Here is a 72089-nt window from a genome sequence, read left to right as displayed (position 1 = left end):
CTCTAATCAAACTTGTTGTCATTGATATTTTAGCCTTGAAAACACTTGTTTTAATTTTTACCGTACAGTTAAACGTACGAAGGTTAAGTAAAAAGCAATCTCGCCTCTTATAGGCAGTGTAATCTCCTTTAAACTTCCTTTTGTCCTTAGCTTAAATTTAGCACCTATGGCTTCTCTCTCCTCCCCTCCGCTCTCCTGCCCGGTGTGTCAGATGTTTAGTTACTCCTCGTCCTCCTTTAGGGACAATGGTAGTTGCATAAAGTGTAGCGTACTGTTAGATATGGAGGCGAGGATCAACAATCTGGAGAAGCGGTTCCGCACCCCTGATACCAAAACCGAAGCTAGCAAGCAGGACCTAGCCGGTGCGGACCGTGCTAGCTCTAGCTTAGCCTCCCCCCCGGCCAGCAATGAGTGGGTTACTGTCCGTGGTAAGCATAGTCGAAGGTCAAAAAGCCGCTCGGGACACCACCATGTTCACGTCTCAAACAGGTTCTCCCCCCTCCGTGAGGACAACACACTCACCGGGGAACAAACTCTGATAATTGGCGACTCCATAGTGAGAAACGTGAAGCTAGCGAAGTCAGCGGGCATTGTGAGGTGCATCCCAGGGGCCAGAGCGGGCGACATAGAATCAAATCTAAAGTTGCTGGCAAAGAGTAATCGTAAGTTTGATAGGATAGTCCTCCATGTCGGCACTAATGACTCCCGACGTCGCCAGTCGGAAGCAACCAAAGTGAACATTGAATCAGTTTGTGCTTATGCTAAAACAATGTCGGACTCCGTAATTTTCTCTGGTCCCTTACCAAATCTGACCAGTGATGACATGTATAGCCGCATGTCATCATTTAACCGCTGGCTATCGAGGTGGTGTCCAGAAAACGAGGTGGGCTTCATTGATAATTGGAGATCCTTCTGGGGAAAACCGAACCTGATAGGAAGAGATGGAATCCATCCTACTTTGGAGGGAGCATCTCTACTATCAGAAAACATGGCACATTTATGACATCTCATGAATGAGACCATGTTACAGAGGGGGAGTCCTCCACGCCCCTCTGCGCTTGCCTTAGGACAGTTTCCCTCCCATTGCTATCAGGATAGCTGTGTTCATCGCCATGACAACTGTTGTGATGGTGATGAATATTATTTTATGGAGACGGTGTCAGTCCCCCGACCCATATTTCACAATGATTTTAACATAAAATCAAATAAAAGAGCTATCAATTATAAAAATCTGAAAAAAATTAAAATCTCAAATCTAGAAACACCAAAACTTAAAAGCATTAGATGTGCTCTATTAAATATTAGATCACTGAGATCCAAATCTCTACTAGTAAATGACCTTATCTCAGAAAATAACTTTGATTTATTCTGTTTAACTGAAACATGGCTGTATCAAGATGAATATGTTAGTTTAAATGAAGCCACTCCTCCCAGTCATTTAAATACTCATATGCCACGAGACATAGGCCGTGGAGGTGGTGTAGCAGCTATTTATCATTCCTCTCTCCTAATCTATCCTAAACCAAAGGCCAGTTACACTTCCTTTGAAAGCCTGGTTCTAAATTTATCTCATATCGAATCAAAAACCTGCCAGCCAGTCTTATTTGTGATAATTTACCGTCCTCCAGGCCCTTATTCTGAATTTCTATCAGAATTCTCTGAGTTTATATCAAACTTAGTCCTCAGTTCTGATAAAATACTGATAGTAGGAGATTTTAATATCCATGTGGACAAAGATAGTGATAGCCTGAGCTCAGCCTTTATGTCCCTAATAGACTCAGTTGGCTTTTTTCAAACTATTAATGAAGCTACTCATCGTTTAAATCATACTCTTGATCTTGTTCTAACATATGGCCTTGATATTAATGAACTAAAAGTCTACCCTGAAAATCCTCTGCTATCAGATCACTTTTTAATATCTTTTAACATTATCCTAGAGGATCTCGCACTGTGCAATAAAATAGTTACAAGTAGAAATCTATCCAACAGTGCTGTGGCTAAATTTAAAGAGGCCATTCCTGCTGCCTTAAACTCAGTGCACCATCCAATAAATAACTATGATATTAATTATAACCCCTCTCAACTGGATCTGCTTGTCGATAGCTCTGCTAGTCTACTAAAATCCACCTTGGACTCAATTGCCCCATTGAGGGAAAAAACTATTAAACGTCAGAGGAAAGCTCCGTGGTTTAGCTCTGAAACTCACACACTCAAACAAACAACCCGTAAATTAGAGAGAATGTGGCGCTCCAATAAAACAGAGGAGTCACGAATACTTTGGCAAGAAAGCCATAGTAAATACATGACAGCCTTACGACATAGTCGATCTACATACTATTCCTCACTAATTGAAGAAAATAAAAATAATCCGAGGTACCTTTTCAGCACTGTAGCCAGGCTAACACAAAGTCAGAGCTCTATTGAGCCCATGATTCCTCTAGCCCTCAGCTGTGAGGACTTTATGACATTTTTTAACGATAAAATTCACAAGATTAGAGATAAAATTAGCCACTCCCTGCCTTCACCTGGGCCTGCTGTACCATTAAATGTAAATAGGCCTAACCTAAACTGTTTCACACATATAGGACTTCAGGAACTTAACTCTATTATTTCATCCTCCAAACCATCGACCTGCCTTTCAGATCCGATCCCAACTAAGCTGTTTAAAGAAGTTGTTCCCCTAGTCTGCCCATCTTTGTTGGAGACAATAAATATATCCCTATCAATAGGCTACGTGCCACAGTCCTTTAAAGTAGCTGTAATCAAACCCCTTCTCAAAAAACCTACTCTTGATTCCAGCACTTTAGCAAACTACAGGCCTATATCTAATCTTCCTTTTATTTCAAAGATTCTTGAGAAAGTTGTGGCAGCTCAGCTCTGTGAATTTCTTCAAAACAACAGCCTGTTCGAGGACTTCCAGTCAGGTTTTAGAGCTCAACACAGCACAGAGACTGCTTTAGTTAAAGTAACTAATGATCTACTCTGGGCTTCAGATGAAGGACGACTCTCAGTGCTGGTTTTATTAGATCTTAGTGCAGCTTTTGACACTATAGATCACTATATTCTACTAGAGAGATTAGAGAAATTACTTGGAATCACAGGGACTGCCCTAAACTGGTTTAAGTCCTACCTATCTGATAGGTACCAGTTTGTACACGTGAATAATAAGTCTTCTGTGTACACTAAAGTAAGCTACGGGGTTCCTCAGGGCTCTGTGCTAGGTCCAATCCTCTTCTGTATCTATATGATCCCCCTTGGTAATGTTATGAGAAAATACTCTGTTAACTTCCACTGCTATGCTGATGATACCCAACTGTATGTATCAATGAAGTCAGGTGAGACAAATCAGCTATCTAAACTTGAGGCCTGTCTAAAGGACATTAGGGCCTGGATGGACCAAAATTTTCTTCTTCTCAACTCAGACAAGACTGAGGTCATTGTACTGGGCCCGCGACACCTTAGAGAAACCTATGCTAGCCTAACTGCCCTAGATGGCATTACTCTGGCACAAAGCACAACTGTTAGAAACCTTGGGGTTCTATTTGATCAGGACTTATCCTTCAACTCTCACATAAAACAAACTTCAAGAACTGCCTTCTTTCATCTCCGTAACATTGCTAAAATCAGATCTATCCTGTCTCAGGGCGACGCCGAAAAACTAGTCCATGCTTTTGTTACCTCTAGACTGGATTATTGTAATTCTCTTTTAGCAGGCTGCCCGAGCAAGTCGCTTAAGACACTTCAGCTGGTTCAAAATGCTGCAGCACGTGTACTGACTAAAACTAGGAGAAGAGATCACATTACTCCTGTATTAGCCTCTCTGCATTGGCTTCCCATAAAATATAGAATAGAATTCAAGATTCTTCTTCTCACTTATAAAGCCCTAAATGGACAGGCACCAGTCTATCTCAAGGAGCTTGTAGTGCCATACAATCCCCCCAGAACACTACGCTCTCAAAATGCTGGACTACTCGTTGTTCCATTCATCTCTAAAAGTAGTATAGGAGGAAGAGCTTTCAGTTATCAGGCCCCACTTCTCTGGAACCATCTACCAACCACGGTTCGGGGGGCAGACACCCTCTCTACCTTTAAGGTTAGGCTCAAAACATTCCTCTTTGATAAAGCTTTTAGTTAGGAACCAGCTCATAGCTCATAATTAAGATGCAATAGGCATAGACTGCCGGGGGGGGGGGGGTCTGGCATGCTCGGTTGGAGAGAGGTTGGAGAGGGCGTTAAGAGAGAGGTCATTTAGGTTAGAGAGGGACCGGAGAGGGTCCCATTCCTCTCTCAAACACTCCCTCTATGTCTGCTTCTTCCCTTGTGTGTTTGCTCCTGTACTCCTTCTGGCTTTTGTCTTGCAGGTCCGTGGGATCCTCAGTGTGGAGTTACAGAGACTCAGCGGCTCTGTCTCCACCCTTTCCTCTGCACACACCCAACACAGCATAACGTGGATGGCTGTTCATCATAGGAATGGGATCCACACAAGGTTCCTGCTGCTTAACAGAAGGTTTTCCTTGCCGCCATGATGAATTCATGTTGGGTGTGGGATACATATGTATGTGTATATACGTATATATGCATATGTGTGTATCCATAAAATGAAGAGTCCGTCCTTAAGACTGCTCTACTGTAAAGTGCCTTGAGATACCATTGGTTATGATTTGGCGCTATACAAATAAAGATTGATTGATTGATTGATTGATTTAAAGAGTTAATTAACTCAAACCACTCATTTTCAGGGTATGAAGTAAAGTTGTTTGATTTTTTTTTTCCCTTAACGCTTCATATTTTTGTCAACGTTATGAAAATGTGGCTTTTTTGTTGTGAAATGTAAGCGTGACTGCCCTCTATGGGTGGAAAACTAGCTATTGCTATCAAATTTTGCTATTGGCTGAGAATGGTGATGTGAGTTCTTACATCACTAATATGCACTGTTGGCTCCGCCCCTCTTATAAATTGAGAAAGAAGCTAATACAGAGGTGTAGTGAATAGCATCTTCTTGTACTGTAACTAAAATGCAAGTTAATTTAGCATCAACACTATTGGATAATAACCTTTAATCCTTGACGCAACTTTATTTCTTTACCATCCAATTATATTTCCTGTGTCGCAAGTTTACCTCGTTTTTTGGAAAGTCGGTGCACAAAAATCTATTACATAATACTGCACCCAAAACCTGGACATGTCTTACATTTAACTATAAACACTAGGAACAGAGAATGTAGGCTTTATTCAAATAATTACAATTAAATAAAATTCAAACAAAGCAAAAATCACAGTGATGTGCAGCATGGTTACAGACAGAGGAAATACAAGAGCTGCCATAATTGGCTGATTCAAGGCAACAATAGAGTGAGAAAAAATATTAAATGTGAAACTCTAGATGTTGGCAAACTTTTTTTTTTTTAAACCACAAGTATGTCAATACACAAACTGCCTGCATTTTATTATGTAGATATAATGAGATACTATCACAAATTGGCAATCCGTTACTAAGAATGTTTAATTGTGTAAATTTCTCAAATGGTAAAAGGCAGACAAAAATAAAATACATACCGGTAATTGCAAAGTTTAGGATTCTGGTCTTTATTTTTTCAATAGCTGGTAAAATGTATCTTTTTAAACGTGGTCTGAAATAAGCTTTTTAAAAATTCTGCATATACTTGGAATTTAGTGTCTTTTTTGAATGTGCAAAACTCGATTTAACACATTACTTGCTGCCTGTTTATATCTGTTTATCTCAGCTTTAAAACTTAAATGCTTTTAAATATACCAGGCAAACAGTGGAAAAGTGCAAGAACAGTTGATGAAATATCCAATCAAATAAGATACAGTCCATCAATAAACATGCATTCCTTCTTTGAACAGTTATTAAAATTGTTGCTGAAAACCAAAAACACTGAGTAAAATCCAAAAACATTCCACATACTCTGCTGTATCATCGCACAAAATAAAGACAAAAACTGATAGAAAAAGAAAAAAAATCCACTTTTTTTGGTTTTAAGGCCGGGCTACATTAGGCAAAGAGCGGCAGATAGGCCTTGGAACCAGAGACTTGCTGTTAATCCAATTCTTTGCTCCGTCAGACACTATTGTCATGCTGTCCAGACCCACTCCTCTGTTCGTGCTATTTCAAGCGTTCAACGAGTTCCTGTGTGAGCCCCAGATTCAATAGACGATAGCTGGGGAGGGAGGTGAGGTGAGGAAAGGCCTTGAGGAGCTTCTCCCAGCTCAGCTCCAACAAACTGGGCACAGCTAGCCAGATCTTAAACAGAGAACCTGTCCTCTTGTTCTCACGGATGTTTACGACACCGCCATGAATGTACATACAGCCAGCCTGGTAAATACAGTCAGAGAAACTCAGTTATTATAATAAATACTGAGCAGGGAAAGAAGTTGATTTAAAAAATGAAGTTGTACTAACTGGTGTAACAGCAGCACAGTGGAAATAAGCTGGTTCTGGCATCACTGCTGGTAGCTTACTCCATTGAAACGTAATAAGGTTCATCTTCCACAGATCGCATAATATTAGCTCACCATTGTAGCCTCCACAAATAAAAACATCTGCAACAGGAAGAGGAAATACATATTGACACATAAGCTGTGGTCCAAATTGCATACTAACGTACTACTTATACTAAGTCTGATGTCTAAATGAGTAAGTAGATTAGGGGTGTAAATCACCCATTTCATTTTAATACAATAGATACATTTTGAGAATTTCATTGTCATTGATCAAACGATCTAGATCAATTAATATTTACACCCCTACATTAGATAGTATGGAAAGATTGAGTGTGCGAGAATGACTCGGATGTACACTATATCGGGAAATTTTTGACGTATACCCGGTGGGCACGCTAGTCGTACTCACCCGCCCCAGGATGCATTGCAAGCGGAATGTAAAAATCGTGTGAGCCACAGTCACCTATGGATAGAAGTGCTGGAGCGGAAAATTTTATCGGAGCGCTTCTATCGGTGATTTTAGGTGCAGTCCGATAAAATCCGAAATTCGTTTTCTGGCTAATATCGGATCGGGACACCTCTACCAAGAACGTGTTGAAACATGATCCTGTTGGCTTCATTCTGTACTGTTAAGTGGTGGTGATGGGGAGAAGAGGAGGAGGGAGACAGAGCTTCAGTCGATACAACATTGTGGTGAATGAATAACCTGGCCTTGAACGGCTGGCTGTGGAGGAGCCAAATGTAGATAGGAATATGTTTTCCGGCCGCCAGCACAATTTTTTTTCCGTGCAGTCTACTGTTCAACTCAGCAGTAAATCCAACATGGTGGCCTTGACCTGAGTGCTGGCCAATCAACTTCTCAAAGTTATATTCCAACCCGTGTAGACATTCCCAAGTAGCATCCTGCTTACTTCTGAGTTTGTTTATTGCATGAGTGTTGAGAGCCCTGCCCAATCCATCAGAAGTGACTGGCAGTCTTCTTAAAACAGCTGCCGGACTTTGTGATTGGTCAGATAGCTGCCAGGTCCAATCACCAGCATACCTGCCATCAGAATTCCAATCATGTGGATTGTCTTCCACGTTCTTCACGGAAACTATGAACAGACACACGACTCTCCACTTATCCCAGGACTACAACACGTATCCCGCCGCAAACATTCTGTCAGGACAGGCGGGCTCACCTCTGCCCGTTCTCTTATTGTCTTCCATTAGTTTTTAACCCTTTTGTGTATATGGCTCTTGTTTTGAAGTTAACCAGAAGTTTCGTCAGTAGCACAATGGCGGGTCTCCAAAAATCTCCGAAATGTCAGCATGAAATGTGTTGACATGAGTTTTATAGATCAAATAACCACATGTTGATATACTACTTGGTGACTTTCTCACTTTAAATGCTTTCAGAACCTTCAAAGGTGGCAAATTAACGTAGATATTTAGCCTCAGTGTGCTTCAGGTTTTTGTTGTAGGTTTGAAATGCATCTTGGGAAACTTGGAAGTATACTTCAGTGGGAACGGTAATCATCCTAATCAAGTAGACACTACATACTCAGTGTGTAGTGTATAGTACGTTGGTATGCAGTTTTGATGAAATCCATTGACTAAACCCAGTTCTTATTTGTTGAAAATTCAAATTCAAAAGAAATACCAGGAGAAATACCAGTAAAGGGTTTTTCTTACAACCAACTTCTGTTCAGCAGTGGCAGAAACTCACCATTGCATATTTGCACACAGCTATGGCATCTTCTTGGAGCGGGGAATCCTGTCCAAAATATGTTTTTACACTTAGTTTTAATCTCAGAAAAAACAATAATTAATACATCAGGAAACAGGATACAGACCTATTTTATCATGAGGTTTTGTAGTAATTTCCTCCCAGGAGTTGGTCTCTAAATTGTAAGCGTGTATCTGTTCAAGAAACAAAACAATTACTGAACAAGGTAAGGCACATTTAAAATCTGCAGTTATTGGCTGTGTTCGAAATGGCCTACTCCAATGAGTATATACTATAAGTATGATTAGGATGATGAACACTCCCTCTGAAGTATACTTCCAAGTTTCCCAAGATGCATACAGTAAGCACACTGAGGCTAAATATCTCCATTAATTCACCACCGTTGAAACTTCTGAAAGCATTTGAAGTGAGAAAGTGACCAAGTAGAATATCAACATGTGGTTATTTCATCCATAAAACTTGCGCATACACATTTTGGAGACCTGCCATTGTGCTACTGATCCATAATAACTTCAAAACAAGAGCCTTATTTACAAAAGCGCTAAAAACTAATGGAAGACAAGAGGAGATAAATAGCTTTAATGATCCTGCAGTGGGGAAATGTACTGTCATGACAGCTCACAAATGCTTTTACAGTATTTTAAAAAGGGGACATTTGATTTTTAGCTTGAAGCCCGTCCCAGGACGATTTTACGTTCCCTGAATGTCCACTTGCAATGCATCATGGGTTGGTTGAGTACGACTAATGTGTCCACCGTGCATACAGTACTTCAAAAATATGCCGAGATAGTATACATCCGGGTATTTCTCGCACACTCAATCTTTCCATACTATCTAATGTGAATGCACTACATACTCATTTTGACATCAGACTTAGTATGAGTAGTACGTTAGTATGCGATTTCTAACACAGCCAGTGTTGTCTATTTTTTTACCAAAGAAGTTTAAGTACCTTATCTAAAGGATAGGAAGTGAAAGAAGTTCCTCCTCCCAGGATATAGATTCTCTGTCCATCATGTGCCATTTCATGCCGATACCTACACAAACACAGGAAGATGTGTCAATTAAGTTTAAAACTGCTGTAGCTCATGTATGATTTACTAACCGTTCCTCGGGCAGGTCGTCAGGAGGGTTGCTCGGCTTGAGGTGGATCCACTCTCTAGTGGTCAGATCCAGCCTGTGCAGGTCTGTGCTGTAGATGTAGCCTGTTGTTCCTCCAAACACGTACAGGGAACCATTTATAATCACCATGGCCTGCAGGGAGAAAGCGGTTTCAGCTTTTAGAAGAAACTTTCCAACGGCATCTTTGCTAACATGCACTTAATAAGTCTGGATAAAGCTATTGCTGTGTCTTACCTGTCCATATATTCTTTTGGGCTTCCTCCCATTACAGCCGAGCAGTGACCAACGTTTGTACTTCACATTGCAAACATGAACATCGTTGCCGTTGCTTAGACCAAAGGGGATTCCAGTGCCACCAAACACCAGGAGATTATTGCCATGCAAAACAGCTATTTGAAAAAAAAAAAAAAAAACATAAACCTGACTGTGAAAATCACTTTAAGACTCCAGCATTAAAAAAAAGAAGTACAGAGCTTTACCTGACATAGATGCTAACTCTGTTGGCATGTAGCCTTCTGTTTGTATCTGCTGCCAGCAACCCGTAGCAAAGTGATACCTCCAAAGCTCCCTGAACAGGGGGTAGTCTTCATTTGCAGATCCCCCCGACTCATCATAATCAGGATTGTACCCCCCGAATACGTACAGGTTTGTGTTGTCAGCGACGCAGCGGTGCCCACTGCGAGCAGGGGGCGTGCTAATACCTGGAAATACATCCATAAAACTGTTTTATGATACGATCATAGCATATGCCTAAAATCAATGAATAAAACATTATTTAAATACCACAATGCAACGAGCGAAAACATCAAACAGTGTTTACGGTAAGAGTGTGACGATATCTCAATACGGCGATATATCGCAATATTTTTTTTCGCACGATCGATTATCGATATGTCCGCGCTAAGTATCGATTTTTAATTTTATTTTTTCAAAACCTGTTCTGCTTTTTTACTAAAATGTGCAGGTAGGTTTTCACAGAAATGTTGTCACTGTTTGTTGAAGGAAATAATTTTTGTTTACTGTGTAGGGAACCAAATCACATCAAGCCTAAAGACCCTCTTCCGAGCAGGAATTAACCAAGGAGCCTGTTTCTTTATCACAAACTGTTTACACAACAACTGCCCCCGCAACTTTGAGGTGCATAGCTAACCCCACTATGCGGCCTTTGAAAGCCGAAAAGACTGACCCAACACTTTGAAATTTTCAGTACGAACTCTTTTTACGACTCCACACGGGGGAAGAACATCCGTCTTCTCCCTCCTTTACAAACAGATACTTTTGGGATGCTGTAAGATCACAGAACTGTCCCACTGACCCTGTGGTGAAATGTCACAGAAGGACACTTTCCAGGCCCCTTCTCTGAGATGTGTCCCAGTGAAGAAGGGAGAACAAAGAAATTGTATTATGTTTGAAAAGTTACAAACTAAAACATTATTGTAATGGTTTCTGCAGAAATTGAAATTGCAAATATTCTCTGTCCTATTCCACTCTTTTCAGATAATTTTATACCCACAGAATGCTATTTTAAATGTTTCCTCATTTAAAAAGTGCTAAAAATACCAGAAAACATCACAAAAGTTAGTTTGAGGTATTTACTGCAACCATATAGTAAAGAAGAGGCATAACATGATTTTTGACATTTATGTTTATGAGTAATTACAAGTAAAATTCATTAACCGGTTCCTAAAGTGATCCTAGGCTATTTTCCAGTCGTGTTTGGTATCAAACTCTTTCGTAATACATGATATTTCAAGATATGATGTTGAAAAGATTATTTGAATATGCTGAACTCATTATTATGGTTTGTGTGTAAATCTAGGAATCATCCCTCCTGTTTGTCTTTGTCTCACATAAACACACACCCCAGACACACCCAAAGGCAGCCAGCGGAGATGCTGGCAACTTTAAACCAATCAACGAAGCTTCCGTCTTGGGAGGCGAGTCTCAAAGATAACCTTTTAAAAGGAAGAAAACCGCCCAAAATTTTAGTTTTGGGACGCTGGCGTTTCATGCTCAACGCGTTTCCCTTCCCCACCTTTTCATTTTATTTTTAGTTGAAACAGTTAGATTTTTGGAATCAACAGCTGCTTGGTTCGGACGAATCCAGCATCTAGTGACGTGCGTAACAGCCGAAAGAAGCCCGGCCCACGACCCATTGGGGTAAGCCACGAGCCATTCTCTAATCCAGCTGCGAAGGCCAGAACCGCCTGGAACGGCTGAAGGGGCTACACTCTGTTGAAACGCAACAGAACTCAACGGTGGCACGTCCCGATGCATTTCTTCAAACAGCACCTCCAGGTCCAACCCTGACATCATCTTCAAGGTACCTGAATGAACTTTCATCAGCAAACTTCATCCACAATAGATCACATACATACTTCCATAACTACAAACTTACACACTCACAACATGTTCCACACACAGTTCATCTCATTCATGTTTGTTCGTCTCCCCTGTCTGTCTTCCCCTTTGTTTTATGATTTTATTCTTTGGTTTTATGATCATCTTATTTGAATATGTATCCTGCATTTTTAATCAATATTTAGTAGACTAGCATTCATTTTATTACATGTAATCTTCACTTTTATTAGCCTAGAAATGCATTTTATCATAATTTAATTATCCCATTTCAATTGATATTTTGACTGTGTTATTTGTTGAATTTTGAATAAAAGGTTAAACGTAATCTTTGATTCCTCTGATTCATTAAAGCTGTGATTATGGTGTAGATGTTGCTGTTCGAATTCACTTTTCCCTGGTTTCACATTGATGAGTTTAGTCTAAAAACTTAGACATATTTCTCCTGTTAAAAGGAGTGGCACCCCACAAAATTTGAAGTAATTTAATCATAATTAATATTCTTAGTTATATAACCCATTAATAATAACTCATCCTCCTACAACTGGAATATTGCACTATACTGGTGTCACTGGTAAGAAAGACCCTATTGTTTGTTTACAGAACACACTATTGGAGATACTTATTCGTTTACATTGGTATGTTGACACTTATTTACAGAAATGTTGCACTAAAATAGTGTCACTGTTCATAGGACACTTTCAATTTGTCTTTCAGAGATATGAAATAAAAATTGTATTTTCTCACTTAAGCTTTTTTTTCTTGTTATGTCAGATTATCGCAGATTGATTTCTGACGAATATATCGATGATCGCAGTATCGTCATATCATGAGATAAACGTTATCTTAAGCTTTGTATTGCGTATCGCGAGGTACCCAGAGGTTCCCACCCCTAGTTTACGGTAGAGATTAGTACAAACTTTTAAGCAGTAATTTCACACTTTTTCTTTTGAGACATATTCCATTTTGTTTCCCGTTCTTTTTGGAGTAAACAATGTTTAATTAATCTGAGCACTATGATTTCCTCTAGTAATCATTACAAAATACAGAACATCAGGCATTTACTATTATAATATTATATCCACTACAGTCAGTTTATTCATTTTATCTTCACATGATGATAAATCCTTTACCAATAAACTAAGAGGATAAAGGGACTGTCAACAAATCACTTCACGTCGTAGAGGAGTCATCTTTTAATTGAGAGGTTGGGGGTTTGATTCCAAGGCTACAGTCATGACCACAAATGACCACTTCAGAACTCTTCAGCGCTTTGTCTTAAGCCATTTCTGGGTGCTTTTTGAAGTGTGCTTTAGGTCATTGTCCTGCTGGAGGACCCATGACCTCTGACAGAGACCCAGCTTTCTGACACTGGGCCCTACATTGTGCCCCAAAAGTCGTTGGTAGTCTTCAGATGTCATGATGCCATGCAAACAGGCAAGGCATCCAGTGCCAGAAGCAGCAAAGCAACCTTGAAAACATCAGTAAACCTACGCCATGTTTGACCGTAGGGACTGTGTTCTTTTCTTTTAAGGCCTCATCTCGTTTTCTGTAAACAGTACAATGATGTGCTTTACCAAAAAGCTCTACTTTGGTCTCATCTGTCCACAGGACGTTTTCCCAGAAGGACTTTGGCTTCCTCGGGTAAGTTTTGGCTCACTCCAGTTTGGCTTTTTGTTATCGAATAGGATCGATATAGGTATCAGCCAATGCCCACGGCTACAATATCGACATTGTATCGGAAGTCTGAAAAGTTGTATCGGGACATCACTGGTAGATGCATACTTTCCTAAACAGATTCAGTTATTGTAAACACAAGCCATGAGCCACAAAATGCAGATCTATGCCACATAACATGCAGTGGTTTTCTATTCACTGATCTACTTCTGTTATGTAAAAGGCAGCTATCTGGAAAATGAACACAAAACACACTGTTGGTGAGAACATATCTTACCTCTATAAACATTTGAAGTCCAATCGTGAAGAAAATATCATCATTACATAAATTACATTGACGTCCTACATTAAAACACAGCTAAATATAGCTTAATCAGTGTGGTCATTTTCACTTTCACCTTTAAAAGCGTCGCTAGATTTGTTGGCATAGGGCTTGGAGTAGCAGGTCTGAATCTAAATGATCAAATAGGAGTAAAGAACACAGAGTGTGGGGTTCACACTACACCATTAGCTTGTTTAGCTAATGATAATAACTGACCTGCTAACGTCACGGCACGCGGTGGCCTGCCGCTCAGTTTCTCGAATATGTTGAGTCGGTCAGGAGTAGATCCTCCTCCGGTGTCTGACATCGTTACCGTTTTACGTGCAGGTCCTATGGGACACCGCTTCAAATATCAAGAAACATCTGGTCAACAGCTGGCAAACCATCTCACGTATCTGTCATTTTAAAAGCCTTTCTCATTTCTACCGATTTCTACCCCCTGAACGGTGGATGCTCAGCCAATCAGGAGGCTGCGTTGAGAACGTGATGACGTAGAAGGTGGGTGTGGCCAAGTCCAAAAATACGTTAATATGCTTAGAATATGACACAAACTTTAGACAGTTTTCAACTTTTATTCATTAGAATAAGAAACAATAACTCTTTTTTTATTTTGATTTCTGAAAAAAAATCAGGAAATTGTAATAATCATTCAATTTTAACTTAAAAAAAAATTCTAATCAAATTCAAAACCTTCATTTTCCCAATAATTAATTAAAGTTAAAAACTGTGCGTATTCTATACTTTTTATAGAGCAATAAATCTCTGAACGACTGTTATACCTATACATAAACCCATTGAACTTTCTTTTTTTCCTGTTAGTTCTGTTTTGTTAATGTTGTTGTTAATAAAGTTATTTAAAAAGATGTACTTGATTAGTTCAAATATGGACATAGAAACGAAGTCAACAATCCTGGGTAACCAATGCTGGAAGAAAGTGTAAAAGCGCGTACGAATACAAGGAAAATTATGTAAAGATTCAATAAATTTAACCTATAATGTAATATTGGAGCCAGGTTAATATTCCGCTGCCTTTTACGTAAAGCGGAACCATTGTTCCCAGTATGTGTTCCCGGAGGAATCCAGTGCCTACTATGGCGTCTCTCGGCGGCAGTCGTGGGGATCGTCTTGGCGCTCCTGTTCTTCATAAACCTTCTCTGGCTTCTCCGGAGAAAGTTCGTGAACTTCTCAGTGAGGGTGTATCCCCGGCAGACGGATGCTCCAGCAGGTGTGGAGCTTTAAACTGTTGATAGAAGCTAGTTTGCTTTAGCCACATAGCATCCTGGTGGTGTGCTCGTGCAGCATCTGAGCATGAGGACATACGACACTAATCAGGCCATTACACGTACATGCTGTTTTTTATAAAACAATATTATGACCGTTTGTTAGCATGTGTATCGTATCGTGCACATTTGTTGATAGACCTAAACTGAACTAATATTCGTCTTATGCAAGCTTTATTCTACTGTCTTCAATGCTCTTACATAATAATTAGCATATGTGACTTGCATTTTGCCAACAATGTTTTTATTATTATTATTGGAACAGATGAACAATGTGTAAGCTGTGTAATTTAAAGCACAACTCAATGATATTTACTATTCATTCTTTAGGGGAAAAAAAATTAGTCTGCCTATCAGACAAAAACATTCAGATAACATCATTTGAATGCAACCAACAGTGAAATTATTGTGATTTTGCGGTTTTTGTTTCAGTGTTAGCAGCACTCAGTAAAAAACACACATTTTTCTACATGCATTTATAATAAGGTAGGCACACTGACTGAGTATATTTGTACTGGCACGATACATATAGCGCTGGGTGATTTTGAAGAGAAAAAAAAAAATCGAAAATCGAATTTTTCTTTAAAAAAAAATTCGAGATTCGATTTTTATTTTTTCATGCACTTAAAAATGACTGCAGACATCAAATATATTGTCAAAAGTGGAACTTTATTGATGTGATTGTGATCAACAGTTAACAATCCCAAAATTAAAAGTATATGAGGCTCTGTCATTCATCAATGTCAAGCTTTAATCCAGGTTTAAGCAAAAGTGCAACAGCAACTTCACAGTAGCTTCAATTTTCTGATCAAGAAATCAGATAACTACATATTTTATAGCATATAACACTACAATTTAAAAAAAAATAAATAAATTCTTCTCTTAGCATCTCAGCATAGTGCGAATAAAAAAGTGAAAATGCCTGTGGCACACATAGTCTACTCAAAGGGTAAACAAAGAGGGGGCGGGATCACATTGTAACACGAAAAACTCAGAAAAAACTGTGGTGGGAAAAAAAAAAAAATATATATATATATATATATTTTTTTTTTAAACTCGAATTTGCAAAATAAAAATAGTTTTTATCTACAAATTTGATTAACCGATTAAATCGATTTTTTTTGCCCAGCCCTAGATATATTTTTAATAATAATAAATTGCACTAGATATGTGCTTTGAAAGAAACAGGCAGCCTATGATAATTCACGCAAGATGTTTTAGTCTTCTTTTTGAATAATAATATTATGTGCCAAGGTTTTATCTATTCAGACAACTGTTTTACCTGTAAATTTAAAAGTAATTATTTATTGAAGGGTTTAGATCTTTAAAGTCACACCAACAGCTGATGTCAAGTTTAAAACAGTTTTTTGATTGGTTAAAGATTGTTTAAGAAGATAAAAGCTAAATATATAAAACAAGGCAAATACCTTGCTGTGGCAACCCCACTGAGGCTTTTATTTTGAAGGGGAATTACACATGCTGTAGAGTGATGTCTGTTTACACTTAAAAATGTGTTTGTATTGATTTGTTCCTGAATCCCCCCCCCCCAAAAAAAAATACATTGTCCATTTGATAAAATAGTAATTCTTAAAACCTGTATAACACATACCAACAGTTTACCAACCAGTTCTTACCAGTTTGTTTACGAAATGAAAAATTTTCCAATAACCTGTTTTCAAAGTTGATATTTCTGTACATTATGAATGTATATATTTTTTGCCTCCATGTGAATTGCAGTGAACCAGGAAATGGAATTGTTCTGGAAGCCAAAGGCAACATTCAAGGTCCTTCTGAGGCAACTAACAAAGAAGCTTTTTTCTCAAGAGTGGAATCCTATTCAATATCCTTTTTTTCTATTTTCAGACAGTCATAAAAGGGGGATTGTTTTGTTTTTTTCTTCATACAACCATCTTATCCACAGTATTATCCTTCATACACAGTGATGGAAAAGGCTCTCTTTAATTTTAAGTTGGTGTGTGTGTTAGGCATTTCCTGCTTTTTTATGTAAATTGTAGCATATAACTTTGTTTTTTGAAAACTTGTAAAGAAAAAAAAAATTAAGATCATGCTTTATATTTGCATTTTCATTCGTCAAATGGTTCGTTAAAGATATTTGTGTTTTTCCACAGTAAAGATAAAAAAATTTCTACTCAGATTTTTGTGATTTTAAGTCCATTGCGCTTTAATTAACAGTAAATAAATTCATACAGCTGAAGTTGTTCTGGAAAAAAAAACGATCCCAAACAAGGCAAGCGTAACAGTTTATTTTTTATTTTTTGTGATATAATGGGTCGATATATCGACTTTTTTTCAAGATCAGCCATCAGCCATTTTTTATTTTTTTTATTTTATTTAGCATTTATTTAGCCTTTAAAGGAAACAAGAAAGAACATATAAAACATCCATTCAGATGTATGAATAATATTAATAATAGCATGTGCATGGGAGAGGTAAAAGCCAATAAGCTTACTAATAAAAAGCTGATAAAATAGGATAATGTATAATATAATAGTACCTGATCAAACATCCTTATTCTATTATATCCTTATTGTTGTTATGCTTTACTGCTACTTACCCGTCCTGTAATTTTTGTTTTACTTTGTTGTGTACAGGTATATTTAAAGTTCAATAACTGTAAAGAGTTCTATTGGTGCATTTCATTTCTAATATATACATTTATATCATATGAGTGTTTCAATTGTCTTTCATAATCGATGTGCTTAAAAAAATGTATATCGGCTTTAGATATCAGCCATCGGCTGAAATAAAAAAAAATAAAAAATAATAATTGGTATCTGCGTTGGCCTTTGAAAATCCCATAGCGGTCGACCTCTCGTGAGATGTAAAGGAAATATCATCTATTCCCTGGACCCCAGAGGGTTAAATGTAGAGTAATAAGCATTTGTTAGTATTATTGTGTCTCAGATGTTTTCCTTAGCCTGGCACTGTTTGAAATGGGCAGGCAAGCCTCGTGTACTGTCCCCTCTGATGTGTGCCAGATACGGCTGGATCAACGTTGGCTCCGACATGCTCAAGTGCTCCAGCTGCCAGGCTTTCCTCTGTGCATCACTAAAGCCAATGCTAGACTTTGAAAAATGTAAGCACAAACCTTTAACACAATTTGGAAGTGTTTTTGTTTTTTCTGATCGATGTTGCCAACCTGCCAAAAAGCAAAGGTCAAGCTTATTCTGTCCTCTTTGATAGATGAAACCCGCATTGCAGAGATATCGAGGCAGCTTCAGACACAGCATGAGAAGTTTTGTCCTTGGCCTGACTTCCCGTGTCCTGGTAGGAGGACTGTTTTGTATTGCATGTAGAAAGCTAACAAAGTCCTCTTTGGTGCAGCGTTATCTCATGGTCACTTTTAATGTTTCTCCTCCTTTTCAGATCGGATCTGGTTGGTTCCAGCCTGTGAACCATCATCGCTTCTGACTGCGTTTTTGGAGCGCTTCCAGAGTGCCTGCCTCCTCGCACAGGAGCTGCCAGCCATGAAGCCAGAGCCACTGAAATCTATGGTGATGCCTTCTGTCATGATAAAGGCTTTTAGGGTACAGCGTTGGTGTATGAACCTTTTCAGCTGTCTGAAGTTTTTTTTTTTAGAACTATTTATTTAGATTTTTATCAGTGATGTAAAACAAAGAAAAAGGGTACACAACATATTGTTTACATAAATATAGCAGAATGAACCAATAAACTGGCAAAACGGGACCTGTTTCCATTACTCAAAGTTAGGGATGTCCCAATACAACTTTTTCATTTCTGATATGTCACCGACATTGCAGCCTTGCGTATCGGCCGATGCCGACATTGATCCGATGTCGGCCTGAATCATACATACTTTTATTACTCTTTATTACTTTTTTTATCATTATTAAATAAATAATTACTTATTTTGTAGTGTGGGATGTTAGAAAAAGCTTGATCAACTGATGTTACTCAGAGAACAATAGTCAGCAACAGTAGATATGAGAAAAACTCACCCATTTATTATTAACCATACATTTGAACCTTCAACATAATATCTACAATATTCTACAATTGAATGAAATAAATCAAAAAATGAATTGCAAAAAATAATAATAATAATAAAAAAAAAGCCGAAATTTGAATCCGATATTTGTTTCAGGCGATATCGGATTGGGACACCCCTACTCAAAGTACAACCTCAACAGCCCAAATAATTCACATTATCAGGTATTTCCCCCCACCATGCTCCACCTACGAAATGTGGCCTAAAACCTTTGAAATGTCCTTATTAGAAGATCTATGCCTAACAAAAAACATTATTTTGCACTATATTAATTTTATTAACTTTTAAAAATGGAACTACTTTACAGTTTGAGAGCCTGCGCGCCGCCAATGTTGAAATGACGTCATTGACGTGAGTCGCCCCTTTTAGTCCATTGAGTTCTATAGCAGTGAAGCATTCAGGATCATTTAGCAGCTTTTTCAGACAAAATGACAACTTGTGCTGCTTTGGGTTGCTTTAAAAATCAGTAAAAGTTAAAAAAAAAAAAAAAAAAAAAAATGTAAAAGTAAACCTCTTTTGTTTACTGAAATTTGATCCACAAAATCCATGACCCTAAAAAAAATCTGTGACCGCAGAGGGCGACAGTTCCAACTCTGCTGTTTCGTAGATGGCATGAAGAAGAGAAGAAGAGTTGCGTGATTGTAAATACAGGCAACCAGGATCGACTGCTCATTACTGCCGACCCAAGTTGAGTTAAATCTGTCTGCTGCAAAGAACCGGCGTTCTTGTCAGAAATGTTTGAAGGTATGGTTTAATTATCCGGATATTTTGCTCTTCTCTCCTTCACTACTGTCTACGAAACAGCAGAGTTGGTAAATGATCCTGAATGCTTCACTGCTTTAGAACTCAATGGACTATTACACTACACTATTTGGAATTTTGGCCAATTTTCTCTTTTTCTCTATGAGTTATAATGTAGTGCCTAATGTGCAAATACCTGTAAAAATCATTCGAAAGAAGGTCAAATTGTTCCTGCATTTGGGTAAAGGACTTGAAGTCCCATGTTCTGAAATCGAAGGCCCATTATGGGCATAGCTCTAGAAATAGATCCACAACCTTTAAGCATCTTTTTAAACTTCTGCCCAAATCTTTATAGTATGTTTTATTCATTCATTTCCAATCTTCATTTTATTGATTGATATGTTTCAAATCCACAAAGGGCAGCAGGGCAGATAACGGTGCATCCCTTACCTCACCCTGTACTATTTGAATCTGCTTTGCCTCCTCGTCTTTGCTGATCCAAGTTACAACCGCTGTTAGCTGAGCTTAGCTGTCTGAAGGTTTTTAACATGTGCTCTTTCATTTCAGTCTTTGACTGAGGACGTTATCAGTGTTATCCTGCAGCTGATTGATGAAGAGCAAAAAAGAAAAGGCGTGACTCCTTCTGCTGAGCCTTTAGCTGTCCAGGTGGCAGCGTGCATTGTCTCTCTTTGTGGCTGGGAAGCAAGGTGAGGGTCATCTCCAAACGGCACGTGCACACATGTTGATACAGTGGAAACGTAAAAGCTTTTTTTTTTTTTCTCCTTTTATCCTAGCCCATCACTTCACACTATGTCCCTACCCATCCTCACCTGCTCCTATTGCATGCGTAAGGTGGGCTTGTGGAACTTCCATCAGATAAAGGGAATAGAAGGTGAAGGTGAAGGAGATGCTTCACCAAATGCTGTAGGCACTTCTGAGCCCACGAGTGGTCCGACCCCAGCAGCTACTACTCAGGAAGGCCAGGGAGACCATCCCACGTCCCCCTCACCCACTCTTTCTGCTGCTGCTGTTACTGCTGCTGCTGCTACTCCTACTGCTACTACTCCTACTGCTACTACTCCATGTCGCATGAAGCTGAGGAGCCAGGACTCCACTCGCTCAGACCAGGTGGGATTCACCAACATTGACTGGAAATATACAGTCATGGACCAAAGTATTGGCACCCCCTAGAATTCTTCCAGAAATTGTTGCAATTACAGATGTTGTGGTATACTGTGTTTATTTCCTTTATGTGCATTGGGAAAAAAAACACAAAAAAGCAGAAGAAAAAAGCCTTAATTTACATAATTTTAGACAAAATTAAAAAAATATGGACCAGACAAAATAGTTGGCACATTTGTAAAACTGGATTAATCATTTTATTTTACAATACTCCCTGCATATATATGTTCATATAATATATTAATCCTTTATATTCATATTTGCTTTTTATTATTATTATTATTATTATTATACTTTTTATTATCTGTTTGTTTTGGGGTTATTTTTTGCACCATCCACCAAGTAAAATTTCTTGTATTGTCTATAAACTCTAATTAAACTCACCTGTGACATGTAACAGGTGCTGGCAATGTAGAAATCACACCTGAAGCCAGTTACAGTCTATAAAAGTTGACTCATGCACATAAAGGAAATAATATAATAAAATAATTTGTAATTGCAACTATTTCTGGGAAAATTGTCATTTTGAATAGATACATTTTTAACACATCTGTGCACTTCAGGGTGAGGGCACCTCCTCCCCCGCTGCATTACGTGCCAGAAGCAGAGATTCCCCCAGTCCCAGTGAGGAGCTCCAGAGTCCTCTGACCAGAGGAAAGAGACCCGCGACCCGGAGCAGAGGACAGGGAGACGGCCCCGGTTCTGATGGTGCTGCTAACATGCACCCTCCCAAACGCCTGTGCCTCTTTCCATCTGGTGGTCCAGTAAGACATTAAGCATCTTTGTAAAACATTGGATTCAACTTGACACTTTGTAGTGTGGGATGTTAGATACAATCCAGGAGAGTGGAATCGATTTGATCGACTTGTTTGGCGTTTTTTCAGGATGGACCTCTTCACAGAAACGCATTCGACCCCCTCGCCCAGCACAGGGATTGGTGTCCTTGGGTCTCGATAGGAAAAGAGAACATGGATCCACGGTCTGTTGTCTTTTTAGACGGAGAATCAGGTCTTCATCAGCAGGGCTGGAAGGCTGCCCTCAACCTCCTCATGCCCACCAAGAAAAACTCCATTACAAGCAGTCCAGCACAGGTAGCAGTGCCTCAATATACTGTATTTTCTTATTTCAAATAGAAAAAGTAATGCTGTATTAGGGCTACATAAAAATAAAAATACATCTGAGCACTACACGATTAAAGTTGTAATATTTCGAGAATAAAGTCGGAGTTTTATGAGAATAAAGTTGTAGTTTTATGAGAATAAAGTCGTAGTTTTATGAGAATAAAGTCGTAGTTTTATGAGAATAAAGTTGTAATTTTATTAAAATAAAGTTGTAATTTTCTTAGATTAAAGTCAATGTTTTGAGATTAAAGTCGTAATATTTCGAGAATAGTCATTATTTTGCGTGAATAATGTAATTTTTCGAGATTAAAGTCCTAATATTTTGAGAATTGTTATTTTATGAGATTAAAGTCGCAATTTTATTAGATTTAAATCATAATAGTTATGTTTTGAAAATAAATTTGTAGTTTTACAAGAAGAATGTCATACATTAGATTAAAGTCCTAATATTTTGAGAATAGTCATAATTTTATGAGAATAAGTCGTAATTTTATTAGATTAAAGTCCTAATATTTTGGGAGTAGTCGTAATTTTCTGAGAATAAAGTCTTGAAATGTATATTTCAATACTAATGTTGTAGTTTAATGAGAATAAGGTTGTAATTTCATTACATTAAAATCATAATATTTATATTTCAAAAATAAATTGTAGTTTTATGAGAATAGTCATTTTATTACATTAAAATCACAATATTTATATTTTAAGAATAAAGTTGTAGCTTTATGAGTGATAATTTTATTAGGTTGAAGTTGTAATATTTTGAGACTAAAGTCGTAATATTTTGAGAATAGTCGTAATTCCACATTTTCTATAACGAACGAGGGACCGCAACACACACAAGATCCTGTTTATATTTTAATTTTATTTTCTTAAAATTACAACTTTATTCTCAACATACTACAACTTTAATCTTGAAACGTTATGACTTTAATCTCATAAAATTACGATTTTACTAAGATACGACTTTATTTTCATTAAATTACAACTTTATTCTTGAAATATTGCAACTTTAAACTCTTAGTGCCCAGATTTTTTATTTTATTTTAATATGGACCTAATACGTTGTCGTAGTTTACAACAATATCAGCTTTGATTATTTTTTTTCTGAATATCCTTGAACAATAATTGACATTTCCTCTTACTTTGCAGGGCCCCCGTGACAAGTCTAAACGGGTGTTTGCTATATTCCGCCAGTGGCAGACATCATCCTCCTCTCAGTAAAACCAAATTACATTTTTTTTTTCTCCTTATGGCACAATCTTTCAGATTTATTGCCAGATCATATTTTATAGTTTTTAACCTATAACGTGTGTTTACAATTTTTTTCTGTGACAAAATAAAGTGAATCGTGTCTTCAGACGCGTGAATAATGAGCGTATTTTGTGAACAGTGAATGTGAAGAACGATCTTGGTTCATGTGTCAATGTAAGTTGTCATCAAGGGATCAATACAATTCACCCAGTACAATAGATAGACTATAGGAAGGGCCCTTTGACCCTCATAAGAAGTGTGTCCTGATAGACTCGGTGGGTGAATAGATGAACAGTGTTTAAACAAGAGAAGAGGCCAAAAGGCTCAACACTGGAAACTCAACCTTAACCTAACCTGAGGTGGGGGAGCAGTAAACGTTAACCTCAAAGTAGCAACAAACTGTGAGGAAGTTATTTTTGTGTGTGTGTGTGTGTCTCTTAGAAGTATCCAATATTATTTAGTTTTTCATGTAATAGCAGTATAATTATTATTATTGTCAGTGTGTAATGTGTGCCAAGAGTTTCAAAACTACTTTGAATGATACGAGTGATGCATTCATCTCCTTTTGATGATATGATGATTCTAATGTAGTCGCTATCAATTCTGCATGGATTTTACTGACAATTTAATAAAATGTTCTTTTAAATTGTGTTTTTTTTATCTTTCTTCATAAGATGAAAAGGATTATGAAGTCATATATTCAGAAAATCAAGTCACATATGGCCTACTTAGAAACTGTTATATGTTTTTAGTGGTAAACGTGGTTGTAAGCTTTACTGTGTATTATCATAGACCAGTGTTTTTCAACCTTGGCGTCGTGACCCAATGTGGAGTCGCCTGAAATTTCTAGTAATTGATAAAAGAAAATTACTGATTAAAATTGCTAAATTAAGTTATTCTTTTTCAAATAAAACACAGGATCTCAAACAACTTCTCTGGCGTATCTTGTCGCACTATGCTCTAATCCACGCTACTCATAACAATATCAAACACTAATTCTAGAAGAAATAATGCCTCTGGGGTTGCCACATATTTGTGATATCAAAATGGGGTCACAACCTCAAAAAGGTTTAGAACCACTGGCATAGAGTGTAAGAATAGAACTTCAGCTGTATTTTGTCCCAGAGCATGCACTTTGGACTGCTTGTGTATATAAACCAGCTTATTTAGTAGGAACGCCCACAAAATATCTGACACTCAGTACGTATCAAGAGTAAAACTTTTTTTTTTTTTTTTAAATTACACCTTATCTCAGTTTTGTGTTTTTGTACACTATGAATAGGTTAAGTGTAATCTTAAACTGAAAAAAACAGTGTCCATTAATGAATGGAAGCAAAAATGTGACAATGAAAGGGGATTAAACATTTATTTCTGAAGGGAAAAAAAATATATATATATATATGTATCACTCATTCACTGTTGGATATTTCTGGAGAATATTTGTTGATGACAAACATGAGGAAGTGACATTATTTCTAATAGAGGACCAGTAAGTCTAAATATGTTACCAGTAAAATACAAGAACCTAAAATTGAGTTATACTCCATGTAAAAATAACTGGTGGATAAAAAGCAATACATTTTCATTATTGGGTTTAACTTCACATAAAGTATCTCAAATATATGGAAGCCCATTTCCGCCACTAAAAAATGAAACAAGTCGTAATTATGAGAAAACTATTTTTAGTGTAAATTTGCAAAGAAATATACAAAAATGTGAAAGAATGATTTTGCAATAAAGACTTATTTATGTACTTCTATTTTTTACACTATATTTACCATGTGTTGAATTCTATGAACTGAATTAACAGCCAAAATATGTGTTTGGAATGAATTATTATTAACAGTGTCAATAGACTGCTGCAAATGCTCTGTTTGTATCTCATAATTTATTTATTTATTTATTTTTGTGGCGGTGTGATATGGTCTAAATTTACCTCCGTACTGAGATTATAATCCAATAAACAAATAAAACACGTGTCCGTTCACTTTAAAAATAAAAATGAATTTTTTTTTTTTTATTTTTATTTTTTTTTAGCAAAAATTCATTTTCCGGTTGTGCGCATATATGTGCACATATATTCAATCTCGGTACGATGTGCACTCATTACGTGACACTGGAAACGGGCTAATACGAATTTATATGATCTGGAGTAGTACAACATAAACATAAGTAAAGTGTAAAGAGCTCAGAAAACGACAATGATGGTCACGCGTTGCTTGATGTCATGTCGCAATTATATGTAGCTACCGTAATAGCTAGCCTGCGCGATATCTGCCACTTTTGGCTTTTTCTCCTATAACGGACAGCATGTGTGAGTGAGTTCTGTAGTCTGGCTTGTTTAAGGGAAGTAGCAAAAGCCTAAAACGAGTATTTTAATACAAAATAAGCTATAAAATAAAACATGTCAATATAGACGATATTGTACTTTTATATAGAAAGTGTCTATTTGTACGGTTGCTGTACCGACAACCCCCAGTGCTATTGGTACGTTTACAGAAGTACAAGTACGTAGCGTCTTAGGGTTGGGGTTAGGTTTAGGGTTAGCTCACCCTAGGGTTAGGTTATAACTCAATATTGCAATAATTTCAGGGTTAGGTTTAGGGTAAGGTTTAGTCTTAGTCACGTGACCTAAACTGGCCAATGGATAGAATGTCGGTATATTGATACGGCAACCGTACGGATAGCCACTTACAATTTGATAGATCGCCAAAATAGTATAATAGTAATAATAACTTTAATTTGTAAAGCACTTTACATTTAGTAATCGCAAAGTGTTACAGAAACAAGGGCAACAAAATGTAATAAATTCAACACATAAAAGCAATAATAAAACAAACAGCAAATAAAATCAATGAAGCATAATTTAGCAGAAAGCTTTTGTAAAAAGATAGTTTTTAAGGCCTTGTTTAAAAAAAAATAAAAAAAAACACAAAATGTCTCTATTGCTGCTCTGATTGTAGTCCAGGTTAAAACAACGGGTGGATAAAAAGCTATGCATTTTCAAAGTTGGATTATAATTTCAATTTAACATAAAGTACCTTAAATATGAACGTGTAGGCAAATTCACATTATCTAGAGTTGCGCAAAATAAACACAAGTTATCTTAAATTGGGTAAATACACACAACAAAAATGACCCCCAAAAATCATAAAAAGACTGAGAAAACTACAAAGATGGACACGTTTGTTGACGTCATGTCGAAGATATATGACGTAGACGCGGAGGGATAGGTGAAAAGCAGTGAACGGCAGAGGTTCAACGTTAGCTCAGTAGGACAGAGACACACTCAGCCGCGAAGACGATTTACTGGCAACAATTCTTCAAGCCAATGTTAACTTTTGGATAGTACCGTCTGCTAGACCTTCTAGCGTTCCTGGGGCTAGATCTACCAGCGTACCGACTGTTGTTCTGCGGTGGCAATAGCAAAAAATGTCGTCTCCAAGTCCGGGTAAAAGGCGAATGGACACCGATGTGGTGAAACTGTATCCTTTTCTGAACATAAACAACAGTCTGTGTCGCTGTCTGCTCAGCTTTGTCCTGATCAGTGAGGAAACGGTAGACGAAGCTTGTTTGTTCGCGTTAACCCTGAAGCTTGAAGGGTAAAAAAGAGAGAAAGGAAGGAATTCAGGCAGAGCCAGCTTTTACTGTGAATGACTGGTGTTTTGTGTAAACAACATTTTGCTAGCAAAGCCAAGCGTTAGCTATTTCTGGCTCTGCGAACCTTCACAGTCGCTTATCGGAACAGCTGTATCTGTATATGAGCTAATCAGATCGGTCACTAGCAATTCTCAACAAACTCCTGTTGTTGTTGTTCTTTTTTAAAAAAAAAAATGAGGCCAAATCCACTGCGAAACGATAACGTCATTTATCTTGTTTAGACAATAGCGGATGTAACGCCTTGTGTTTATTTGTGTGCTGAGTTTCTCCAGTTTTCTCTGTGACCAAACTAGTGTATTTGTTGGCTTCACAGTAGCTTGTTTACATAACGTACGACTAACATTGTAAGGGGGAAGCACACACACACACTCACACACTCTTTTGTTCGAGTCTTTACTAGTATTTGTGTCACTGCAATGACTCTGTAGCACTCTGGAAATGTGTAGATTTAGCTTTGTGGTCACACTTTGTAGGTTTGCCAACAATGTCACTGCGTTCGCCAGTTGAAATGTTGCTTTGAAGCGTTGCTAGCTCTGGGTCTGTTGGTTAATTTCTACATCAAAATGGCCACCTGATCAGTGTGACTCACTCTGCTTCACCGTCTATCATTTCTACCCTTGTTCCTCAGCTGGTTTCATTGGGAAAGAATTGTAACATAATTGTGTGTGTGTGTGTGTGTCAGCTGTTTAATGTGTTACAGCAGGTGTCATGGGCCTCTTGTTTTGCACTTTAATGTGCTGCTGCTGCTGCTTACTGTGTTTTTTTCCCCCCAACTTCTTATCTGGGTGTTTGCAGTTGTACAGTACTGCTGATTCATGTGTTGACCCACAATTAGTGGCTGACAGAGAGGAGCACAACACCATTTCCAGCTCATAAAACCAATGCAATGAAAGAAGGAAGTGTATGATCAATTAGTTTTGGTGGTTTATTATGTCCCAGCTTAATGGTTGGGCTGTATGTTACTAACAGGAAACCATAGAAGGAAGGGAGGGGCTTAAAACAGCTGATGGGATGGAAGTAAAGCATCGTCAAATATGGGGTTAAATGAGGTTTGTTTGTACACTAGCAGTCACAACGTTTAAATAGACAATAATGGAAAGATGCGAGTTAAAATTGATACGGAAACATATGAATAGATTGTCTGTCTATTCATACGGAGCGACCCCTCATTGGCCAGTTTAGGTGACGTGATAGGGTGCACCACGTGACTTAAAGTTCCGTCAGTTTTATTTTAACACGTATTTAATTTTAGCTAGCCCTTTTATTTTAAACTTAACCCAGGAAATACCCTAAAATGGTTATTTTTTCTTATATGTATTTTTAAAGGTGGAATTTGCCTGTTAAATTTGTTAAAATGAAAAAATATATATGACAAAAGTGGGATTTGAACCCACCTTAGCAGAAGTAAGAATCCTTGAGTGCATCGCCTTAGACCACTCGGCCATCCTGGCATGGCCCGTAATCCCGTAGGCTATTGATACCTTTTTGTATCAATAGACACTTTGTTAAAATTTCCTCCAATTGTAGATCAGAGGTGGGCAAGTTCTATCACTGGCTACAGGTCCACAAAAATGTAATTATCCTGCTTTTTGTCTCTGTTTTTAATTCATTTTTGTCTACTTTTCTTGTCATTTTGTATATTTTTTTCTCATTTTGTGTATTTTCATTGGAATCTTTTTAAAATATATTTTACTCGTTCCGTTTTTGTTTTGTTTTCTGGAGTCATTTTTGTTTTTTGTGTTTTAATTAGGGGTGTCTCAATTATTGGTCTGATATCAGCCAGAAAATGAACATCGGATTTTATTGGACCACATCTAAAATCTCCAATTTATATTGTATTTATTCAATTGTAGAATACTGTAGATATTATGTTAAAGGTTAAAATGTATGTAACTAATTCGATATTAATAAATGGGTCAGTTTTTTTCATACCTACTGTTGCTGACTATTGTTCTTTGTTTGAGTAACATCACTTGATCAAGCTTTTTCTAACATTCCACACTAGAAAATAAGTAATTAATGTATGTATGATTCGTGCTGATATTGTATCGGCCAATATTCAAGGCTGGAATATCAGTGTCGTATCGGAAATTAAATAGTTGTATCGGGACATCACCAGTTTTTGTTGTCATTTGGTACATTTTTCTGCCATTTTTGTTGTTGTTTGTAAACTTTGTATATGTTTCATATATTTATTTCTAATTGTCTTGCGTGTTTATAGAGTAATTTTTTATTTTGTGTATTTTTGTTACTCTTTTGTGTATTTTTCTGTAATTTTGTATGGGTTTTTATATTTTTCTGTAATTTTGAGCATTTTTGTTGTTTGGCATATTTTTTGTTTGTATGTTTTTCGGATATGCATTTGTAGTCATCTTGTGTGTTTATAGAATAATTTTGTGTATATTTGTTGTCATTTTGTGTTTTTGTTCCCCTTTTGTGTGTATTTTTCTGTGATTTTTGTACAGGTCTTTATATTTTTCTCTCATTTTGTGTGCTTATGATGTTTTCTGCAAATTTTTCCGTCTTTGTCGTTTAATTTTGTGTGTATTTGTTTCCCTTTTGTTGATTACTGATGTCCTTTTGTGTGGATTTTTCGATAATTCTTTTCTGCAATGGTGTCTATTTTTGCATTATTATTTTTTGTAATTATCTATTATTTCTGTGTTTTTTAGTCATTTTGTGCATTTACTTTGGGGGCCCCACAAAGTTACACTGAGGACGGCATGTGGCCACCAGTTGCCAACATCTGCTCTAGATCTATCCATGACTCGTGCAATCCTGGACCTTCCTTTAGACATCCAGCTCCACACCACCATGCCAGATAAATATAGCTTGTTTTTAGGGATGGGAATTATTTTAATTTGGCTTTAAGTTTTTCCTTACATCAGTAATCGTTTTCATTTATAGTTGAACGTTTTGCAGTGGACGAGTAGAGTATGCCTTCCCTTCTCAACTGTGCTTTAGCAAAGGTTGTGACAGCCATGAACAGAGAGCTGAACAAAAGTTTGTAAGGAGTGCAGACACACTCCTCGAACTAGTGAAACTCCCCCACTCTGCCTTGAGATACTTGACTGACAGGCAAGAGCAGGTTTGTTGTGTGCCACCTGCTCTTTTTTCTACAATGGTGTGTGTGTGTGTGTGTGTGTGTGTGTGTGTGTGTGTGTGTGTGTGTGTGTGTGTGTGTGTGTGTGTGTGTGTGTGTGTGTGTGTGTGTGTGTGTGTGTGTGTGTGTGTGTGTGTGTGTGTGTGTGTGTGTGTGTGTGTGTGTGTGTGTGTGTGTGTGTGTGTGTGTGTGTGTGTGTGTGTGTGTGTGTGTGATTTTACCATATCAAGAAAGACAAGTGGTCAACAAGTGTGGGTGTCGACCACCCTGTGTGTTGTGTTGAAAGGAGAGCTAGGAGTGTTTGGATTTATTCTTGACATTGCAGTTTTTCTGCTTGACATTAGAATTAATAAGCATTTTTTCCAGACTTCAAGCTGACTTTTATTCATTTCTTTGTGCTCAAGAGCAAAAGCAGTCCCAAAGTTCTATCCCTATATATGCGCCCTACCCCGGGCGTAACCAAAACCTGAAACTCACACCTCCTCGTAGACAGGAGCAGCTTCTGAAAGGCCTCTTGCATTCATTTGCTTCTGCTGCCACTAGAGAGCTGGAAATGTAGAGCAGTGGGCAGAGGGGAATCTGCTCAAATGAATGTCACAATGACCTCAACATGTAGAAACAAGGGGCTTAAGCTAACAGAAGAACCACACACTGCTTTCAGCACTGCTCCGTGTACAGTCTGTGTTTACAGGCCAGTAGCTACAACTCTGATTTAGTCCTGGTCTGGATGATTTATTTTGTATTATAACTATGTTTTTACTCCCAGCTTGAGAGTTAAAGCTGTAAGTGGCAGGAGAATTAATTCAATGCTTACTTCATGGCAGAGTGAATGAGACTTAAACCCTTGTGTAACTATATTGTTAATGGCCCATGTAACTTGGATCCATTTGGTATCCTGTCTGACTGTGGGACATGTTGTTTTCATTTTAGAACAGGATGTTCTTGCTTGAGCGTGCCGTCTTTAACGGGCTTTACATTCAGCCTGTTTGGGGCTGACTGCACACACTGTATAGGAAGTCATGCTATGCTATTATTTGCATGTGGTCGTCATTGCTCTGCTCACTTTAAAATGTTTTTACTCTTTTTTTTTTTTTTTTTTTTTTTTTTTTTTTTTTTTTTTTAAGCAGAAAACTGCAAAAATTTGAGGACAGGTAAATTAAAGTGCTATGTTTATTGTGAAGGCTAAAGCTAGATGTTTGGTCAGGTTTTATGGTTTCAAGGCAGAAAGTGGAATACAAACAGATCTGAATAGCCCATAAAAAAAGTTGTATAATATGTTAAATATTACCTAAAGTACATTAAAAAAAAAAAAAAAAAAAAGTCAAAATTCACATTTTATACATTTGCTGTCATTTTAATTTGGGCTCTTGAATCACAGTCGAGCGCTTTTATGAAGGTAGATATGTTGCAAAATGTGAGAGCTTGTAGAATACAATGTGAAGTTGTAAAATGTGATGTGAGCGCTTGTAGAATGTGATTTGAGCTTGTGTATAAAAAATCCACACACGTGAAATAATTTTTATGTCACAAATAATGAGGAAAAAATGTATAGACAGATATTTACACATAAAATTACAACTGCAAATTTGTAATCCAACATTTTTAAAAAAAAAATGTTGTTTTTTTAATTACTTGCGTAAATGATGGTTTACAACTACAACTCTCCGGTTACAACTTCTCCATTCTACCGCTACAGATGCACAAACTACTTTTCTCGTGTGATTCTGCGCTGCCTGAGTTTTACTACACATTTTGCGAGTAGCAAAACTGATTCATGTTCGTAGAAATGGCCCCTCCCCTCCCCGCTCCCCCGTGTGTGGGATTGACCAATCAGAAGCGAGGATTTGGAGACAGTGGGCTGTGTCTTTTTAGCACAGCAGCCGGTCATAAATGACTCTAAGAACCTTTTCCTAACAATCTGTGGAGGCAAATTTCAGCATTCCTGCCTTTACAGTGAAGAAAAATGACTTTGTTTCGGTCATATCACCTGCTGCTGCACTAAAAAGACAGCCCACTGTCTCCAAATCCTCGCTTCTGATTGGTCAATCCCACACACGGGGGAGCGGTGAGGGGAGCATGAATCAGTTTTGTTACAGACATCTCGCAAAATGTGTAGCAAAACTCAAGCAGCGCAGATTCACACGAGAAAAGTAGTTTGTGCATCTGTAGCGGTAGATTGGAGAAGTTGTAACCGGAGAGTTGTAGTTGTAAACCATCATTTACTCAAGTAATTAAAAAACATGTGAATAAATGTTGGATTACAAGTTTTCAGCTGTAATTTTATGTGTAAATATCAGTCTCTACATTTTTTTCCAACATTTGTGACATTAAGTTTATTTCACGTGTGGATTTTTTTTACACAAGCTGAAATCACATACTACAAGCGCTCACATCACATTTTACAAGCTCTCACATTTTGCAACATATCTAACTTCATAGCTTTTCTAAAACTGTACAAATAGAAAGCATGACATGTTTTTTGTTGACCTTCAGGGAGTATTTGAAGAGTTCAATTGCAAAAGCATGTGCTTTTATGATTTTGGAAATTTTATGGATATTGAAAAGCTTTCTCCTGATGTGTCTAATTATCATTTTTACTGACAGTTGGAAACACTTATTATTGTATTTAGCGTAATTTATTCAAATGTCAACTGAAGTTTTCATCCAGGGTTCACTCTCCTACAAATGTTTTTTTAATTGTCCGCCCTCCAACTCTCTTCCACCCTGCAGTGTTAATTTTGTCTACAAATTTTGCTTTATTTTTTTGTCATAGTCTTTTCACTAAATTGCATCTTAGTTATAGTCGAGATTTAGTCATCAGGGCTATATTTCAGTAAAAGTCTAGTTTTAGCAGACTAAGGTTTTAGTCCACTAGCACAAAGTACAATACTTGGCTTCGCCTGCTGATGGTGCTGTACGTTTTTCATCCTTTTGTCAGTAATTGTCGTTATTTCACACAGTTTGTGTACCATCTTGCCTTCATTTATATCCAATATAAATATTAAAATCTACTCCTCTTTCTGATCCAGCGTCTCAACGCGACTTCAGCAACTATAGTTTCCTATGATGAGTTGCTTGAACATAGTTGCGCTTTTTGCTCGCTTCGTCTACTTTGACGATTGAGGGAGTGACGTAGGGCGAGACTCATTGCTGATTGGATATCGAAAAAAATCAGTTTTATTCTAAGTCGCTTGAAAAGTTAAAAATGTTCAACTTTGAAAGACTTCCACCGATTCAGATCGCGAAATTGAGTCGCTGGAATAGGAGTGGCGTTGTCATTTACATTGATTATGAATGTAATCTAGTCGCTGAAGTGACGTGCGGTGTGAACGCACTTTTATAGTGGATTACATCGTTTCAATTCTCAGTCTTCCCTGTAGTCAGTGCTAGCGACCACATTAGCGGCTTGTTTTTGAAACAACGAACCCGGTTACGATTGGAATTAGTCCTGTGTTAACAGAAGTATTAATACATTTTTACCTAGTTTTCATTTACGACCATCAAATAATAAATAAAAAAAATCCGTCATTCTCATTAAAAAAAATTTTGTCACGTGAAAATAACTTCAATTCTTTGGCCATCCTTCCTAAGTTGGATACCAATCCAGAGGTTTATGTGCTCATGACCCAGTGCACGCCTTTATTGTGTCCTTGTGACATTACATCCGGACCACATCAGCAGTTGGGTCTTTGTGTCGCTCCCCCCTCCTCCTCCCCCCCATTTACAGAAGCCCCTGTGACCTCCACCTCCCACTGCTGTGTCAGGCCATGTCACACAGCCGCATGCAGCTAATCTGCACTCAGCGCTATTGTTGTAGAACTAAACAAACCAAACACAGTTCAGTTTAAGGAAGGAGCCAGCAGCTTCGTAGCTTTTTTCCAGATTCAGAAACGGACTAAATGAAGGGGGAGTATAATGCATCTATAAAAAGAGGAAAGGGCTGGTTTAGAGAAGGAGCTGCCTTAACTGACAAGCTTTGTTACATTGTTTTCAACTCTCCTGATATAAAAACTAAAGGCCATATTACCGGTACATATATTTACAAGTAAAATCTCATGGTATAACTCGGGACCTGTGTTTGGGGATGGAGTTTGTGTGTCCCAATGTACCCCAATGAAATGGTCGAGAAAGCATTTCATTTATGGGTTATGGATGTATTTTGTACACAAAAAGTTTCCTCTTAAATTTTTAAGAAGTTTTACGACTATTAATGTTGTTTCTAGTCACTTATTGTCCCCTAAAAATGAGCTCCAATCCTGATACTCAGCCTATCTATATTTGGTGTGTACTCATACTAAGTCTGATGTCAAAATGAGTATGTAGTGCGTTCACATTAGATAGAATGGAAAGATTGAGTATGCGAGATAAACCCGGATGTCTACTATATCGGGACATTTTTGAAGTATGCACGGTGGGCACACTAGTCATACTCAACGGCTTCATGTTGCATTGTAAGCAGAACGTAAAATGGTCCTGAGACCGGCTTCAAGCTAAAAGTCAAACATCCCTTTTTCAAAACAAAAGCATCTCTTCTCGTTTTCCATCAGTATTTAATGCTTTTGTAAATAGGGCTCTTGTTTTGAAGTTGACCAGAATTTTTGTCAGTAGCACAATGGAAGATCTACGAAATGTCAGAATGAAATGTGTTTCCAGGAGTTTTATCGATCAAATGAGCATACGTTGATATTCTACTTGGTCACTTTCTCACTTAAAATGTTTTCCAAACTTACAAAAGTTGGAGAATCAACAGAGATATTTAGCCTCAGTATTAGGGGTGTCCCGATCTGATATCGGTCCAAAATTAGCCTGAAAACGAATATCGGATAAAAAATTCCAGATTTTCCGATTTTTAAAAAAAAAATTTTATTATTTATTTATTTTTTCCAATTTTTTTTTTATTTAATTGTAGAATACTGTTATTATGATAGAAATTATGTAACCAATTGGTTAATAATAAATGGGTCAGTTTTTCTCATACCTACTGTTGCTGACTATTGTTCTTTGAGTAACATCAAGCCTTTTTTAACATTCCATACTACAAAATAAGTTTTTTTTTTTTTTTTTTTTTTTTTTTTTTTTAAATTAATAAATTAAATAAATAAAATAAAAAAGTATATATGAATCATGCTGATATCGGTATCGGCCGATAGGCAAGATACTATATTGTAGACAGTATATATTCATTGAGTTTGTATTACATAGTACGGAGTATGCCATTTCGAACACAGCCCTAGAAAAACTCAGGCCAGATTGCTCTTCTTGTCAGGAGGGGCTGACCACCTTGATTGACACTCCTGTTATTTAGGGTCCAGAAGCAGAACAACTAACAGTCGGAGATTTGAGGCCCTCACCGTTAATCCCCACAGTGCAAACATTGAATTTTCCTGCACGCATGGTTGAGTTCCCTTAGAAAAACAGATGGACTGCAGTGCCCTTCTTTGTTTTGCATGTTTTTAGGTTTCTCTCTGACACTGAGAAGTGTTGCCTGCCTCTGCGTAAGTGCTTTAATGTGGAAAATCTTAAGGAGGCTCTGTAGAGTGTCTTCATGATTGCTTATACAGTAAATGACATTGTAATCTGAAGATGTCGACCTAAAATATTTAGATTTCTTTTCTTTTTCAATAAAAATAGTTTAAAAAACCAAACTTTATTTAGAAAGTGCAATCTCTACTCTACTCTTTGCCAATCTCACATCTGTGTCAAACTGATAAACCTAGCCGTGCCTGTTTACCGCCTTCCACACGTTGCCAGTTACCTAGAAGTGTTTTAAAGTAATTTCGTTGCCGTCTTATCTCCAAACCCGAGCTGGGTCGTCTTTTCATTACAATCAGATGCTCATTAGAGGCTTTCTATTGTTGCACCCTCCTTGGCTCCTTTTGGCGTTCATTAGCGATGCTATCATTTGTGTGTGCATTAACGCTGCTCAAACGCACGTGCACAGACACTGCGCTAACGCTGTAAATAGACTGTTGATTTAGTGAAAGGCTTGAGAGGAGGGGCAGGTGAAGGATTCACATTTGATTGCAGTGGGTGGGCTCTCGTCTCTCACCAGAGCAGACAAAGAACTTGGCCCTGTTCAGTTTTGTGCTGCTTTAGCTCCCACACTAGGTGGTTAGCCAGTGCAATGTGGTGTGTGTCTAATATAAACCAAATCTGCATTGCAAAGCGGGTAAAAATGTGTGAATAATGGCAGTGGATTATTCAGGAATTTGTTTGTTTAATCTTGTTTTCTTCTGATAAATATTAACGGGGACATTTTGTGAGTTTTTACTAAAAAAAAAAAAAGGCTGTAAGTGAAAGATATACAGCTCAAACACAGAAATGGGCTCAACTTGGGACAAAGGTTCATGTTGACTAAACAGTCAATACGCTTCCAGGGAGCATACCTTCCAATATGTGAAGTATTCAACAGTTCCCTCATCAATAGACTTGGATTTCAGTAAATCAAGCCTTCTTAAGCCATTGGTCCATTGATATGTAAAAACCAGTGCTGCGTTTTTTTGTTTTTGTTTTTTTTGCTCAGACCTCACACGCTGGTCCACCCTCAGTATTCCAGCTCTTAATGTGTCAGAATTAGCCATGATGCTTTAAAAAGAGACTGTGTAAGCTGCGTCTTACTGATTTGAAGGTATTGAAAGGACGGCCATATATGCGTTACAAGGGTCATTCCCAACAAATGGTACCATGCACTTCGGCCTTTAAAAATTCTGACATATTTACCAATTGTTCTGTGATTACTCAATAGGCAGACTGTAAATGTTTAGTTTGATCAGATGAAAACTTTTTTAGATATGGCCAATTTAGTGAAGATGTATGTGTCGATGTTCATTGGTCCTTATTTTTCTTCCATTTTCAGCTTCCAATATATCAGGAACTACATCATATAGGAAACTGAAATTTGATTTACACCTATATTTGTATGTTCCTAGTAAAAAACTAATAAACAAAAAAAAACAAGACATCGAGGCAAGCTACAATGGCCTCAAGTAAAGGATTTTCAATATTTGTGAGTGGTGAAATTGCCCAAAGTTGAAGATTTTTGAAATTGTTTTATATCCTAAGAAAGAGTAATCTTTATAGTATGAATTAAAAAATAGATCAGATTTATTTTCTTACTTTCCCACAGACATTTATTGGCGAATGAAAATAGTTTATAAAAAAGTATTTTTTCAGATTTCAAGAGACTGTCACCCAAGAACCGATGCATATGTCTGACTAATCATTAGTGATTTACAGTCTGTGTACATGGCTTGAAGCTGATAAAATAACAGGGAATTTAGATCTTTGCAAAGTAGTTTACTGAGACCCCAAACATGTTCGAGCCTGAAACCTCGAAAAACTTTTTTCCAAATTTGAGGAGCTGGCATGTCTTTTTATATATTCTGAGTAGGTGGAGCTGTGTAACTATACCAAATTTCAGTTTCCTATGTGATGTACTGTAGTTGCTGAGATATTGGAAGCTGAAACTGGAAGAAAAATAAGGACACTAGAAAATCGACACTTATCACCTCACTAAATTGGCCATATCTCAAAAGGTATTCATCCGATCAAACTAAAAATTTTGCAGTGTGTTCATGTTCATGGAACAATTTCAGAATTTTTTGAGACCAACATGCGTGGGCTTTTTATTGAAATGACCCACATGTATTCTTTGAACTGTGTGCTGGTTCTTGGTGGTGGTGTGAGGGGAAAATGCTTTTGATAAAGCTTGTGATCTGTTCAATGTACACCCTGTTAACATTCAATGTCAACATTTGTCTGAGGTGTTAAGATTTACGGAGTTGAATGATGGGTAGGCAGGTTTTAGATAAGAAGGACATGTAATCGCAGAGCAAAATGACTTGTGGAGCTGGATGGTAATTCTATCAACCAAGAACAAAATTATTGACTGACCAATGTCTGACAAGGAAAGTGGGAAGGTAATAACAACAAATCGAGGGACTAGAAGAGTTAGGGTACTCGCTGAACCCACAAAATTTAAAGCGTGTACCCGGGTTGGGGGTCAATTATAATTGTCATTGTGATCATTAAAGACGGTCATGACATAACTATAATTGACGAAATCTGTTGCTGTTGTAATCATAATTCAATTGTAATTGAGTTCAGATAATTGACTTTTTAATTTTATTTGCCATGGAAATTCTACAATTAATGTATAGTTATTTTAATGTATCGCCATTTTACCTATTGTTTATTACATTGTGTTTTTACTTAAGGCTTTGCCTCTGTATTTTTACTAATTGTTTATCCCTGTAAAGCGTCTTTGAACACTGTAAAAGCGCTATACAAATAAAATGTATTATTATAAAAAAAATGCAAAACTGGGGAACCATGTTACAGTTATAAGTCTTACACATACATAATTAAAAAGATGTGTTTCATATTTTATGTCTCTTTTGATAATCATTTTACCATTTTTAATCGAGAGCTATAATGACAGAAAAAAGGCTCTGACGCCTACACCAAATATATGAAAATCTATATTTTAATGGATAAGGAACCTTAACACGGTAACCAAGAGATGAAACCAATTAAATGATAAATAATAGTGTTTTAGTGTATTTTACAGCTGATTTAGGACATGGGTCAAAATTGACCTGTTATCATAAGAGATGCTAATAGAAAGCTAACACAAGAGGAAGGTTAAGTTTTATACAATTATTTTTTTCAGGTTCGGTAGTTGTGATCAATTTAATTTGAAATTTAGTAATTGAGAGCGTAATTATAATTGTTTTTCAGGGGGAAAATAATAATTGTAATTTTATTTGGAAAAAATGGCAATCACCGCAATTGTAATTGAAGTTGTAATTGTAAGTGACCCAAACCCTGATGTGTACTTATAAAAGTACATGTTTTTCCCATGGGCACCAAAATGCAAAAGCTCGAGCAGTTTTTCTGCATCAGAAGTGATGTATTATTAAAAGTAAATTTTTATAGAACATAAAATGGCAGACACACACACAGTGACAGTATTATGGAGAAATGGGAGCTGTGGGCTCCTTGTTGGCTTCTGTCTAATTCTCTTTTAGCTCACCATATATTCATGGGATTATCCTCCTGCAGAGTGAATGAGCTAGGGTTTTAGATCCATTTTGACAGTAAAAATCTTTTAGTCATGCTTCAAATCGGTGATGATTTTGAGCCAGATTTTCCTAAAGAACAGTAGGAGAATGGGACTAGAATGGGAAGAGTAGTGGAATGGGTCAGCGAGGGTGGCAGGTGACGACAGTCGGAGAGAACGCCGTTTGCTTGGATGTGGTTCTGATTGAATCACCCTCGGCTCTCACACCAACACCCTACCCCTGCCACTGGGTTTGTTTCCTGTGGAAGAACGGTTGCCGTGCTACACAGTCGCTGCCTGTAGTTTCACACAGCAGAGTGAAGGTCGCACAGTAATCCTGTTTGGCTCGGTGCAGGGCCCTAATACATCCAAACGCACAAACTGCTGCGTATAAGTACAGGATTGGACTTTAGAAGGCGTTGCGCGTGCACACAGATAAAGGTGGGCTAGTAGACGGTTTAGGGAAGCAAACATTCTTTAACACACAGTCTTGCATTCAAACAGCCAGTTTTTATTAAAGTCTTTAAATCACTGAACCTGTAGGTTGTGGTTAAATAATTGTTGATTTTAAATCAAAAACTAATTTTTCCTCATATTTTGTTGTTTTTTTTGTGTTGTCTGCATTTCCTGAATAATTTGATCAATGACAGTTATCATACATTTAAAAGCATGTATGCATTTGTAATCTTGCGGATCAACACCCATGTATATTTGTGTTTGTAGCAAAGTTAAATCAAACCACAGTACATACAAAACCTAACCTTGTTTCTTGAATGCATTTATAAAGGCCAGTGAGACAGGTGTTGCACCATATGTGGAAATGAAAAGGGAAATAAGAGGAGCCATTAAGTTGCCTTAGGTTAATATTTACTGTTACTTTATTTTAGTGGTTCCCAAACTGGGAGGCATGAAATACAATTTTTTTTCTTTTATTTTATTAATAAAGAGCTTTATTACTGTTCTAAAATTATAGTTATCAGTAGTAATTTTATGATATTTGAAGAAGAATATTTATTTTATTTTATTTTTTTCAAATAAGTTCACACTTTTTTTAACCTCTTTTCAATAATAAAAACACATTTTTTTGTTTGCGATGGGGAGACACTTTTTTAATAAAGAGCTTTTTTACTGTTCTAAAATGATTAGTTATCAATGGTTATGTTTCATGAGATTTAAAAGAGAATATTCTGAATTTGATTGTTTTTTTAACTTGTCTTTTTAATTACATTTATATACATTATGTTTTTGTTTTTTTTGTGATGGGGGCCCCCTGAGAGTTTTTTTTTTTCTTCTTTTTTACTTTTCTAATAAAGAGCTTTATTGCTGATCTAGACTTATTAGTTAATTTGATGAGATTTGAAAAATAGTTCAATTTTTTATTTTTTCAATTTCATTTCATTTTGTCTCATTGAGGGGGGGCTGAGAGTTTTTCATTTTTGAAATGGGGGACAGCTGAACAAGTTAGGGAACCACTGCTTTATTTAGTGAGCTGTGGCGTCAGCTTTTTAGGTGTGATGAGAGGGTGGTAAAAAAACATTTACTAAGTCATTTTGTTTAAATAGAGCTGAGACTTGTGCAAAGACAGATCGATACAACGCGCTAACCATTTTTCATGAATCATCATGTCTTTACTATGACTCCTGACAAGGCAGGTTGTCTGACAGATAATGCAATAGCTGCCACCCTTTCACCAAGAGTCTCCAGGTCAAACAGGACCAGCGAGTTTAGAGGTCTCAGCCCTGTAGGCCAGGAAATCACCCCCACCCTCCAAACCACAGGGACCTGAAGGGGGGTCCACTGCTTGTCTTCTAATGTATTTAATATTAGCGTTCCATTTCTGTTGTAGTTCAAACTTGCAGCTACTCTTCTTAGAGGAAGCCTACCCTTTGCTTACACCCCAAGGACGGTTGCTTTATTTCCTGCCTTTCATCTGCAACGTCTTTGAGTTTTTACATTTAGCTGGGATTCACTCATGAGGGAGAAAACACAAAAGACAGATCGGTGCCACAGAAGAATGGAATAACACAAAAACCAAGCTTCTAAAATAAGGTTATGCTTCTTTTCTTGCATATAAGTATAGTATGCATGAGATGAATTTGCATATATATAGTATAGTTGCCTGCATGCCCTATATTGTTTAACTGCAACTGCAAAACCAGTGACGATTGTTGGGTTTCTCCCATTTTCAAGCTGAAACCTCCCCCACTAATGGTTGTGGGTTGACTTAGGAATTAATGGGAATAAACAGGAAATTTACAAAATTGAATGTTGTCCCTTAACAGGGATGTTAAATATAGGTTGGAGAATATATTTTGGTCTTGTCTTGACTTAAACAACCAGATTTCATGCAAGTTGAGAATAGGAAGACACCATTGCTTGAAAGAGGTTTTGAACAGGACTTTTTTTGTTGATTTTTAAAGGGGGGTAATTTTATTTAATTTTCAAATAAGGGTTCAGGAAGATGTGTAATACTTTACACAGCATTGATTTATTTTTGTAAAACAATTAATTGTACAATCCAACATGTGCTTAAAGAGCCGTTCTTGGTATCAGTACCGCTGTTTTTGACACATAGTGTACAGTAGATTTTTGGTTATAAAGGTATTGAGTTGAAATCACATTTTTGACATTTAAGATTGTATTACTTTCCTCAAGTCTTAAAAAACAAGATGTTTACAAGATTGTAAAGTTCTTTTTGCAAATGTGTGAAAAAAAATTATTTTACTTGTATTATTTTGCATGGATGCTAATATTTGTTAAGATACTCAAATGTTTCAGTCAACTCAAATAAATAATTTCAATAATAATAAAATTTTTAAAGTATAATCTAAGTATAATGTCCTGTGGAAATTGTCCACCTCTTTGCAATCCCAGTTGTGACTTCATTAGTTGTCTCTAACTTACTACTTATTTTGATTTGGTACGATGTATTCTGATGCCATATTTACAGCAGCTTGTGTCTCTATAGAAACTGAAAATCCTTAGCAGTGATTTACAAAAACAAAGTTGTTGACATCCATAGATCAGAATCAGAAAAATCTTTATTAATCCCCTAGGCCTAGGAGTAATTAGAAAGACAAAGAGCGGAATATTAAAAAAATAGCAATAATACACACGTGAAAAGCACAGGAAACAGCATTCTCTAGAACGGACTCTGTAACTCACTTGGTCATCATCATCTTGTTCTTCCAGGCCTTTGCTCTAGACTGGTCTTTCTTTTCATGTTCGACTATCCTTGATGGATTTGCAGGGATACGGGATATTGGTTTCATTTTGGTCAGTTTTCATTTGGAAATACTGCTTTTAACAGCCTCCTCAGGTTGGTTGGGATTGTTATTGAGCAGTTATTTCCCTTCCCAGGTCCTGAATGGATTACTTGGAGCAAGAGAGCTAGAGTTTACTAGTGATCACATAGTGGTCAATGCAGCATTTACAGTTATCTGCATATGTTTTCTTGAAAGTCTTAATGTGTCCAATATGTCTTGTTTTTTGCAAAAGTCGTTCATTACGTAATGTATGATTTTCCCCAAATGTTTTTGATGAAATCAATTCATCAAAGATGCTTATTGTAAGCAAATATTCAAATGTGAACCAGAAGTCTAAGAGGATACTTTTGATACAACAACTTATTTACATACGTGGTAAAAACTCCAATCAGACCCTGGTTTTGAAAATGCAGCCATGTACAGTAGCTAGGAGCTAGCTGTGCTAACCCTCAGTCTGCTCTGCGGCTTCCAAAAGAAGATGTTTTTATGTGTTTGCCATAGAGATGCAAATGATTTTTCCTTCATGTTTGTTTTTTCAGACTTGGTAAAAGGTTGGTCCAGATGAGATATTTTGATCCTGGGTCAGACTGGGCTCGTTGTCCATTTACACCATAAGGAAAACAAGACATGTCTAGACCACAACTGTAAATGCCATTTACTGTAGTTTCTCTCTTTCTTTGGATAACCTATATATACTTTGAGAAGTAAGAAATATGAGAATAAGAGTGACCTTAGTCAGTAAGTACAGCTGAATAGGATAATTGGCAGTTTTAAAGTAGCTCTCTTGTTTGTATGCAATGTGTGAGTCAGATTGTCTTTAAACCAAGCCAGTTTTGTGTGTGAACTGGTTTAACACACACACTACATAGGAGGACTGTTGCAGTTAAGGGCGTAGTTTAGGGATTTCTGTTTGCATAATTTTCAGGATTGATTGGAGCCCGTTTATCAGATTATGTGAGAGTAAACGGATATTGACCTGATGCTATGTGGAGATTATGATTTCTCTGCTAATCCAAGGTGGGGGATGGACAGAGTCATTGTGGCTGAATGTGAAGTAAACAAACAATCAAACTTGGTCAAATTATGATCGTTTTTAGTTAATTGCCTTAAAAACAGAAGTAACTTTTGGGAAATGACGCTACAGCTGCTCTGAATGATTATCTAAAATTAGACATCTGAGTAATTTTTGACGAAAATGCTCAAAAGGAAATAACTTTTCCCAGGAATAAGGACCTGTTCCACTTATAAACGGAAAAAAAGGTAAGCCAGTGTCAAATGGATGACTGGACAGAAACATTATGCATGATGCAACACCACCTGACTTTATGTAACAGACGTCCATACAAAGCTCCAACAGTAGGAAGCAATCTGGTGGACTTTTTTCTTACATTGACTCTAATTGAGTCATCATACACAGTGTTTTATTTCAATCGCTCTGATTGGAATTCAGTGACAGAGTTGGTAACAAAGCCATTTAATTGGCTGTTATTTAATCTGATTATGTAGTGTCCATGATGCTGTAGCTGGTGTTTATCGATAACTTGTGTAACCTGCACAAACATGTTTTATTTGCAGAGAGTACTGGATGTAAAAAAAATTGACAATCATGTGAGAAGTCAGTTCTCTTCTCACATGATTTCTGTATGGTTAGATAAACGGAAAACAACAAGACCCTGACCTATTTACCTGGATTGTGTTTAGTATCTATTTAGCGTTGCTATCAAGTGTCAGCTTTTCTTAGGGATCGATTTCTGGACCATGGCTGTTTTCAAAATCGCATACTAACGTAGTACTCATACTACGTCTGACGTCCAAATGAGTATGTTGTGCATTCACATTAGATAGTATGGAAAAATACCGTGGTGTATACTATATTGGGACATTTTTGTAGTATGCACGGTTGGTACACTCGTCATACTCAATTAAGGCTACATGATTATGGCCAATATGATTATCACGATTATTTTGATCAATATTGTAATCACGATTATTATCAAAATTATTTATCATATTAATGGAAAAGTTGTTTTTATTGCATTACTTTTAAGCAAGATGTGTACAGTTTACAGCACAAAATCAGCTTTTGAATGTAATTATAATAAAAAATAAATAAATAAAATAATAAACCCAATAATTTAAATTGTACCAAAGGCTAACTGAATAAATACACTATTACGGAGTGCAGAGTCCATATTTAAAATGTCAATATTGCAGACAATCAGGTTAATGTGGCAACCGATATCGTGATCACGATTAAAATTTTATTAATTGTGCAGCCCTATATTCAACCGCCCCATGATGCATTGCAAGGGGAACGTAAAATTGTCCTGAGACCTGCTTCAAGCTAAAAATGAAACGGCCCTTTTTCAAAATAAAAGCTTTGTCAGTAGCACAATGGCGGGTCTCCGAAAATCTCAGAAAATTTTAGCATGAAATGTGTTTCCGTGAATTTTATGGATCAAATGAGCACATGTTGATATTCTACTTGGTCACTTTCTCGCTTAAAATGTTTTTAGAACTTTCAAAGATGGCGAATCAACTGAGATATTTAGCCTCAGTGTGCTTCAGGTGTTTGTCGTTTGAAATGCATCTTGGGAAACTTGGAAGTATACTTCAGTGGGAACGGTCATCATCCTAATCATTCTAACTATACTTATAGTATTTAGTAGACAGTATATACTCATTGAGTGTGTAGTGTATAGTACGTTAGTTTGCAATTTCGAACACAGCCAATGTCTAATGTTTTGGAATCTACACCCAGTGTTGATTCAACCTCATTGATAGGTTATCACCCACCATGGTTGACCTCTGTAACATAACACACTCGGTACACATACAGTACCATCCCCCTCATTGCCTTGTTGGTGTTAGCATGTAGCAGTAAATGCAATCTCTCTCACACCATTGGTCTCACTGTGGGTAAAGTGCATGGATGTCCTTACATTAAGGGCAAAGCTGTGCACTGCTCAACGTAAACATAATGCATGAGCGATGACGTGCAAAGAGGTTTCCTCTAACCACTCGTTAGGTTGTTATTTTGTTCAAAGTGAGCCACAGACTGTGTTGTGCTGCTGATGTCAGCGGTTACTCATTCTGATGTGTGCTTTGCATCAAATAGACCCAACACGACTCCTCCACTCTGACACTAGTGAGAACAGAAGCTTCTCTTCTGTCTGACAATGACACATTTCCCTGCTGAAGCCAAGGTTTGAGTCTGCTCCTCCTAGCAGACTCAACGAGAGCTTAAAATAAAGTGGGTTTGATTTAACCCTTTAGGGTCAGCAGCAGCACCACTGACTAATGGGATATACACTCAGTCAGGATTGACAAGCCAGCTGCTACTGTGTGCCATGGAGAAGTGTTTTTATTTCATCCACTCTTCAGCACTTTCAGCCCAAAATGCACTTATTTGTTTGTGGTTTCTTGTGGTTTTCTGTCAATGGTAGTATGGTAGGTAGTGGAAGAGGTGAAGATCTTTGCCCGAACCCAAGGGGCTGAGTCAGGTTCGGTCTTTATTTCTGTCATTTTACAAGGATTCAGGCCGGGCTCGGTTGCTTTGTGGTAAATGAGAGGTTAGGAGATGCTTTGGAAAGATGGAGGCTATAATAATTTGGTATTGAAAAGAAATCTGCTTTGAACAGGTTTGGACTGAATTCTGTTGGGCTCAGGCCTTGTCGCGTCAAACATTTTAGACCAGATTAAAGCTCTGCTAGGTAGCATTGCTGTCTTACAAGAAATTCAGGAGAGTCTGTGTAGTTTGCATGTTCTCTCGAGCAATTTGTGGGCTCTTCCTGAGACCTCTGTTTTTTTCCCTTCTAATACCAAAGGCATGTACATTGAGTACATTATCTATTTTATAGTATATTTTTATAATCCCTACCCTGTGTTGCACTGGTAACTTCTGAAGAGTGTGAAATGGTTCAAGAATGAGACATTTATCTGTTCATAACAGATTTTGATGCCTACTTTCAACCCCATTAAGGATAAAAACATCCAACTAACTAACTTTGTGAGGGCCCTGTACAAGATGCTCTTTGTGAGTCCCCCAGTCTGGAAACCACATAGACATTCCTAATTCAGTTTATATTTCACACACTGCCATTTACCTGCCAATCAGTCCCATAATACCTGTCAGCTGCCTTCACAGCTAATGATAGCATAGCAGTGTATTTTATTGTCCTATTCAAATTTGTTTTTTAATACGCATCATACGAATAATGACGGGCGTGTTTCATTTCCCAAAGATGAGGCATAGGGCTGTGTTTGTGTTCTAATGTACTACTTTTCCTAAGTCTGATGTCAAAATGAGTATGTAGTGCGTTCACATTAGATAGTATGAAAGATTGAGAAAGCGAGAAATACCCAGATGCATACTATATCGGGACATTTAAGTATGCAAGGTGGACAAACTTGTCATACTCAACTGCCCCATGATGCAATGTGAGCGGAATATAAAATCGTCCTTCAAGCTAAAAATCGAACATCCCCTTTTCAAAACAAAAGCATCTCTTCTTGTCTTCTATTAGTTTTTTAACGCTTTTATAAATAGGGCTCTTGTTTTGAAGTTAACCGGAAGTTTTGCCAGTAGCACAATGGTGCGTCTCCAAAAATCTCAGAAATGTCGGCATGAAATGTGTTTCCGTGAGTTTTCTGGATAAAATGAGCACATGTTGATATTCTACTTGGTCACTTTCTCGCTTAAAATGTTTTCAGAACTTTTAAAGGTGGCGAATCAGTGGAGTTATTTAGCCTTGGTGTGCTTCCGGTTTTTGACATGGTTTCGAAATGCATCTTTGAGTAGTGTATAGTATGTAATATGCCATTTCGAACAAAGCATCGGACTGTGCTTTGGATCTCTACGCAAGTGCGTAGTCCGCCTTTAGACAGAAACGCCTGTGCTATGTTCCAGTGTCTCTTTGGAAGCAGTAGAAATGCTTGACACTAACCATCAAGACTAGTCTTCAGTTTGTAGATGACTGTTGACAGGCATATGTGAAAAGAAAACATCCAAGTTTCCAAAACCGAGGCTGAAAACAAAAAAAGGATTCATTTTCTTCATTTGTTTTTGTTTTGTGTCATACACTAGTTTTTCTCTTCAGTCATGATGAAGTGATGTCACAGTGGCTCCCATATTGTGTTGCAGGGCAGGCTTTCGTTGCATTCACATCTCGACTGTGACGTGCAAACAATCGCTGCTAATGTTCATGTGAACCGGTTAACCTTTGGGTGACCCCAAGTATTGTTCAACAGTTAATGCCTTAGTCATCTGTGCTTTTTGTGTGAGTGCTTTCAGATTGAAGCCCTTTTTCCTTAACAGCCTTGCAGCATCGAGAGCAAGCATGAAGTCACCATCCTCAGTGGACTCAATGAATTTGTAGTGAAGTTTTTTGGCCCGCAGGGAAGTAAGTGCTTTTGTTAATTTGTCTTTTTTTGTCTTGCTCTCTCTCTGATGCCTAATTTTCTTTCCATTTTTGTCGACGTTAGTATTTTGGCACCACAGTAGTCAAAGTTTTTAGACAATGTATGCACTTTTAGTCGCGCTGTCAAAAACTTTCTGTTTGTGTTAAAAGTCGCGTTAAATGTTTTTGGATAGCAGCTCCATTAATGGTTGGTCTAGATTTAAGATCTCTAAAATATAAAACGTTTTCACTAGTGTTTTTGTGTTCAACGATACTTATTCTCCCTTCTTCAGGCAAACAAGTAATTAAAGCTGCAGTATGTAGAATCTAGAAACAACCACCCTCCCCTCCCTGTTTCAAAACCTATCATCCCTTACCGTTATCCTTGTGAACGTGCACAACTGTGAAGCTTTTAGCAACTTTTTTTCTCAATAGAGACTGGTGACAAATGTAGGGACTTTATCTTATTGGAGAGATTTCTATAATGCAATGTATTTATATAGCGCCTTATTTTGGTCACTCAAAGTGCTTTACATGGTATTATTCTTTCACTCAACACTTCGTGCTGGTGCTGACTATGACTATCATAGTCAGGTTGTCATAGTGCGACATCCCAACTATGGGATGTTGAGCAACTCCCTTAACCCTAAATGCTCCCCAGGCACTACAGCGTGGCTGCCCACTGCTCTTCGGGATGGGTTAACGTTTGTGTAGCTTTACATACTGTATATGACAATTAAGTATATTCTTCCTTCTTGTTCTAAAATTGCACTGTCCTATCAGAAGACTTTAAATTACAATATGCTCAAAGGTTATTATCGGTTTTTGACCAAATGAAGCCAAAAGAAAACTTACATACTGCAGCTTTAAGCTCAAACTTTCCTTATAATTGGGTTCACGGTAGCGTACTGGTAGAAAATGACAGACTAATGTTTAGTTGAACCTTAAACAGAGAAATAAAATGAGTGTAGTGTTGTTTTAGGGCATCCAGCACAGGAACATCTGTCACAGTGTCATGTTTGGAGTGTGTTTGTTCCCTGCAGACCAGGGACATGAAGCAGCTTAAAAGCAGGCCCTACAGCCACAAAATGTAAAATGAATAGTAGACACTGGGGTGGAGGAAGATTTGAATGAAGCAAATGGCCTCATCAGCAGGAAATACTTTCCTAATTCTGATCTCGACATCTGTCAACCTGAAACTTTTGCATTGCTTAGGAGTGGAAGCATGTGTTTGACCGCAACAAAACGATGCTGAATAAAGTGATGTCACTTTGTGTGTATGCGTGTGCAAGTGCATGCTTGTGTCATTCTTTCGTCTCTCAACGAGTCATGCATGTGCTGCACATGAGAGTCCTGTTACACACAGCTATTCTGGGAGAGCCACACACTTTCACAGAAATGTCCATCTTTACCTCTTTGATGTCTGTGCATTATTTGAGGTTATTTGGAAGCCAAGAACTCTCCAGGGCTCAAGTGCATCCTAGCATAAAATGGAAGGAAGAGACGAGCAGAAAATGGATGTAACTTCAATGCTCGACTCTCCTTAAGTGCACGAGAGCTCCAGTGAAATGTTCATCAGGAAAAGAAAAAAAGCAAATCTTAACCTGATTTCTCACATGGTTTGTCCTCCTGCACAGCGCCGTACGAGGGAGGCGTGTGGAAAGTACGAGTAGATCTTCCTGATAAATACCCATTCAAATCACCATCAATAGGTGAGAGCCCATCCTCACCTGCACACGTGTAAAAGGTTATTTCTCCATATTTGTTCCTTTGTGTTGATGTTCACTTTTTTTTCTTTCTTCCAGGATTCATGAACAAGATCTTTCATCCCAATATTGATGAAGCGTAAGTTCAAATTCAATCCCAGGACTTAGTAAATGTACACATTGTTTAAATGTCAAACAAGCTTTAGTGTTACTTGTTTTATGTACTACTCAATGGTGTCATTAGGCCTATATTTTATATTTTATGGGGGGCTGACGCCTCCCTAAAAAAAGCCCTCCCAAATAATTTGTTTTATTTAATTAAAGTAATTTCATTCAAAATTAAGTAATTATTATTTATTTATTTAACTAGAAAAAGAAAGTGCCCAAAAATTCATTAGAAATAAACTGGACTATAAGTTTAGATAAATAATGGTATAATGTGTCATTAGTGGCAGATTTTGCTCATATTTAAGTGACTGGCAAACCAATTGGTACAATACATGAAATAATACATTTATTATTGTATAAAATTTGTCTGACCTACATTTGTCTTTTAAAAAAAAGAAAAAAAAAGCGTAGATCTATGTTTTTGATGTGACCAACTTGTATATATGTTAAATGTATCAAGGCTTTAGGTTTTGACATGAGTTGCAGAAGTTTGAATCTCACGGTGCAGTTTTTCTGACGCATACTTTTGTTATAAGGAGCATGGGGGGGAATCAAAGTTTTACTTTCTTAATAATATGAATTAAAAATGCCATGTTTATCTATTCTAGTTCTTTTATAAGTGATGCTAATATAAAATAACAGCAAATCCTTGTGCGTGCTTCCATGCCCCTCCCCACAAAAATCCTACCCTTCCTTAGAAAAAAAATGGTTCCGACGTCCTTGTGTGCCAAACAAGAATGGATATTAGAAAGATTTTCAACAAAGTATTATATATTTATGCATTCTTCCACCCCCTGCCCTTAAAACATAGTCACGCTTTGCTATTTCTGATGAGAAAAATCTGATTTTCCTCCCTGTATTTTATCATGCTACTTATTATCTTCACCTCTTGTTCTGTTTGTTGTCCCCAGGTCAGGAACAGTGTGCTTAGATGTTATCAACCAGACATGGACGGCCCTTTATGGTGAGTAGCTCTTATTTCTCCTACTGTGGGATTAGTTGGAGAAGGACCGACTGCTCCTGAGTGTGGGCGCCTGTGTGCCCTACTCTGCTTACTGCGGGGAAAAGTGTAACGGGAACAAGGTACTACCCTCACCCGGCAAGGTCACTAAACTGTCGGCCTTAGAGGACTCGTATAATTGCACACACGGCAGGGTTTTACATTTCCACTGGGCTACTTTTTATCATCGCTGCATCTTTTTCACGTCCCTGTGCCCTTCTCTAAATAATATCCCATTAGCTCCTCGTCACTCAGCTAAATTCACAGTAATGAACTCATCAGATGTTTCATCCCACGCTACTTAATTTTTTTAAACTAATGTCGTGACTGAGGAGAATGTGAGGCCGAACCTACTGTTTAAGACCTCAAAGGATTTATAAAGCTGTAGGTGTTTGTTTTTTAGGATGTTTTGAAAGAATGGAGAACACGGGAGAAATAGCAAGTATCTAAAGTATTGTAAAGTGAGGGATTTAATCTTCTAAACATCATAATACCTCACTATAGATGTTCGCTTTCCTTTATGTAAGGGAGCCCACCAGTGACACCCAGGAGATTAAAGAGGTACTGCAGGTATTTGTTTTTGCATCAGGCCAAGATCAAAATGAAAAATAAAATAAATAAAAAAAAAGTCCGTGCATTAATATGAAGAGCTTTAGGAAAAAATAACACACATTTGTACTTCAAAGTAATGTCTATACCAGTGGGCGTGCACTGTAGCTGTTCCCACTCAATGTTCTAGAAGCCAAAATACGGCACTTCCATCTTGCAAATTTGACATCATTTGGAGCCAGATTCTGCGCAATAGGGTCCAGTGGGAGGAGCCCTGGTAACACGCCCCGCCCATTTATCGTACTGCCCAATCATCGGCTGTCAGTCATCGTCAATATGGCGTCAAATCTTGTTTTTCAACCTCAAATAACTTATTTAAAACAAACTTCACAGAAAAATTAGCACTTGAACACAATGTAGGGTGATAATATACTGTCGTGCGTCGTCTATTCTTTTTACAGTCTGTGCTCTATACAGGGTTAAAAGGTAAATACAGGGTTAAAAGGTAGAGGCTTGTGTGGGACTGTGTTGTGTTCAGGGACAACTCACAAAACTATAATTCAGTGTTGAAATTGTGTGACTGTCATGTTTTTATATGTTCAGTTTCCTGTTTAAAGTTTGCTTGTCTTTATTTCATTTATTGATGGATACTCAAAACAAATTGCTAAAAAACGTCAAAGTTTATTATTTTTGAAAAATTGACACTGTATATTTGATTTTTTTTTAAAATTGATTTTGAAAAGGAAAAAACCAAAGAATGAACAAATGTTTGTGCCGCAGTTTTTGGTCTTTTCCTTTCTTCGTTCTTTCTACTCATGAAGTCACATTGTGTTCTTTTGCTCCTCATCAGATCTGACCAACATCTTTGAGTCGTTCCTGCCCCAGCTGCTGGCTTACCCAAACCCCATCGACCCCCTGAACGGCGACGCAGCCGCCATGTACCTCCATCGGCCAGAGGAGTACAAACAGAAAATCAAAGGTGCAGCCAAATAAAGACATGTCGCGTAGATCAGGGGTTTTCAACCTTGGGGTCTGGACCCCATGGGGTCGCCAGGTGCTTTTAAAAAAACAAAGAATATTTTTTTAACATTTTAAGCCTGTTATTGGTTATTTTTACCGTTTCTCTGTAACTACACCAAACTTGCCATATTTGAACCTATTTATAAGCATTTTTGCTACATTACTCCCATTTCTGCCACTTCTCCATCAAATTCTAATTTCTTTTCTGCACATTTTATTTCCACATTCAACATTTTCAGCACCTTTAAACCCTTTCCACCACTTTTCCCACCTGTTGTTGCATATGTTGATCCATTATTGACACTTGGCCATTATTTGCCAGTTCAAACCATCTGTTCCTGCTTTTTTTCTGCCACTTTTAAGCCATTATTGACACTTTCAACCCTTTCTAGCACTTTGTTTTTGGCCACTCTCTAATTTGCAACTTCTAACTAATTTGTATGGTTTTCATAATACCATTTCACCACCTTTTCCACCGGTTTTGGACACTTTTAACCCATTTCATTACCCTCGGCCGAAGGGTATTGTCATCAGTCCGTCTGTCTGTGTGTGTGTAGAGTGGTGTAGGTCTTTTAATGCAATACCCACTGACCATTCTCACACCAAAACATTGGTACTAATGGGGGGATTCCAGGTAATTTGGTCGATTTTTGGCGAAAGAAACAGCGTTTTTGAAGAGTTTTAAAAAAACCTTATCATGGACTGATTTTAAAGAAGGAAAGGAGGTGGAGCATTGATCCCTTGCTCCAAGGTGACATTCACTCAGGTTTAGATTAGTGGCAAAAAAAATGTTTCTTTGTGTTTGTCACAAAAACTACTACGTACTAAAATTCTATTTATAAACAGATGAGTAATCATATTTAATAATGTTTAATCCCCTGGTATTATAAATGTAAATGATGAACCATTTCATATTCACTGCAGTGCTTAGCTTGGTCACAATAAATCAATGTAAATTATTTTTCGTGACAGTTAATATTGTGAGGAATGTCAGGTCGAGGGTTTTCAAGTGTGGACATGTTATATTTTCTAATTAAAACAAGGATTTGCATCTTTAAGATGACGATATACAATGGTACAAATAATAATAATGAACTTATACAGTGAATATTATTCAGATAAATACATAAATGTGGTTATTACAGATTCATAGAACAATGGATCATCATTTTGCTGACTTTAACAATGGTCCCAAAAGGCCCTCCCTTTATAGATGGCCCTGTCTACACATGACTGTTCATGTCTGTGTTCAACCACCTTCTGCTACAGTGGGGGTCTCTGATCTCTTGGAAACTTTATTTTGGAGGTCACGCGCTGAAAAGAGCTGCAAAGTTTAGCTTTTCATGAACAACCAATGTTTTCTCACGCTGTCAATCAGCTGTTCATCATTTTAAAAAGTGCTTTGTCTGGTTTTCTCCACAGAGTACATCCAGAAATATGCAACAGAGGAAGCTCTGAAGGAGCAGGAAGAAGGAGCGGGCGACTCTTCATCTGAAAGCTCCATGTCTGATTTCTCAGAAGACGAAGCCCAGGACATGGAGTTGTAGTAAAAGGAGGGGCTCCCTTTAACCCCCTCCCCCCTCCTCCCCTCCCTACAGAGACTATATTTGATTTCCTAACCATGAGAAAGCAGACTTATAATATTCATATTTAAACAAGTTGATTTTTTTATTGTTATTATTACTACTTAACAAGGATTTTTATGGATATCTAGCCTTTGGTGTGTGTTTGACGGACACCTCTCCTGTTCTGTAGCTGTTTTTCCTCTCACACACACACACTCGCATCATTTTTGAGCTCTTGATCCACCACTTTTCAGAAAACCCCTCCCCCGATTATTATTTCTGTCACTTTTCAAATTGTAAACATTCGCCACAATTCACCATCATCCCCCACAATGCAAAGCGACTCTGACCATTATTTAGCACCACTTGCTTCGCGGCCCCGATACACACAACATGTCTGATCTGTTTCACTGCGTTTGTGCAAAAAAAAAAAAAAAAAAGCTGTGATCTGGATGCTTTTGATGGCTGTTACGATATTTTTGTTACACTTATGCAGCTGGATGTCATGGTTCAGAGTGAAGATTAGGGGTGAACGCATATGGTAAAATGAGTACATGCAGGTAAGAGGCTAATAACTAGCTTTGTGCTGAGGTTTTCTGGACAAAATGATCAGATTTGCTCATATTATGGGAACTGTAAACGGACCAGAGCCAACCACTGATCACATGACCCTCCCAGGTTACACAGAAGCAGCGACCCTCCCCTCTGTTTATCATTCTGTGTTCTGATGATGCAGTTTTTTTTTTTCTTGGTGTTTTTAACAAAACAAGCAGCATATCTGTTGTAATCGCAGTCAAGTGCAAGAAAAAGTGTCAAATCGGCAGTTAGACTGACGGATTCTACCTGCCGGATAGTGTCGTATAGGTCCGCCCACGTGTCAGCATGCCCCCTCTCCCCCCTCCCAGTTTGGATCTGACTTGTGACAGACACTCAGTCTGTTTATCAGATTGTTCACATTTCAAAGTGTAAAGTCCTTTCCAACCTATTGTTTATGTACTTCTTCTTCACCAAAGGGAGGTCATTATTTGTGTACAGTGATGAAACGCCTCTTGTTTTGTTTTTTTTTTTGGGTTTTTTTTCCACATGAAAAATTCCACGTAAACACCCACAACACTGGCCTTGAGTTGCTTGTCGAAACTCTAAACGGCAGTTGAGACTACCTAGAGAGAACATTGAAATGTATTTACCGAGCTTTCTTTCTTTCTATCTTTCTGTGCACACAACTATCAAAAAAAAAAACAGACGCAAATGCAAGAAAAAACTTGCAGCTGTATTAGAAAGCACATCTCCAGAGGAAAGAAATGGTCTGTTTATTCTCAGCTTTCTGCAATTTAAACGCTAACATAGCAGAGCAGAGGGGCTTTAGGGTTAAATCATCTTCTTTTGGGTTGTTTGAAAAATGCGTAGTTGGCTTCTGGTTAATAATTACGTCGTCATACACACCGAGGATGAGGATTTATTTTTATTTTTCATTTTTTTTTTACCCTGTAGAGATACCCTATCAGGTTTATTTGTACAGAGGTAGAAGTGAAGCAGATAGTTCGAAGTGTACAGAAGTCAAACGTGTGGCTCGTGCCGACAGTCGTCACCAATTTAAAAGGTTTATTTTCTATTTAATATTTACCCGATGACTGCCTGTGTGACGCACGGGAGGTGGTTTTGAATGTTGAAGCTCACGTAAGAATCAGGACAGGAAAAATGAATGTTTTCAGGATGTTTCATTAACAGCACAAAAAAAAAAAAATCAAATCAATCTCCAATTTAATTTCACTTTTTAGCTTTTATTCAAAAACTGTAACATTTTACCTTTCGATAAATCACACACACACACACACACACATACGATGTCCCTTATTTTACAATTAGGCTTAAAACTTGTGATCAAGTTTGTTTTTGTTTACATTTGTGTGAAAAATAGACGGACATTGACAAAACAGGGATCCAATTGGTAAATTATGTATTCTCAAATGTTTTTTTTTTTTTATATATATATACATAAAGTTTACAGCATTATCCTGAGCAATACTTTAACGCCTATTGTTGAACCACTTTCCTTCTTTTTGTTCCATTTTGCTTCCCCATCCAATGCATGTTTTGCTATTAAAACACAGTTGTTGTGTTGTTACATCAGGAAAACACTGTAAAATCATTATGCTTCCCATTGGGATTTGATTTTAGTCGCGAAAAGTTTACTTTTCGAGTGTTTTTTCTTCCACTTCCACTCTTTGTGATTTCATTCTCGCAAATAATGTTTTCAGCATCCACAAACTCCAGTGTTGACATCTTTAAATGAATTCATTTGAAATGCAAACTTTGCCAGCAACTGCATTGTGGTTCCACAGCCACACACTCCTGCTCCAGTCCCAATGGTATAACACAGGTGAAATGGAAAAAAATGAGCTACATGAATAAAGGTGGTCCCATCATCACATCCACAGACAATCATTTCAGCTTCGTTGTGTAGGTTTTAGCATCACAGAGTCCGTGCTGTGATCCTGTAAACTCAGCCCCAGTTTGCATGCTTCTGCCGTGGAGTCGAGGTTCCACATCTCTCACTTTGTTTGGTGCTTTGTGTGGATTTGTGGCCCCCTGAGGCTCCACTGCTGCCTTCAAGGGTGTTTAGCGGGGACACACACAGCATGAAAGTCACTTTTTTTTTTTTTCCTTTTTCAAAAAAAGAAAAAATCAACAACAAAAAAACCAAGTATGTATTTGGTACCTATTGTGTGATACTTGAAGGTTTAAAAAAGTTAAAAGGTTTATTTTTATTTTATTTTTTTTTGCTTAGAAAAGTCAATTTTTGGTTTTATTTGAATCACATTCTTCACCCTTTTGGTTTTTTTTTTGTTTTTCTTTGCATTGTGAAGTGGGCATGCTTGTCAGAAAAGACAAATGCTCTATATTAATAGGCTTATAACCTCATAAATAGTTGTGTATAAAATAAACTGTTATAACTTCTTTTTTTAATAAAACATTCAATGTGTATAGCTGTTCTTGGACAAAGGCTGGTTCTTTTCTTTTTTTAAATAAAATGCACTTTTGTTTCCTCTCTTTTTAAATGTTGTCTGTACGGACACTGCAGTGTCTGACACTATTGTTAGAATTAAATACAGAACAAGAAAAGTTCTGTACAGGTTAGCAATACTTCCACATTAGTTTTTTGTTTGTTTTTCCAGTTGCCATTGTTCTTTCTGTCTTGTTTCTCTTATTGTGCTAAAATTCACACAGTTTTATTTTCTTTTATGATCATTTTAAATACCTAATTTAATGATAAATCACTAAAGCAGGGACTTTATACTATGATAAACTTATCACAAAAAGTAAGGATGTTATACTGTATAATTGCTGTAACAAATCCTGCTCTGTCAAAAAGCTGGATTATTTCAGTTGTAAATTGTGCCGCATTCGTGTGATGAGGAAAAAAGTGTAAAAAAGATTTTTTCCTGCTGCAGTGAAGCTTATTTTTGTCCCCAAAAACTGTCTCCAAACTGACAAACATCAAAAAGTAGAGATGAAGCTTTTATTAGGGGGTAAAAATGTAAATACATTTCACTAATATATATTTATTTTTTTTAAAAAATGACGGAAACACCAAAAATCACCCATAAATGTGGGTGTTAAAATTAAAAGATTGTTTTTAAGATAAGTATAAATTAAAACAAGTTAATTTATGATGAACACAAAAAAATGAAATGTCACTAAAACTCCAAATCTGACTTAATAGTAAGGTATAAAAATGAAAAGGTTTGAGATAAAGCTACAGTAAAACCCTAAAAACTAATTTAATTATAGTGTATACTTACCCTATATGGGGGTGAGCATGCAAAAAGGCATAAAAATAGAAAAGAAAATCTAACAAAAACCCCAAATTAAAGGTAAGGCAAATAATACAAATTTTAAATATTTGAAATGTTTTTTGTTTTATGATTAAACCCTAAAAACTAGTGCAATGATGAACACACTTTAATGGGGGTGAGACTGCAAAAAGATTCATTAAAAATTAGGAAAATTCAGCAAACAACCCAAATCTGAGTTAAGGCATTAAAATAAAATAAATTAAAAAAAAAACACAAATAAAAAAATTAAACATGATGTACACACGTAAACCCGGTAAGACTGCAGTATGGTATAAGAATGTAACAATAATAATGATCAATCGAAGGCATTGAAATGAAAAATAAATTAGGAAAACTACATTTTAGATATGGCTACATGGTGAAAGAATCAAAACTAGGGCAAATATGATGAACACACTTAAACAAGGGTGAGACTGCAGCATTATGACATAAACATTATGAATATCCCACACAACATTTCAGTTGTTCAGGGTGTTAAGGTTGTTTGTCAAATTTTCATATATATATATTTGCATTCTGTCTAAATTTACATAAACATTTTCCTTCCATCGACCATGTGGTGTCTGAGCCCTGCATTAATCCCAATCTATCATAACAAGTGATAATAAAAGTCCATTTACCGTTATTCCCATATCTTAGAGTTTAGCATTCAGTTGACTGTCTCTAATGTGTTTTTCTATTATGTTTGCTACATTGTCTCAAATGAAAATGCTGATGAAGCACAGGATAAAATAAAAGCAAACATAATTTTGCTCTTTGGAACAGAATTGAGTTAAACTGGTTCCTTGGATAATCTCCAAAGTGAAGGAAATATATTTAAATCACTTTTGTTTTTCGATCTGTGTTTGTCCACCAGGGGTCAGTGTAGCTCCACACTGCACAGAAACACGTTTCTATCATTTTATATTTCTTTTACACAGAAATTCTGCTTAGTAAAAGTCTTTCAAAGCACAGCACTGATCACTGACTGTTTCTGTACAAATAGATTAAAAATAATAATGGTTATAATGAAATAAAATACGTTGAAACGGGCCATAAAATGTAATTGAATGAAATTGCACATATTTTTTGTAATACAAATATATTGAGATGCTTCTTAAATCAGATCTGCGATTATGGAATAAATGGAAATGTGATGTAGTGTGGTGAATTGACCACCTGATGGCGCTCCCTCCCCCTGCTCAGTGCTTCTATGTGAAACCCCCTCCTCTGTGATCACAGCAGGAGGGAATAAATGCTGTGACATAAGGCTGTTTAATCCTCTTTGCTTTGAAAAATGTATTTAGTCACGCAGCAGTTCCTCTCCTTTCCTGTCGGTCTTTATTTATAAAGCCCACAAGCTGCAGCATGTTTAACGTCCACTGATGTTTTTCATGTGATTAACATTTATTTGTGTCAAAGCTGATCAGAGATGACAACCGACCGCCAGGCACGTGATGTTCAGGACTTTAACGTCATTGTTGATTTTCACCAATGTATGAGATGATCAAACATTCACACCAGTGTCACAGACTGAGTTTACCTTGTGCTGAGATCGATTGTGAGCATATATGCGCATGTGCACTACCGGAAAATATATTTTTGTTTATTTTTGTTTTCAAAGTGAACGGACACGTGTTTTATTTGTTTATTGGATTAGGTAAGGGTTAGGGTTAGGTTACAATCTCAGTACGGAGGTAAACTCAGTCCGTGACACCAGTTTAGTCCTGGACTCGGTCCAAATGGATGGAGGACAGCTGGATAATTTTATCATCTTGGTTTGGCTCGGTTTGCGTTCAGAGCGCAACTTCTGATCTGCTCCAAACAGCCTCTGGTGCAGTTGCATTAGCTAACCCCTGGAGGGCGCCATCAGAAAAACAGAAACAACAATGGGTCAAAGCGAGCGCTGAAGAAAGCGCAGAAACTTCTGCCTTCTCTGTTTGGCTTTCATGGAGCAGCAACAAATTGCCGCGCGCACTACGTTATTGCGATACTTCCTGTGTTTGATCCTCTCTGAGTGCAGTTGTGTTCACGGTGCTCCTAATAGGGTTAGGCTTCTATTGGAAACGCTCTGAGACCGACAAAAACGATGGCTCTAGAATTCACCAGTTTGATCCGCTCTAGACTTTGTTTGCGTGTTCACATCACCCAAACTAGGGGGACTATCCGAGCAAACAAATCCTGGAGCATTTTAACCGCTCTAGGATTTGTCGGTGTGAATGCACTCTTAGTTTAGACAAACGGTCCATTGAGTGATAAGCTACCTATTTCAAAACTTTGTTTGGTTTTAAGGTGCGTTCACACTGAACGCGACTGAAGCAACTCTGGCGACTAGATAGCATTCAAAATCAATGTAAATGACGACCTCCCTTCAAGTGACGTGACTTGCGCGATTCCAGTCACGACAAGTCTTTCAAAGTTGACAAATGTGAACTTTTCAAGTGACTTCAAACAACAACTCCCCCGGCCGTCCCGCTCCATCCATTGTCAGACCCACTTTTTCCTGTTTTCAGGGTCGCGGGGGTCTGCCGGTGCCTATCTCCGGCTCATACTGGGCGTTAGGTGGGGGTACACCTTGGACTCATTCTTTAGTAACTCCATAAGTTGAGCATTTAAACCGTAAGCACAAGCGACACTCTCTATGATAAGTGTTGTAAACGTACGGCCGGAGAACAAGTGTGCAGCCCTCTCGATGCAGCAGCCCGCAGTGCTGCCTGCCTCTGGCTCCGCAGACACGTACATTATTCTCCGGTCGTCCATCGATGGAGCGATAGAGCAACCAAAAAGCGCAACAATGTTCAAGCAACTCATCACGGGTGACTGAAGCGACTGTAGTTTGGTGTGAACGCAACGTTGTGCAGAAATAGGGGCTACAAATGTTCATGAATGAGTTAATAGCAGGGCAAGCTGCATGCTAAGAGTGCGTTCAAACCAAAGAATTCTAGAGCACACAAACTAAGTCTCGAGCGATTGTTTTGGCCTGTCTCAGAGAGTTTCTAATCAAAGTCAAAAGCGATTCACTTGTGCTCTGAACACACGCTCTTGTCTCAAACCAAACACAGGAAGTGTCAAGGAGCGTATGGCATTGTGGGTGGGCATGACATCGACCACGGCACAAAACAAAACATCAAAGCCACCAAAAGTGAATAAATTTGTTGCTGCTCCATTGTTGAATAAAGTGAAAGAAAATGATCAGCTGTTCTCTGTGCATTCGAGTCCGAGACAATACCGCAGTGAAAGCAGCCTCAGCCTCAAATATGAAGAACAATTATTTCTCCAGCACCCAAGTTCATTTTAGACATTTTCATACTCCCGACTTTAAGGGAACTGTTTCAGCCAATATCTGTTGAAATGAGACTTTTGCACAAAGCAAAATCCATAAGAATAGAGACGAAGAGCTTTGAGTTTAGGCACTTCACTTGTGTGCAGTGAGCTGAACCCAAAAAGGTAAATGGAGTTAATTTAATTGCGCTAAATTGCACGGAAAACAATAGTGAGGGTTCCATACATCCTCACTAACAAAAATCCAGACAACTTGGACATTATATTAAGCTTTAATTTATTCAGACAACTGTTTTACAGGAAATTTGCTTTGATCTCCTGACATGTTTCGACAATCAACTGCCTTCTTCAGAAGTGTCCGCTAATCGCTTTGATGTGTCCTAAACTTCCACATAACAATTCTAGCAAGTTCTTTTTGTCTTCTTTTTGAATAATATGTTATGCGTCTGAATAAATGAAACCTTAACCAGACACACACATCAAAACAATCAGCAGACGTCTCTGAAGAAAACTGGCAGTTGACAGTCAAAACATGTCAGGAGACCAAAGTAAATTTCCTGAAAAACAGTTTTCTGAATAAATGAAACGTTAACATATTATTCAAAAAGAAGACAAAAGGAACTACCTAGAATTATTACGCAGAAGTCAAGTACACATCAAAGCCATCAGCAGATGCCTCTGAAGAAGACTGGCAGTTGACAGTCAAAACATGTCAGGAGATCAAAGTAAATTTCCTGAAAAACACTTTTCTGAATAAATGAAACCTTAACATATTATTAAAAAAGAAGACAAAAAGAACTACCTGGAATTATGATGCAGAAGTCAAGGACACATCAAAGCAATCAGCAGATGCCTTTGAAGAAGACTGGCAGTTGACAGTCAAAACATGTCAGGAGATCAAAGTAAATTTCCTGAAAAACAGTTGTCTGAATAAATGAAACCCTTTACATATTATTCAAAAAGAAGATAAAATGAACTTTCTGGAATTATTACATGATAAATTTTTTTTTTTCTTTTTAGATCTAACAGAATTCTGAATATTCCCATACAACCTCATTTAAAGAAATTGACTTACATTTGACTCATTCATTTTAAAACCAAACATTACGATTCTTCTTGAAAATGTGTTAATTCATTCATTTCACCTATCTTGAAAGATATAATAAAGCTATTATAGTCCAGACTACATCCACTAATGTAAATGGCACTGGGTAAAAACCAATATCTACAATCCATTGATCACCGCTTCTCTGCTTCTGCATTAAAAGAAGATGGGGAGGAGGGAGCGGAAAGAGGATGGAGCTCTCATTCTATCCACTCCTGACCTCTAGATGTCCAGCAACCTGAGATCCTCAATGAAATATTTAGAGCTTCTGTTTTATCCGCAGTGCGTTTGTCAGGACAAGCTGCATAGGCCTCCATGACGTAATGTCAAAGCCAGACAGCCAGCGTCTGATTGGTCGGTACCAAACAGAGGGTGGTCAGGTGTCCTGGGCCGCTGAGGCCTTTTTAGGAATTATACGATGCCCTGAGGCTCCACATTAGGCTCACAGTCTGTCTGCTGCAGGTTGGATCAATCACTGATGGCTACTGCAGTGTGTTCTTCTTTATCCAAAAGCTTTTCACAATTTGTCTGCCTGGTGCATTAATCCTGGAAGGAAGTCTATAGAAAACTTACATCACTTTTTGATGGATCAACTTTTAGTTTGTGGCTTTTATATGATCAGAATTCTCAAAATCAGCTGTTTTTCAAAAACACTGTGTAGTTTTTGTTTTTTTGTAGTTTTTTGGTTTCTTGTGGCAGAATGGATATACAGAAAATGTTTTCCATCTCTTCATCTTCATGTTGGTTTTATCCCATTAAAAATGTAGCCATCAACCACTTTGAGTAACGGTTCAGCGGTGTTGGGTTTCTGAAGCTAAGGGTCGGGTCACAGGCGGTGGGTTCTCTTAGGTTACAAGCTCTCTTTCAGTGACACAGTAGGGGGTGCATGGGGTGGGTGCAGAGGGGCAACAGCAGCAGACACAATGATCCCTGTGTCTTTACTAAAACATTAACATGTGCACGCCCACCACAGCCATCCACAGCCATCCACACTGCAGAAAAGAGCCTGAAGAGATGCTAAATGTGTTTGAAATGCTGCAATTAATGGTTTGTGTGAATAGAGTCACAGCATTTTTTTTAAATTAAACTCAACAAACTTATTTGGTTCTTTCATAAACAATTTTTCTAATATAAAGAAAGAATTGAGATCATGCAATAATAGTTACATTTTTGATAGTAATAACTCAATAATACACTGTTACAACTGAAATTAGAATCACTTCTTGTTTGTTTGTTTAATATGTTAAGGTTTCATTTGCTCAAACAACATTTTTTTTCCGGAAATTTCTGCACTTTGATCTCCTGACATGTTTCGACTGTCAACTGCCAGCCTTTTTCAGAGGCCTCTGCTGAACGCTTTGATGTGTCCTTGACTTCTGCTTAAAACTGTAATTCCTGCAACTTCTTTTTGTCTTCTTTTTAAATAATATGTTACAGTTTAATTCATTCAGACTACTTCTTTTTTTTTCAGGAAATGTAATTTGATCTCCTGACATCTTTCAACCGTCAACTGCCAGTGTTCTTCAGAGGCGTCTGCTGATCGCTTTGATCAAAGTCAATTTCCTAAAATAATAATAATTCTGAATAAATGAAACCCTTTACATAATATTCAAAAATAACCTGCTGGAATTATAATGCAGAAGTCAAGGACACATCAAAGCAATCAGCAGACGCCTCTGAGAAAGACTGTCAGCTGACAGTTGAAACATATCAGGATATCAAAGTAAATTTCCTGAAAAAAAGTTGTTTGAATAAATGAACCCCTTTACATATTATTCAAAAAGAACCTGCTGGAATTATAATGCAGAAGTCAAGGACACATCAAAGCAATCAGCAGACGCCTCTGAGAAAGACTGTCAGCTGACAGTTGAAACATATCAGGATATCAAAGTAAATTTCCTGAAAAAAAGTTGTTTGAATAAATGAAACCCTTTACATATTATTCAAAAATAAGATAAAATGAACTTTCTGGAATTATTACATGATAATTTTTTTTTTATTTTTTAGATCTAACAGAATTCTGAATATTCCCATACAACCTCATTTAAAGAAATTGACTTACATTTGACTCCTTTATAAGGCTACAGGTGATAATGTTTGGGCATCAATAAATTTGCAAAATTTTGAAATCTCTATTTTGTTGCAGAAAAACAGACATAAACAAGTGAAGTGTTGATTATCGAGCAAACAAAGCCATTTAAAGTGCTCCAGCAATAAAACTTATAACCCTCCTGCTCTAATACTTTTATATGCAAGCCATGGAAAACCATCTCACTGTCAATAATGCACCTCTGACAAAAATACACATACAATTTATTATCATTTATTTTAACTTCTAAGGCATCTCTTTATAAATGGCTAATGTCTCCTTCTGCATCCAAGTTCACTTATTCATTAAAAAAAACAAAAAAGTAAATAAAAATGAAAATGTGTGAGAAAATGCAGGCAATGGAAGGCCTTTTAGCATCATAACATAAATGTATAGGCCCTGATATCAAACCATACTAGACTAAACTGTGGTCTGGAGACCACATTTTGAACATCTTTGTCATGGCCGAATTTTCCTCACCTGCTCTTCTTCATCTTCATTATTGTGACGCACATTGAACTGTTCCTGATGCACTAATGTTGTAATTTGACTTCAAACATTCCAGTGCCTTATGTATCAAACATCTGCAAAAACTGGAACATCATATTTAGTCAGAAATACCTTTTTCAGATATTTAAAGTAATTCTGAACTCATCAGTGGCTTTTAAATACATACAAGGACTGTTTTGGTGGGTTTTTTTTCAAGAATTTAGGCAAATAAACTTGTCAAGAGTTGCAGACACCTTTTTTTTTTGTCTTTTGAATAAAAGAAAACTAAAATAAAGACATAATGCTCTTTAACTGTTCCATCATATCATGGTTTTTAAAATAGATCTATGGTCTCAGTTATTGTGGTCTTGGGCTACAATACAGATTAAAAAAAAAAAAAAATTAATTTACATTATTAAGAATTGAAATTACATTTTAGATACGAATACTGTTTTTATTTTATTTTTTTATTTTGAGTTACTAGCTAGAAATAGTTCTATATTTCGATATTTAAAATACATAAATGTACAAATGTCATAGTCATATATACCTCCTGAGTCAAGCTCTAATACCCCTCTCACCCACCATTACTCTATTAATGAGCACTAATTCATTAAAAATATAGACAATATAAGCAGACCACGTGTTATTTATTATTTGTGTTATAAAAGGTGACACTGAGAAGGGTTCCTATTCATGTCTGTGTTGTCACCCGACCTTGACATTGATCCACATGTGGGTCATGTGTCGGAGCATCCATCCAGCTGCATTATTATTATTTCATTGGTCGTGCAGAGGATTTGATCGCCTGATGACGTCCATCTGATCCTTGTTTCACGATCGGCTCCCGCACGACAGCACGGAACCAAATGAGTGTTTTAAAAATTCATCCACAAGCCACTCATGATCAGCCTCTCCAACAGATGATCCAGGGCTCCTGTTTCAACGTTTCCAGGTGGAAACCATGGGTCCGTCTCCCCAGCACCGACGGACGCACCGCGGATTCATTTCAGCGTCTGAAAGGAATGTAACCAAAGCCTTCTCCGTCACATCTAAATATTAGACGAGCTTGGTGCACACAGTTATCTGACTAATCATCAACAGCAGGTAAGCAGCCTCTGCCGCGCATATATTAGACGTCCTCTGTGGTCCAGGGACACATTTACGCACAGTCTCTGTGCGTAAAAGGAGGCTGAGGAGCATCAGAGGCCTGCTGGAGGCCTTCATCGTGCTTCAGGACGAACTTCACCAGGTTGTATTATTGACTTTAAACTCGTTTTTATCACGTGACTAATAATTGATCAATGTGCGTTTGCTGCACTAAAGGCATTTATTTCCCCTGCAACAGGAAGCAACCTGCAGGCAGGCAGACAGGGAGTGAGTGCAGGGATGGCGCAGTGTTAGACAATCATTAACCATCTGGACGCAGTCATTTGATCTCAGAGCATCTCAACCCAAGAAGTGCAGCATCAGCTCCAACTAATCCCAGGATGGGGGCTGGGAACGATGTGCACGCGTAATATCCAAATGCATCGCAATACAGGCTGTTGTTTGATGATTAATCCTAATTATTAAACAGATTTCCTCCCTGTTCCACATGAGAGGCTTTAATTGCGGAACCTTAGACAATATATACATCAATATTTACTATTTGATCACTCATAGATTTGATTATTTTTTAGGATTTCTAATTCTTTTTACCTATTTTTTTAATTTTTTTTTTAATGCAGATAAACATTTGTCTGTAGGCCTGTAACTATAGCTTTATATAGAAGGCTTTAATGCCTTTAAATACTATGTGAAAGAGCAAGTTTCTGATCTGATTAGAAAATAATTGATAATATAAACAAAATAAACGAATTTACTCTAAACTCTTTAGCCTCGAATGATTTCATGCATTATAACTTAATAGGAAATAAATAATATATCAAAGACCAAACGCCTCAAAGAAGCTCCCCAATAAAATCCAAATGTATTATTTATTTAATTGCAATTTTACTTAATTTTTAAATATTTTTTCATCCTGAAATTAATTGCGAAATACTATCAGAATTCACGGAAATTACGGGGTTAAATTATTTATAATTTGTATTAGTACAGTTTTTATTTTTTACATATACCAAAAAAAAGAGATATATTTATATTTTTATGCTGTTTATATTCATTTGTGCCCAAAAACAAAACCACGAAAAAACACCAAAAAAATAAAATAAAAAATAAAAAAAATAAAAAAATTGAATAAAGAAATAAAAGATTATCAGACGTGACGTGTGAATCGTAAAATAAAATTCTATTTGTGTGTTTAGATAATATATATATAACAGTCATGTTTATGGCTCTTTCCCATAAATACATTAAAGGTAAATAATGTCAAGATTATTATTCGTGGTGTTTTTCCGTGGTTGGTTCGGTTCGAAGAGGGGGTTGGTTCAAATAATTTGTCAGAAAATGGTTTAATCCTGAGAGACTAAATCAGTCCTCATCCGCTCAGACTGCATCAGCTCCGGGTTCACACACACAGCACAGCACACACACACAGCACAGCTCCAGATTACTCAGATCCTCCAATAGGATGAAGGCAGACCAGTATAGAGGCTGTTCGGGACCAATTTCTGCTGGGAATCCAGATCATGGTGTCCATGAATGCACAAACCTGTGCGTAAAAAACGCGTCAATTACGCATTTTGAAGAAGGATTTTTTGAGTTGCGGTCCTTGTGTGTGTGTGTGTGTGTGCGCCTTTAAAAAGGTGCGCGTTTCTTTGTGCGCTTTGGGACGCGCAGGTAAAAGAGAGAGAGAGAGAGAGAGAGAGAGAGAGAGAGAGAGAGAGAGAGAGAGAGAGAGAGAGAGAGAGAGAGAGAGAGAGAGAGAGAGAGAGACGCAGGGCTGAAATTGACATTTGATACTCAGGAAGTTCAGGGACTGCTTGGATTTCTTTTGTTTCATTGTAAATGTGCAGAGCCGCTCCTGCTGCTGCTGCTGCTGCACGGACACACACACACATAGACACACACACACATCCACACACACACACTTTACCGTCTTGTCCAGAAAAAGTCGAAACGGTGACAATCGGCGGAGGGAATAAATGTGTGCGCACTTTGTGGCCTCAGAGGAAGATGGAGGGACGCGCAGCGATGGAGACCAGCTCCAAAGGTACGGATTACACCACATTTACACGTTTCACCAACACTTTCTTATGAACTGAAATGTTATCACAATGCGTTGAATATGCACTTTAAAACACATTTTCAAAAGGCCGCAATTCAGAAATAATTACAGCAGAAAAACTTCGTTTAAGGTTTTGTCAAATTTCAATCCCTAAAATGAAGTTTAATTCATTTCATTTTAGAGGAATGGTCCACATATTAGTTTAGAGGAATAGTCCACACTATAAGAAGTCAAATGAAATGAAATTGAATGAATGGCTTTCATCGTGCGTGCGTTTTATTCGTTCCACAGTTTGCGCATTGTGGTTGCACCTGCTCCTTCCGTTTAAATGCAAATAGTTAACATGACGCACTTTTATTGTGTTATCTAACCACAATCCAATGATTTTTATCTGATTTATTTAACAAGAAATAGGTTATTTACGACGTCAGTTAATTTTAAACAATAATCAGAACGGGCGTGACAGACTTTTTAGACAAATATGTATAAAATTGTGGAATTTTTTATGTTTGAAATGGAGAGATTCTCAATGTTTTTCATTTGAACCTTCATTAATTTGACTATTTGTGTTCAAATGTCTGTTTTTGAGCACAAATCTTGCGGTGAGACTTAGAGAAGTAATAAATCCTGAAATCACCGTGAAGTGCAGGACTTGAAGACTATAAATGCGATTAAGAGAAGGAGCTTTGGTCCAGTGGAGGTTAAACTAACTACGACAGCAGCTCCATTCTGGGGTTAACATTTCTATCTATTATAAAAAAACAAGGGCAGTCATTATTATCAGGCTCCACTTTTATGTCTTTTATCAGCCTTAAATCCTATAGAAGTAAGTTTCTTAATTGTTAAAGAAACATGGAAAAACGAAACAATCAGGGAAAAATATTAAAACATCTAATTTATGCACAAAAATATCCAAAGTATGACCCTTTGTGTCCTTATTGTCTTCACCAAAAAAAAAAGGATATTCCAGTTGGTCCAGCTTTGTGTTTTGACAGCTGTGGGATCATCACACATGGAGCAAAATGACTTTTGTCTCCTTTTATTTGATCAGCATGATGACAAAAAAATAAATAAAAATAAAAACATAAAAAATAGAACGTTTGTTCACAGATCTACAGATGTCCAACCTGGGAAACAATGTTAATATTCCTACTATACATGAAATTACTAGCAGTTGTTTTTAGGGTATTTCCCTCAGGAAAAAAAACAAAAAAAAATACTATTTATTTCTGCCTTTTAGAGACTATTGTGAGACCACATTCAAATAAAACAATAAGCCTTCTTCAATTATTAAAAAAAAAAAAAAAAAAAAAAAAAAAGAGGCTGTAAGCCAACCTTTGAAGGACGCAGGTTTTTTGACTCTGCCTTTTTAGTGCTATTGATTTCTCCAGGAAATGGCAATGGGAGTCTTGTTCAGGGAGCCATTTGAGTGTCTGAGGAATCACTTAGTACATGGTTTGATCGCTGGGATCAATGGGGAATCCGTGGACTGCAGGTCTCAGGGTGATGGAGCTAATGGCTATAAACCAAGGGTGGGGCACCTGTTTGGGTCCTGGCAACATCTCTGCAGTGCGATGATGACGCTTATAAAGACGATCCTGCCAAGGTTAGGACGTGGACACTCAGCTGTAGTTTTTTTTTTTTAATGATTCAAAACTCAAATTAGTAAATTACAAAAAAATAAAAGTCAAACTCAAAACTCTGTGATCTTTTCTTAGGATTCCGTTCTAAAAACCTGTTTGACTCTTTGTCTGAGTATTGTGTATCTTTCCATTTAAGAAGTAAAGTAGATTTTACAGAATCAACTTGTTTCTAGATATAAATTAAAGCGTCGATACATCCTCTTATTATAGGTTGAAGAATAGATCAAGTTTAGGGTTTCAACCTTTTGAAGAATGAGTATAATTGTGGCAAAAGAGACATTCCGAAATGTTTTTGGTTTTGGTTCTTACAATTCTTTGGTTCTTCAACAATATTAGCCTAGACCTACTTCAAAGATAAAAATGAGAACCAATATTTAAAAAAAATCTTTACAGCTATGGATGAATTGCTGATTATTTTCAGCATTGCTTCAGCAGATGTCGATGATACCTCTCTTTTGGTAGAAGTTTAAAGATGGCAGTGCAGGTGATTATAGGTTTTTATAGTGAGATGAGATCCCTGCTCACTCTGGAGGTGTATTTAGTCGAGACGTACCACAGTAGGCTATAGGCTTTAGCTGTTGACCTGTTACTCAATGTGTGGTTCAGTCGTGACTTAAAGCAAACCTCTGGATGTATGATGTTGATCTCTCTCTCCCTCCCTCCCTCTCTTTCTCTAGGCTGTTGTTTCCGCTCTGCTTGTGTGCGTCTAGTTTGCATAGTGTTGCTTCCCTGGGCTGACTATCCTCACAGGGCTGGCCTGATGATGATGATGATGATGATGATAATGACTCCTGTTCTGTGTATGGCACTGGTAGAATTCACTGTGAGAGCTCACTATCAGTGAATTACCATAGGGCCATAAACAGAGCAGAGAAAGAACCACTTTGATGAAGCCCTTTTCCGTAGAGGTTTTATTTTCCGTCCTGCAGCTATTGGTGGGTGGGGTGGATGTGATGTGATGTAATGACTCGGGCAAGGTTGCATGATCTGTGTTGCGCAGATAGCTCTAGGGCGCTCGGACATCTTGTCTCGGATGCTCCCGCCACGCCTCTTCTTGGCCCATTTTGGCACTAGCACATTTTTGCTTCTGTATATATGCTTTGAGCAATTATGTGTAGTGCCAATATAGGACAAGAAAGACTACATCGCTTTAGTGGATTGGGATGTTATCGGTGAATTGTTGAATCCCTGATGAGGATTTATTCCAAGATGCTTTGCTTAGTCTTCACTCATAACTGCACATGACTTGACAGTATGATAAATTGTCCAAATATCCTTCCCAACCATGTGGCGTCTTCCATATACGTAGGACGAAGACGTCCAGGATCTCTTTGATGGTGTTTGGCAATGGTAGAACTCACACTGGTGAGGTAGAAGGATCCGGTGGTTCTAGACTTGCCAACTACTGTTTGAGAGCGTCCATCCTTTGGAAATCGTGCAATAAATCAGTGATTCCGTGCCAAGCAGAAGCAGAGTATCCCTCTGGGGAACGCTGTGAAACCCATGAGTAAGTGGCTGATGGTGGTGAAGGGTGGGGTGAGACTGTGTTCCTACCCTACACACCCTGGCCTCAGAGCTCCAGATCCTCAGGAAGGACAGCGTGTCACTAGAGAAGTCAATGACCAATCTGTTCATTTGTTGTGTCTTTATTTAGTATCCTACCACATTAAGTTATTATCAAAAAGTTCTCATAGAAACAGTGAAGAATGTACGAAACCTGTGACGACCAACGAACATCAATTTTTGAGAACAATGACTTTTTTAAGCTAGACTTGGTCGATTTATTTCTACAAACATTGAATTCTGGCCTTTAACAAGACGTTTCATGGGTTTGATTCCCAATTATGACCCAGATCCTTTTTTTGTTTGCATGTTCTCCAAGTAAACCCAATTTTCCCCTATCAGAACATCAATGGCAAGGACATTTGTTAAGACAAGGGAGCGTCACTGTAGAGCATGAGATCAACCCTTTATTCTCAACTGTATTTGTTGTTGTACAGTTTATGTACATTGATGAGAAAATGACCTGTTTTGCTTTATAGGGGACATGTGGGAAGACATCAACCTCAGCAAGAACTGGAGACTGAAGGTGTTTCTTAAAGCAATCAGGACCAGGTTGCAAATATTCAGTATTTCAGCCATGTAAGAATAGCTTCTTTTTTTTTTTTTGGCTGGAAACAAAAGATTTTAAGGAGTAAGTAAACCCCAAAACCACTTTTTGTTCCGCTGAAAACAAATGTATTTGTATTTGCTCAACTCTTGACTCTTAACTTAGCCAAAGTATGAACATTTGGCATATTTAGTCATAAAAATGTAAGAGTGACTGCCCTCTATGGGTTCAAACCCGGATATTACAAACACATTTTGCTATTGGCTACGAATAGTGGTTTGTCACGTTTTGGTGGCTTCTTATGTCACTGTTAGCCCTGCCTCTTCTATAAAAACTAGCACCTGTTGACTCTAAAATCTGTGGTGAGTAGGTTGGATTAGGGAAATTGTGAATAGAGAGGTATAGTGAGTATTGAGTAGCTAGTTAGCATAGCATAGATGCTACTTTATAGATTTTAAAGTGTTTACTGCTTCAGGAGCCCCGCCCATAATCAAGGCATTTAAAAAATTTCTATTTCCAGCCTAGACGGACATTAGCTAAAACCTCAGGGTTTAGTTACTCTTTAAACAATAACATACTCACTGTGCTTAA

At 37.5% G+C, this 72089-nt stretch overlaps 3 protein-coding genes across 3 annotated transcripts; 2 read left to right on the top strand and 1 right to left on the bottom strand.

Moving 5' to 3' along the window:
• Positions 1-5346: 5346 nt before the first annotated feature.
• klhdc10 (kelch domain containing 10) lies at positions 5347-14134 on the bottom strand. The gene is made up of 9 exons (XM_028449887.1): positions 13890-14134; positions 9796-10017; positions 9551-9705; positions 9300-9448; positions 9147-9231; positions 8301-8367; positions 8174-8221; positions 6425-6564; positions 5347-6337 (listed from the first exon to the last, which is right to left on the bottom strand). The coding sequence occupies exons 1-9, from the start codon at positions 13978-13980 to the stop codon at positions 6128-6130; spliced, it is 1167 nt and encodes a 388-aa protein (XP_028305688.1). The 5' UTR covers positions 13981-14134; the 3' UTR covers positions 5347-6127.
• A 599-nt stretch (positions 14135-14733) lies between these two features.
• Positions 14734-23405, top strand: zc3hc1 (zinc finger, C3HC-type containing 1). Its single transcript, XM_028449966.1, has 10 exons — positions 14734-14898; positions 16691-16793; positions 17900-18050; positions 18158-18241; positions 18341-18468; positions 20292-20431; positions 20519-20852; positions 21470-21670; positions 21791-21997; positions 23177-23405. The coding sequence occupies exons 1-10, from the start codon at positions 14735-14737 to the stop codon at positions 23246-23248; spliced, it is 1584 nt and encodes a 527-aa protein (XP_028305767.1). The 5' UTR covers position 14734; the 3' UTR covers positions 23249-23405.
• A 3087-nt stretch (positions 23406-26492) lies between these two features.
• ube2h (ubiquitin-conjugating enzyme E2H (UBC8 homolog, yeast)) lies at positions 26493-56206 on the top strand. The gene is made up of 7 exons (XM_028450225.1): positions 26493-26763; positions 47694-47770; positions 49405-49479; positions 49573-49612; positions 50553-50605; positions 52041-52169; positions 53633-56206. Exons 1-7 carry the CDS (start codon positions 26711-26713, stop codon positions 53755-53757), a joined length of 552 nt encoding a protein of 183 aa, XP_028306026.1. The 5' UTR covers positions 26493-26710; the 3' UTR covers positions 53758-56206.
• Positions 56207-72089: the final 15883 nt, after the last annotated feature.

The sequence above is a fragment of the Gouania willdenowi genome, chromosome 6 (genome assembly GCF_900634775.1).
Source record: "Gouania willdenowi chromosome 6, fGouWil2.1, whole genome shotgun sequence".
In the NCBI taxonomy this organism is placed as follows: domain Eukaryota; kingdom Metazoa; phylum Chordata; class Actinopteri; order Blenniiformes; family Gobiesocidae; genus Gouania; species Gouania willdenowi.
Note: the sequence above shows the minus strand (reverse complement) of the source record. Positions and strands in the feature narration are given on the sequence as shown.

Excerpts from the sequence above, each read along its gene's own strand:
- klhdc10 (XM_028449887.1), bottom strand. The coding sequence starts at position 13,980 with ATGTCAGACACCGGAGGAGGATCTACTCCTGACCGACTCAACATATTC. Across the intron at positions 10,018-13,889 it reads GCGTGCCGTGACGTTAGCAG|GTATTAGCACGCCCCCTGCT; the intron begins GTCAGTTATTAT and ends ATGTATTTCCAG. Across the intron at positions 9,706-9,795 it reads AGAGTTAGCATCTATGTCAG|CTGTTTTGCATGGCAATAAT; the intron begins GTAAAGCTCTGT and ends TTTTTCAAATAG.
- zc3hc1 (XM_028449966.1), top strand. The coding sequence starts at position 14,735 with ATGTGTTCCCGGAGGAATCCAGTGCCTACTATGGCGTCTCTCGGCGGC. Across the intron at positions 16,794-17,899 it reads CAAGAGTGGAATCCTATTCA|TGTTTGAAATGGGCAGGCAA; the intron begins ATATCCTTTTTT and ends TTAGCCTGGCAC. Across the intron at positions 21,998-23,176 it reads TTACAAGCAGTCCAGCACAG|GGCCCCCGTGACAAGTCTAA; the intron begins GTAGCAGTGCCT and ends CTTACTTTGCAG.
- ube2h (XM_028450225.1), top strand. The coding sequence starts at position 26,711 with ATGTCGTCTCCAAGTCCGGGTAAAAGGCGAATGGACACCGATGTGGTG. Across the intron at positions 47,771-49,404 it reads GTTTTTTGGCCCGCAGGGAA|CGCCGTACGAGGGAGGCGTG; the intron begins GTAAGTGCTTTT and ends CCTCCTGCACAG. Across the intron at positions 49,613-50,552 it reads CATCCCAATATTGATGAAGC|GTCAGGAACAGTGTGCTTAG; the intron begins GTAAGTTCAAAT and ends TGTTGTCCCCAG.